The sequence below is a fragment of the Leucopleurus acutus genome (assembly GCF_964270905.1).
Source record: "Leucopleurus acutus genome assembly, chromosome: 3".
Lineage (NCBI taxonomy): Eukaryota > Metazoa > Chordata > Mammalia > Artiodactyla > Delphinidae > Leucopleurus > Leucopleurus acutus.
Window position 1 is genome coordinate 45896054 of NC_139145.1, and position 71431 is coordinate 45967484.

General features: G+C 47.8%; 2 protein-coding genes across 3 annotated transcripts; one reads left to right on the plus strand and one right to left on the minus strand.

Annotated features, from left to right (window-relative positions):
- Positions 1–30031: 30031 nt before the first annotated feature.
- HAND1 (heart and neural crest derivatives expressed 1) lies at positions 30032–32293 on the plus strand (the record flags this gene model as incomplete). 2 transcript variants are annotated; one of them, XM_082835535.1, is made up of 2 exons in its annotated part: positions 30032–30598; positions 32189–32293. In XM_082835535.1, the coding sequence occupies 2 exons, from the start codon at positions 30032–30034 to the stop codon at positions 32291–32293; spliced, it is 672 nt and encodes a 223-aa protein (XP_082691661.1). The 2 variants fall into 2 exon arrangements, with proteins under 2 accessions (XP_082691661.1, XP_082691662.1); XM_082835536.1 differs by having other exon boundaries at positions 30032–30583.
- Positions 32294–45978: 13685 nt separating this feature from the next.
- On the minus strand, positions 45979–60438 carry SAP30L (SAP30 like). Its single transcript, XM_082836836.1, has 5 exons — positions 59631–60438; positions 55129–55251; positions 52838–52936; positions 50140–51302; positions 45979–46530 (listed from the first exon to the last, which is right to left on the minus strand). Exons 1-4 carry the CDS (start codon positions 59826–59828, stop codon positions 51174–51176), a joined length of 549 nt encoding a protein of 182 aa, XP_082692962.1. The 5' UTR covers positions 59829–60438; the 3' UTR covers positions 45979–46530; positions 50140–51173.
- Positions 60439–71431: the final 10993 nt, after the last annotated feature.

The window sequence follows — 71431 nt, forward strand, 5'->3', positions numbered from 1 at the left end:
CTACTTCAACCACACCCAGCTGCTCCGACCACATGAGAGAACCAGCGCCTGCCTTCTACACCACTGAGTCTGGGATGCTTTGTTAAGGCAGCGTTACTATGCATTAGGTGACTGATACAGATGTGATAACGGTATTGTAGTTTACTTTACCAGAAGACCCTTCATTTTAGAGTTGAAAACTAAAATATTTTCAGATGAAAAAATGAATTCCTTTTCAGAGAAAAACTGTACTCTGTTGTCAGACCACATGTCAAACCGTGTGTCCCATCTTGAGTTTACTCAAGTCTCAGCGCCCCCAAGGCACGTGTCTTCTCTCCTGCAGTGATTCTAGGGGTCTGGAGTCCTGGAGGGTCAAAGTGAGGAAGGACTTTGGACTATGCTGTCTGTGTCCTCACTGGGGGAGTCTGTGGCCTGTGGAGGTGAAGGGACTCGCCAAAGGTCACTGTGAGCTGAGACTCCCATCCTGGACTCCTTACACCTCAATTTTCCGGCCAGCTCTCGGCACCTCCTCCCCTTCCCAGACTCCATCTCTGACTCAGCCCAGAAAAAACCAGAATTGCCAATGAGCACAAGGAAGTATCTTCCAGTCTTCACCCTCTGGCTGAGAAAAAAAATCCCATGCAAAGGCCTGTCCAGATCCCGGAGGGCCTGGTGCAGACTCAGGACGCCCCCAGTTCCAGGAAAGGGAGAGCTGGTTCTTAAGCTGAAGCCCTGCTGTCCCTCCCCCGCCCCTCTGTTCCCTCCAAGCCCCACTGGGCCCCACCATCACAGGAACAGCAGCCCCGCCGCCCCTGCTAGGCTTTTGATGCACAGGCTCACGTCCGTTGGGAAGTCATTCCAATTCTGCGTGACTGCAGGGGCCACATGACTCCCCACTCCCAGTTTTGTTGACGAGGATACGGAGGCCTCCAGGGGCCTTCCAAAGTCTCCTGGGTGTCAGAGGCTGTCTAACCACCTTCCGTGAGGGCCCAGGGCAGCTCGGCAGGAGCAAGCGTTTCACTGTCTGCGGCTGGGCAGTTTGGGCTTCACTGACTGTGCCTTCTGTGCTCTGAGTGTCCTCCCCCGACACCTGCACAGCTGACTTGCTCACATCCTACAGGTCTGTGTCTCAGAGTTGCCCTCCTACGAACCTTGAAAACATGATGCTAAGGGAAAGAAGCCAGACACAAAAGGCCACATGTCGTAGAATTCCACTTATATGAAATGTCCAGAAGAGGCAGATCCGTAGGAACGGAAAGTAGACCAGTAGCTGCCAGGGACTGTGGGGGAAGGAGGAAGGGGGAGTGAGTGCTGCCAGGTACAGGGTTTCCTTTCGGGGTGATGAAAGTGTGCTGGAATTAGACTGTGGTGATGCTCACACAACTCTGCAAATATACTAAAACCCACTGAACTGTATACACTTTGAAAGGGTGAATTGTATGATACACAAACTAGAACTCAAAGCAATTTTTCAAAAATGAAAATAGAAAAAACAGTGTCCCTATGAAGGAGGCTTTCCTATTTGAAACTACAATCCCTCTTGGCCTCTCACACTTACCCTCATTCTGCTTTATTATTCTCTAACACATTTCCACCACTTGCCATGTTACCTATGTTTTTTTCTTGTCTCTCTGCTCCACCAAAATTTCCATCCCTCAGCACTGTATCTTCAGGACCTCGAACAATGCTTGACATGCAGTCAATTGTTGGTGAGCTCACTAACCAGCCGAGTCCTGCACCAGGTTCCCCGCCCAGATCCCTGAGAAATGATGCCCTTTAAGCATCTCGGAGCCAAAATGTTAGAGTGACGCTCCCTCTGTAACCCACCTGCCACCCTCCCTCTCGTTCCTCCTGCCCAGTCCCATCCACCCTGTGAAGGAAGGCCCTGCTGCGAGACTTTGCTCCTTCCTGACCGCTGCGTCCCTCACCTGGACGGCATGCCACCTAACCCTCTCCCTCCTCCGCACAGCACAGTGACCTGAGAGCAGGTGCAAGTCTGATCCACACAGCCCCTTCTCTAACCTCTTCTGTGACTCCCCACGGCTCTCAGGGTCAAAGCCTCAGGTTCACAGCCCTCTGTGACCCGGCTCCTGCCATGCTCACCTCAACCAGTCTCCCTCTTGTCTGCTGAACTCCGGCCTCACGAATGCCTTTTAGGCCTTTGAACTCAAAGCCCTCTCTCTTGCTGCTGGTCTCTGCACACTGTTCCCTCTGCCTGGAACACTTGTCCTGCCCCACCCTCTCCTTCAGGGCTCAGCTTAAGTGTGGCTTCCTCCTCGAAACTTCCTGAGCCCCGGTAGATTCAGTGACACCCAGGAAGCGCTGTGCACCCGCTTCTCTCTTTGTCTGTTTATTCATCTGTCCCACTCCTTATGACTGGGTCTTGTCCAGTACAGGGCCCTGCCAAGGCCTGCTGTATAGTAGGTGCTCATTAAACATTCCCATCAACAAACAGGTGAAGGAATGAATGCACCCTTTCTTCCAGGCCTTCCCTCATGCCATTCTTCCTGCCTATAGTCCCTCCTTCCTCCTTTCCCAATCCTGCCCACTTGGCCAGGTGCAGTTGGAGTCCCACCTCCTCTGGGCTGGGGAAACCTTCCCTGATGACTCTAGCAGAAATGCAATTCTCTCCCTCCTGCTTCCCACGGGCACTGGGGTGGCACACCCTGAGCATCGGGGCCACGCCTGCTCTGTCTTCCCCTTCACACTGCCAGCAATGTGAGGGAAGCAACTTGGCCATCCCCAGCCCCAGAGGCTCGGGGCTTAGGGAGGACACAGGTAAGGCGCTAAGTACAAAGGGTGGTTGGGAGACACAACGGAAGATGTTCAAGCAAGTGCATGTGCCACACAAGAGTCCACGTGTCACAGTCAGAGGGGCTCACGATCAGAATAGATCTTCGAGCCATGCATCACACCTGGCCTCCCAATGAAGGAATTTTATCAACAATTGTGGAACGCTCACTATCTGTCAGGCCCTGGCTGAATTCTTTATCAAAGCATCTCATATAATCATCACAACTGCCTTATGCATTAGGTACTACTAATGTCCTCATTTTACATATGGAGAAAGTGAGATTCAGAGAGGTATGGTAACCTCTCCTGGGTCACACAGCAAGCAAATACCAAAGCAGAGACTCTTAGTTTCTCTTAATGACTAAGGCATATGCCACCTGGACAGCATTGGCCACAGATAAATATCCAGCCTCCACTTGCATCCCACTGTTGTCAGAGAGCTCACTACACACTAGGTCATTCTTTCATTTACTCTTTCAGTTAATAAGTATTTATTGAGCACCACTGTATTTGTCACTGGGGATGAGAGATGCACGAGTTATCTGCTCTCAAGGAGCTTACAGTCTACAAACGAGAAGCAGATAGAGGACAATGAAAAGTAAAAATGACAGTGCTGAATTCTAAGCAGAATTAAAACAGGCTGAGGTGACTGGTTTCCCTGAGTGAAGAGTACTTGTTAGTGACTCAGAGGATAGGGTTTGAGTCTGTGTGACCTTGGATGGGTACCTCCATCCTCTCTGGGCCTCAGTTCCCCTATCTCAACCTGAAGCAGCTGGAACTTGTTCCCTAAGTGTTTCCCTGGCTTGAGATGTGAGTCCACACCTCCCCCTCAGAGGTCTGGTCCCATATAAGACTCTGGGAGGTGGGCAAAAGGAGGACTGGGAGGGCTTCCCTGGTGGCACAGTGGTTGAGAGTCTGCCTGCCGATGCAGGGGACACGGGTTCGTGCCCCGGTCCGGGAGGATCCCACATGCCGTGGAGTGGCTGGGCCCGTGGGCCATGGTCGCTGGGCCTGCGCGCCCAGAGCCTGTGCTCTGCGGCGGGAGTGGCCGCAGCAGTGAGAGGCCCGCATACGGCAAAAAAAAAAAAAAAAAGGAGGACTGGGGAGCCACAGCTGCCCCCAACCCAGGGCCTCTGCTCCTGGGACCAGAAGCAGAGATGCAGGAAGGACCCCAGCCCTGATGTTAGCAATGCATTCTACCTCCTGCAGGCCCTGTTCCAGGGGGACCTTCCCCCAGAGTTGCCAATCCTATTCCACTTCCCTTAACAGCCCAAAGCTGAAAAGAAGCCGGTGAGAGGTTCTGCCCCTATCCGATGGGTAACCTCAGGCAGGCCCTTCACCTCTCTGGGCCTCAGTTTCCCCAACTCGGACCTTCCTCGCATCTAGGAAAGCCTCTCTCAGTGGGCCTCTGGGGGGGGGGGGGCAGCAGGGTTGCCATGGTGACAGGCTGACTTGCATCCAGAGGCCTCTGCGAGGGTCACAGTACCCACCATGCAGGGTGATGGTGCCTCAGTGGGGCCCTTTATCAGGAGGGAGCTGGCAAGGGAGGCCTGGGGAGGGAATGCACTTTACCTACAGGAGCAGGCCCGGGTCAGATTGCGAGTCTGGTTAATGCCTCCCTGCATTAGGCCTGTCGCCCGCTGACAGGATTTTTTGTTTAATTGGAGGCATAAGAAAACAATAACATCTGTCGGCATGAGGAAAGCGGCAGGAGCTCCAGCAGGGAGAGCTCTCAAGGAGGTGGGGATGGGGGAGTCTGGGCTCTGCCACCCGGGCTGGGTGACCCTGGGCAAGTGGCTTCTCCGTGGGTCTCAGTCTTGCTCACTGGCAATGAGCAGGCTGGACCACAGCTGGCTGACTCCAAGTGTGGTCCAAAGAGCACCTGCATCAGGATTTCCCCAGGAGCCTGCTAAATTCAGATTCCCAGGCCTGGTCCCCCTACACTGACCCAGAGTCTCCCAGGGAAGAGGCCCATGAACTACCAGGTCCTGAGTGTGACTTGGGAAGAACTGCATCATGGGGCAAGAATTAGCACTGTGGTTCCTGTACGTCAGCACAGGGTTTGGCACACAGAAAAGGTTAGCTGTCCTTACGAGCTGAAAGTCAAAGGGATATGTACCAGAATGTTAATGGGTGGTAATTCCAGTAATTTCAAATATTTCCTTTTTTCTTTTTTTTACTTTTCAGCACTTTCTGATTTTTCTATACTGAACATGTATAGTAATGTAGCTGACAAAAATAATTATGGACCAAGGAGGTAAAAGAATTATATGCTGAGAACTATAAACATTGATAAAGGAAATTTAAGATGATTCGAAGAAATGGAAAGATATCCCACACTCTTGGATTGGAAGAATTAATATTGTTAAAATGGCCATACTACCCAAAGTGATCTACAGATTTAATGGGATCCGTATCAAATTATCCATGACATTTTTCACAGAACTAGAACAAATAATCCTAAAATTTATAAGAAACCACAAAAGACCCAGAATTGCCAAAGCAATCCTAAGGAAAAATAAGAATGCTGGAGGCACAACCCTCCCAGGCTTCAGACAATAATACAAAGCTACAGTAATCAAAACAGCATGGTACTGGTACAAAAACAGATATATAGATCAGTGGAACAGAACAGAGAGCCCAGAAATAAACCCACACACCTATGGTCAATTAATCTTTGCCAAAGGAGGCAAAAAAATACAGTGCAAAAAAGACAGTCTCTTCAGCAAGTGGTGTTGGGAAAGTTGGACAGCTGCATGTAAATCAATGAAGTTAGAACACTCCCTCACACCATACACAAAAATAAGCTCAAAATGGCTTAAAGACCATAAAACTCCTAGAAGAGAACATAGGCAAAACATTCTCTGACATAAATCGTAGCAATGTTTTCTTAGATCAGTCTGTCAAGGCAATATAAATAAAAGCAAAAATAAACAAATTGGACCTAATCAAACTTATAAGCTTTTGCGCAGCAAAGGAAACCATAAACAAAATGAAAGACAACCTGTGGAATGGGAGAAAATATCTGCAAACGATGCAACCAACAAGAGCTCAATTTCCAAAATATACAAACAGTTCATACAGCTAAATATAAAAAAAAAAAACCCAAACAACCCAATCAAAAAATGGGCAGAAGACCTAAATAGACATTTCTCCAAAGAAGACAGACAGATGACCCAGAAGCACATGAAAAGATGCTCCACATCACTAATTATTAGAGAAATGCAAATCAAAACTACAATGAGGTATCACCTCACACTGGTCAGAATGGCCATCATCAAAAAGTCTACAAACAATAAATGCTGGAGAGGGTGTGGAGAAAAGGGAACCCTCCTACACTGTTGGTGGGGATGTAAATCGGTGCAGCCACTATGGAAGTTATGGAACAGTATGGAAGTTGTTTAAAAAACTAAAAATAGAACTACCATATGATCCAGCAATCCCACTCCTAGGCATATATCCAGAGAAAACCATAATTCGAAAATATACGAGTACCCCAGCATTCACTGCAGCACTATTTACAACAGCCAAGACACTGAAGCAACCTAAATGTCCATCAACAGAGGAATGGGTAAAGAAGATGTGGTACATATATACAATGGAATATTATTACTCAGCCATAAAAAAAGAATGAAATAATGCCATTTGCAGCAACATGGATGGACCTAGAGATTATCAAACTAAGTGAAGTAAGTCAGAGAAAGGCAAATATCGTGATATCACTTATATGTGGAATCTAAAGAAAATGATACAAATGAACTTATTTACAAAACAGAAACAGATTTACAGACTTCGAAAACTTATGGTTACCAAAGGGGAAGTGGGGAAGGGATAAATTAGGAGTATGGGATAAACAGATACACACTACTTTATATAAAATAGAGAAACAATGAGGATTTGCTGAATAGCACAGGGAACTATATTCAATGTCTTGCAAAAACCTCTAAAGGAAAAAAATTGGGAGAAAAAGAAGATAGATATATACTATATATATATATATAACCAAATCATTTTGCTGTACACCTAAAACTAACACAATATTGTAAATCAACTGTACTTCAATAAAAAAATAATTATGGGGGCAAATGCCATGGCCCTACAGTTTGGATTATAGTCAGTCTTGGTAGGTGCTCCTGTAATCGTATTTTTTTTTCTTAATCGTAGGACTTTCAGATTGCAACAGCAGTGAAGGCTTACTAAAACAAATAAAATGACAGAACACAAATGTATGCACATGAAGGAATTCCCTGGCAGTCCAGTGGTTAGGGCTTGGTGCTTTCATTGGCATGGCACAGGTTCAATCCCTGGTCAGGAAAGTAAGATCCCACAAGCCATGCAGTGTGGCCAAAAGATAGATAGATAGATAGGTAGATAGATAGATCGATCTATATCTATTTATATATATAGGCACATGAGAAGTTGTTATCTAGCCCTTCCCTATCCCCATCCCTGAGGTAACCAATGTTAACAGCCGATGGGGACCATTCCACACTGTTCCTCTGGTTCACACACAGACACGTACCCCCTGGCATAGGGTCTCTTTGGGAATTGTTTTGCTATTGTTCATTTTATGGACATCAAATCATCTTATATACTAGCCTGCAACTTATTTTTCTCTCTTGATAATATTTCCTGGACATCCCTAGGAGAGAAAACCAGCTCTATTTCATTTCTTTTTAGATTCGCTTAGTAAATATTTAATTTTCTTACTTGCCTCTACAAATGGAAATAAATGAAATTAAAAGCTACTCTGAAACTTCATGGTTCCGGTTTTGAGCTTTGAGCTGGACCCATTCCATATTCATCCCCTTCATCCCCCTTGCAACACACACACACACACACACACACACACACACACACACACACACCTGCCTTCTTTCCTCTCCATGTATTGTTGGTGAACGTGAAATCTCACCCCATGAACCCCTACCTCCTTCAAGAGCAGGAACTGGGTCTTAATCGCCTGGGCTCGACTCACATTATGAAGCCCCACCTTCCTTCTAAAGAAGCGTCTAAAACCAGTAACAGTCAAAGGCAGGAGTAGCCCCCAGACCAGCCCCACCTTCAAGCTCTGGATAAGAATTCTGCCGATTTGGGGATAGGGCAGCTTTTGCTTTCACACAAATATTGACCAAAGCCTTTAAGCCAGAGTTGCAAATGGAGGCTACATCCGGCTGCAGATGGGTTGAGTTTGGCCCATCAGCATTAAAAGTGTGCTTTAAGTTAAAACCTTTGAAAATTGGGAAATTTCACATAATAACCTAGATTCTCTGCTTTTCTTGAAAACTCCAGGATTTGGCTGCTTTGGGCCTAAACTCCCAAATGGCTACAACTGGCCGACACCGAGCGTCGCTGCCCCCTTAAGACAGGGCACTGCCCTCCAGCTCCATACAGCCCCACCTGAGCCACTCCAGTCAATTGCATCACCTGCCTGGCCTCCGCAGGCCTGTAACACTCTGCAGGCCCTTGGGGGGGGATCCCTCACAGGTCTACCTGGGATAAGGACAGAAAGCCCAAGAGAACACTGGGAGCCCAGGAAAAAGTCCTTGCTATGGGCCTCCTCTGGCCCTTTACTGGCTGAAATGTTTCAAGTCACCCCTGTGTGACAGCAAGTGACACCACAACAACAATTATTAACAGCTACCATTTCCTGAGTGCCCATTACATACTGGGCACCAGGCTAACCACTTTCAGGACCTCCTTTAATCCCCCCAACAATCCTATCTAGGCATCATGGCCTCCATTGAACTGATGAAGAAACTGGGGCTCAGAGAGCTTAGGTAACTTGCCCGATTGACACCATTACCAAGTGGCTGAGCTTGAATTCCAATCTAAGTCCAAAACCCAGGTACTTAGCCTGCACTGCCCCACTGCCTGGAGGAGCAGTGGTGACTCACTCATCTGCATGCTAACCTAAGGGAGAGGCGGTATGGGGGGCTGTGGCTCACACTGGCTTACCCTTCCACGTGGAGACAGCACATCAGAATGGTTAAAAGCAGGGCTTTGCTGTCAGACCTGCACTCAAAGTCCAGCTCCTAGTAATAGTATTTACTAGCTGTGTAACCTAAGGCAAGTGACTAAACCTCTCTGAGCCTCAGCTTCCTAATGTACTTAGGATGACTGGAGGATTAGGATAGTACATTTACATGCTCTATCCATACTGTTCTTTGGTGGGCATAAGAAAGGGAGTCTGGCTAAAAAGTGAGCAAAAAGGGATAGAAGGATGTGGAATACTCAGAATCCAAAGAAAATTTGAAGAACCAGAGGAGCTCCAGGAATCAAAACAGCAAGGATAATAGAAAACCTTGTCAGGGAGCCAGCATTGGAACACTTTTTCACCTCCATCCTTTATTTAGTGTCCTGGGAGATTGGCCCACCTTGGTTCACATTTCTACCTGTGTTACACAAGGCTCCCTTGAAGCAGAGCTTGAGAAGTGGGTTCTTGTGCAATGTATTTGTTGAGATAGTGCTGTCAGGAGAAGAGGAGGCCCACAACAGAACTAGGCAGGGGAAGAAGCTGGTCAGAGATGTGGTTTCAGGAGAAGTCTAGCCTCAGCTGATCCCAAGGGCAGTGCTGGAGCATGGATTACACCACAGGGTTTGTCCTCTCTTGAGGCCCAGAGAGGCTGGGATTACCTTACCTTAGTCAGCCATTGACCACTAGCCACCCCAGGTGCAACCTCTCATCAGCTCCAAGTAATTCACCTAAGGCAATCCTGCCTCGGGACAAGGAGGCAGGTGTGAGCCATTAGCATCCAACCTTCACAGCACCTGGGAGACTCCCAGCCCAGAAACGGAGTCTGAACAGGGCACCATGAGCATCTGCTGTACATCCCATTACTGAATACTCCAACAGCCCACACACAACAAGGGAAAGGCGATTACCTGAAAAGAAATCAGGACGCTGTTTACAGAAGAAGAAGAAATGAATACAGAAAGCTGAAAAAAATGAAAAAAAAAATTCACTACAAATGGTCAGCTCTGAGCCTGCCCTATGTATAATAAGCATCAAGTTAAGGGTGACTATCATTATAAGTGTAACAAGATATTCAAGTGGAAGTGGCAGCCGAGAGGCCAAGATACAACAGATGCCACTTCCCAGAGCAAGGTGTAAGCCCGTGGAACACAATTTACAGGGCAGACAAAAACTGGCTGTTCTCAATCCCTCACCCACATTGTGGGCAGGTTTTAAAGGACTGGAAGTAGTTGAGGTTGAGGGGAAAATTTCTGAAGAAAGCAGCTGACGTGCTGTGGGTCCCCCTCCCCGCAAAAGGAGTACCAGGGACACTTCCCCCTTCATCTCCAGATAGGAGACCAGTACTACGAGTAACTACTCTTAAAGCTCAAAACTACCTCCTACGTTTCGGTGGACACAATAGGCTGCTACTTGACCCCTGCCTGTTCCATTTAAAGGGCAACCTTTGCACTGGCCAACAGCTTTGACCGCGGAACACAGGTGCGGTGGCTGCCCTGGGTAGCTCACTCTCAGAATTTATCGGAGCAGGGCTTCCCTGGTGGCACAGTGGTTGAGAATCTGCCTGACAATGCAGAGGACACGGGTTCGAGCCCTGGTCTGGGAAGATCTCACATGCCGCGGAGCAACTAAGCCCGTGAGCCACAACTACTGAGCCTGCGCTCTGGAGCCTGTGTTCCACAACAAGAGATGCCATGGTAGTGAGAGGCCCGCGCACCGCGATGAAGAGTGGCCCCGCTTGCCGCAACTGGAGAAAGCCTTCACACAGAAACGAAGACCCAACACAGCCAAAAATATATAAATAAATAAATAATTATTTTAAAAAAATTTCTACTGAATATCTTTAAAAAAAAATTTATCAGAGCAATGGCTCTGCCGTCTTGGGGGAGGGGGAGACTCACCAGCTAGAGAGAGAGCCAGCAGGGGCTTATTTCAGGGTCTGTCCCACAGGGATTCCTGGAGGGCGGTATAGAGATATCCAGGCGGTATAAAGATATATTCAGCTTGCCAAGGACCTGCAAGGTGAGCAGCTTCAGAGATGGGGAGTGCGGAACGAGTCTCCGAAGGACCCACGGCAAGGCCCCATGAGGGAGTCTGCTGTAGACGCCTGCCCAGTCCACAGCGCCCAAACTCAGCTACCTCGACAGGAACCATCAAGTAAGAACTCTCCTGCGCTGCTCCAACCCTGGAGGGTTGGAAATCAAGCCTGTCAAATTCTGAGCGGAGGGGGAGATGCACACGGCGGAAGCTAAAGAGGGGAGGGACCAAATATGCTCCCTCACTGACTGCAGGCTTCCTACTGACTTGCGACCAACCCAGATTGGGGGCGAAGGGCGCGGGGAGAAGGCTCCATTTTGAGTCCGGTGCGAAGATGTGACGATTTTGGGGGCTGAACTGAGGCTATATTTAGTAACTGGAAATGGTTGTAGGACTTTTTGGGACCTAAAATGAACAGAAAACTCATCACTAGCCCCACAGAAAAAACAAAAAGGGACAGAGGGGGCAAAAATTCAGTTTCCTTCCATGTTAAAGCCTAAATGTTCCGTGAGTTTCAATAATGGCTACCCGAGGAGAGGCATCGGAAACAACATTTCAGGTATGTGGCCTTGGCAGACTGGGGCTTGAATGTCAGGCCTGAAGGTCTCTTGAGAAAACCAGGCCCCATCATTTTGGGGTTTGGTGAGCCTGAGCCCAAGGTCGTCCTGCACTGTGAGACTTAGGTTCCAACCTGGGCTGAACAGCCCCAGATCTGCAGAATGCATCTCCAAAGGGTTTAGTCCTTTAGACACAGGTCACACTCCTCAGGTGAGAGAGGGGAGTGTCCTAACAGGCAAATGATGTCACCAAGGTCTCCAGGCTGGGGTGGAAGAGGCCTGCTGGCTCTGTAGGCTCCTGACCCTGGATTCTCAAATTCTGGCCATGACATCCTGGCTCCCACGGTGCTGCTCTGACATCACAGGCTGTCAGTGAGGTCTGTGGGTTGTGCCAGCTGGGCCAGGGTGCTGGGGTGACACACAGGGCTTCCCAGGGATGGACACCAGGTGTTCAAACACGAAGCCAGAAGCCAAGCGAAGGACCTTCCAGGTCTCGTTCTGGAACCAGTGATCTGTCCAGAGCTGGAGGGCCTTAGAGACCATCCAGTCCCCCAGGACAGTTCACAGACTGGGAAACTGAAGCCAGTGTATGTCCAGGGACTTCAAGGGGCTCAGTCTGGCCCCGGCATGAACAGATCTGAGCCCTTGACCATCCTCTGGAGGGCACTGGGAGGAGACGCATTGGGGGTGGAGAGGAAACTCCAACCAAGGCACCAAGAAGGAGCAGTTAGGGCATGAGGGTGGGGAGGGGTGGACATAGGAATTGTTCCATTTGGGTTTAACCACAGGATGTGTGAGGGGGAGACAGGCTGTAGGGCAGGTGTGGACAGGTGCTGCTGAGGGCTGCCTTCCACTGTGAGGAATCTGAACATTACCCTGCAGGCAAAGGAAAGTCCTGGGTGGGAGGGCGGGGGTGGGGGGTGGCTGAGCAGAAGATGTAATAATAATGGCAAGTATCTGCTGAGTGTTTTCTATATTCTGGGCACTGTTCAAAGCACTTTAACGTGTATTACCTCACTTGATCCTCCCCTGACCCCGTGAGGTAGGTACAGATATCAAACATCCATCTAACAGGTGACTGAGGCACAGAGAGGCTAAGCCACTTCCCCACAGTTACCCTTGATTGGAGTCAAGATGTCAACCCCAAAGGTCTGACTCAGCAGCTTGCTAAAGCTGGCACCACTGCCCAAGAATGTTTTAGGAAGAGCACCAGAGATGGCCAGAGATAGACTGGGGGTGGATGGCTGGGGTAGGGAACATGTGGAATCTGCTCTAGGAGCAAAGTCAGAATTACAGGGCCTGTGAGGACCACACAGAGTTTGCCAGATTTCCCGGGTTGGAAGAAGCAGAATGGAGTGGGAGAGCCTAGAGTCAGCTGGTTTAACCTCCTCGTGTTTGCAGGTGGGGACACTGAGACTCAGAAAGGCAAGATGAGTTGCCCCAAGGACATGCTGCTGGCTGCCTGAGCCAGGCTACATCCAGATGGCAGGACTGCAGTGCCAGAAACTGATATTCAAAGACAGTGATTATGCTTTCTGGGGACAACATGATATGCTGTAAGAAAAGCCTTTAAAACAGGCATATCCTTTGATACTTTTAGGAATTTGTCATAATATGCATGCAAAGACATATGTAATAGAATGTCTTATTAATAATAATTATAATTATTATAAAAATTCCCAAGAATAGGGGGACTGGTTAAGTGATTTGTGATATAACTGCCTGAATACTCTGAAGTCTTTAAAAAAAAAATCATGTTGTAGGTCAGGAGTTCTTAACCTGGGTACATGAATGGGTCTCAGGGGACTGTGAACCTCCTAAAATTGTGGATGTGGTATGGGAATGCGGATTTTTCTGGGAAGTGGATCCATAGCTTGCTTAAGATTTTCAAAGGGATCTGTGACCAAAATAGGTGAAAAACTGGTATTACAGAAGAATACTGCAAAAACCTTGTATTTTTAAAGGTAGACAGCAGAGTATCAACAATTACCAACTTATGGCCAACCTTATTTTCTCTCTACTCCCACTCAATTCCCCCTCCTGTACTATTTTGAAGGGAACCCCAGACATTTGACTCAGAAACTGCTCAGAATGTATCTCTAAAAGCACTTTTTAAAAAAGAATAGGCACAATGTTATGGTCATATCTAAAATAAACAACCAGGGCTTCCCTGGTGGCGCAGTGGTTAAGAATTCGCCTGCCAATGCGGGGGACGCGGGTTTGAGCCCTGGTCTGGGAAGATCCCATATGCCGCGGAGCAACGAAGCCGTGCGCCACAGCTACTGAGCCTGCGCTCTAGAGCCCGTGGGCCACAACTACTGAGCCCGAGTGCCACGACTACTGAGCCTGTGTGCCACAACTACTGAAGCCCACGCGCCTAGGGACTGTGCTCCTCAAGAAGAGAAGCCACCGCAATGAGAAGCCCGCACACAACGAAGAGTAGCCCCCGTTCGCAGCAACTAGAGAAAGCCCATGTGCAGCAACAAAGACCCAACGCAGCCAAAAAAAAAAATAAAATAAATTTTAAAAATAATAAAAAACATTTAAAATAAACAACTAACAGTAATTCTTTCTTATCAAATAAATGTCCAGTAATGTAAATAATATTCATTGACCAAAAAAAAAAAAGAAAAAGTGCTCACAACCCATCACTAAGTGACAAAAGTGAACAGGATAGACTCTATGGCCCATTTTGAAAACCATGCACGTCATAATGTTAACATATTTATTTGGGAGTGGTAGAATTGTTTTCTTCTCTTTCCCAAGTTCTCTGTATTATTTTTTGAATTAAAAAATAAAAGGAAGAATAAGAGGGTAGACCTATTTTTAAAAGTCTAAATCCCCCGATCCAGCATCCAAGTTTCAAGAGTTTATCCTGTTCCATCCTGGTTGAGAAGACCCAGTGCCCTGGAGAGGTTCGGGGTGTAGGCCACAATTTCACAGGGAGGGGAGGCTGTGAAGGGAGAGAGGAGGGTCTGACTGACTTTCCCAGCCTTTTGAGAGGAAATGTATTAGTGGAGGTTCTGGAACATCTCTCAAGCTCTGGTCCCTGATGTTCTGCCACCTCCATCCTCTTACCTTCCCACTTTTATCAAGCCTCACACGTTTGGGGCACTTTGCTGCTGGAGTTGACAGACCAAACGAAACAGAGGCGGGCGGCAGATAACCAGAGCCCTTTCTGGCCACACATAGGCCTGTTGGCTTGTTGGGCCTGGAAGAGAAGGCATCTTGTTTCCCCAACACATTCCACAGTCATGTCCCCCAGGCTGCTTGGCCTCCTGGCCAGATGATCCCCCCAGCCTCCCAGGTCTTTCATGGTTGGGAACAAAAAAAGAATGAAAGACCTGACGTTAGGCTCCCCTTTCCAAAGCAAGAAGTCTCCGTTTTGCTGTGTGACCTTGGGCAAGTCTCTCCCCTCTCTGGGCCCAGGTTCCTGCATCTGGACAGGAAGATAGATAATTTCTGAGCCACCCATTCTTCCTCCCACCCACCCAACCCTTTCGTTCTGAATTCTTACATTTATCAGAAACAGGAAGTAGACCCACCGCACCTCTAAATGTCAGCTTGGAATTTCATGGCTGCCTCAGGCCACAATGTGAAGGCCAGTTGCTAAAACTTTTTTTGACAGAGAATGCATAAGACACATCGTACCGCAAGACCCAGTACACACCCTTGAAATAAAAGTTTCATGTAATAACCCTTACCCTTCCTTTGTGAGATGCACTCTGATATTTTCTATTCTTTTTTTTTCTTTTTTTCAAATTTCTGATTGCAATCCATTAAGGCATTTTCCCAATCCATGAAACAGACATGACTTGGACCTTGAAAAACACTGATTCATGCAACTATGCCCCCATTTCTGACAAGGTAGTACCAGTCCAGACAAATACAAATGGATTCTATATTTACTATCTTCAATTACTGGGCTTCCCAAACTTGGAATCCCAACAATTCCCAAACAATCCCTTGGAATGTTTTTAAAAATGCAGATTCTGATTCAGTAGCTCTGAGGTGAAGCTGAGATTTTGCATTTCTGACTAGCCCCTTAGGTGATTCCTACGCGAAGTTAGATGACGGATACCTCAGACATCTACTTCATTGGTCCAACTATTCTTACCACAGGGATCATTTTTTTCCCTCATGTCTTTTCTTCCTCCCTCCTTCCCTCCCTCTTTTCTCCATCCTTTCATAATTGTGTTTGGAGAATCAACAGGTTAAAAAGAAAAATCACAACTCTGCCTCTTACCAGCTGGAGAACTTGAATAAGTTACTTAAATTCTCTGTGCCCCAGTTTCTTTATCTGCAAAATGGGAATTAAAACTGCACTTTGGGGCTTCCCTGGTGGCGTAGTGGTTGGGAGTCCGCCTGACGGTGCAGGGGACGCGGGTTCGTGCCCCGTTCTGGGAGGGTCCCACGTACCGCGGAGCGGCTGGGCCCGTGAGCCATGGCCGCTGAGCCTGCGCATCTGGAGCCTGTGCTCCGCAACGGGAGAGGCCACAACTGTGAGAGGCCCGCGTACCGCAGGAAAAAAAAAACCTGCACTTTTTTGATAAAGTACTTTTGAGATAATTGAGATAATCCATGTAAAGTATTTAATTCATTGCCTATCACGTTATGAATGCCAAATAAATGTTATTGTTGTTATTATTTTTGTTGTTAAAGTTGCATTAGAACTTTTTCTTATTGACTATCTCCTGTCATATGAGTAGGCTGTATATTTAGTTTGGAGTATGAATTCTTTTTTAATTATAGAATTATAATTATAAAATACAACAAGCAATACATTTGGAAAATTGAGGAAAAGCAAAAATATCATCCATTATTTCAATGATTCCACCAACAAAGATTATTTTAGGGTGTCTTCTTTCAGGTGCCTATTTGATGGTTCTGGTATTTAGCTGACACCTGAGTGCATCTTCCTCTTTTATAAAACCCAGTGAAATCACTCATTTATTTATTTTTTGGCTGCACTACGCACCATTCGGAATCTTAGTTCCCCGACCTGGGATCAAAACCGTGCCCTTTGCAGTGGAAACTCGGAGTCTTAACCACTGGACTGACAGGGATTTCTCCACTCACTTTCATTTAGGTGTTGGTTCATGCTATTTTTTTTTAATAAATAAATAAATTTATTTATTTACTTGCGGCTGTGTTGGGTCTTCGTTGCTGTGTGCGTGCTTTCTCTAGTTGCAGTGAGAGGGCTTCTCATTGTGGTGGCTTGTCTTGTTGCGGAGCACAGGCTCTAGGCGCACAGGCTTCAGTAGTTGTGGCTTGCGGGCTCTAAAGCGCAGGCTCAGTAGATGTGGCACACGGGCTTAGTTGCTCTGCGGCATGTGGGATCTTCCCGGACCAGGGCTTGAACCCGTGTCCCCTGCATTGGCAGGTGGATTCTTAACCACTGTGCCACCAGGGAAGCCCCATGCTATTTGTTTTGTCTTAAAAATAAAGCCTTTCTTATTTTGGAAAAAAAAAATCCCAGTATGTTTAATTTTATACCCTTCTTTTTTTACTCACCTTTTTCCTAAAGATGGGTTCTAAAAGTGTAAATGGGAGTAGGTGCAAAGTATGACTTCTAGAATCAAGGACTGGATGCAAACCTCAAATCATTCCAATGAACTTGGCTGAGGTCTGACTCCATGCGATGCTTGACCTGTTGATGGACACACAATTTAGGACCATACAAACACTCAGACCTTCAGGCCTGGATGATCCTTGGGGAAGATCTGGGGACTGGGATCACAGAATGAGGGGCACAGAGCTGAGATCAGAAAACATAGCCTTCCTTACGAAGGAGGCAGCAAGGGACTTAACTAAGATGGAGAATCTATTTTACTAATTTCGGTGATACTTTATTTTAAAATTAAAATTAATTTTAAAAATAATAAAAATAAAAAACATTTAAAATAAACACCTAACAATAATTCTTTCTTATCAAATAAATGTCCAGTAATGTAAATAATATTCATTGACCAAAAAAAAAAAAGAAAAGAAAAAGTGCTCACAACCCATCACTAAGTGAGAAAAGTGAACAGGATAGACTCTATGGCCCATTTTGAAAACCATGCACGTCATAATGCATGTGCCAGCTCTCTTCCTAAAAGATTATTCCTTCAACCATATCTTCCTAAGCACCCACCATGTGATGGGGTTATATTGTATGATTAAGTTCTGGGTGATCGTATCGCCAGAGGCATCTCCCCAGAACTGTCTGTAGTAAGCAAGTTACCATTCATTCACTCAACAAATATTTATTGAGTGATTTCTATGTGTAGGTACTATGCTAAGTGCTGGGGGTACATTACTGAGTAGAACAATTTGGCTCCTCTCCTCATGGGGTTATAACCTCATGATGACAGATCATCTCTATAGATGCAACCTGTTGAACACCTGATGCTACTATTAAAACTGATGAACATGAACTCTGTGTGGCAGGAAGGATTCTTAGTATATAGTGTTTGTGGGTAAGGGAGTGAAACAGAGTTTCACTGTTTGGGTGGCAGGTTATATTCTTCTTTCATGAGAGTACATTATTGTTAAAGTACTGTTGGAGAACATTTTTCCAAAGAGGAGATGCAGACGGCCAACAGGCATATGAAAAGATGCTCAACATCACTAATCATCAAGAAAATGCAAATCAAAACCACAGTGAGATACCACCTCACACCTGTCAGAATGTCTATTATCAGGAAGAACACAAATAACAAATGTTGGAAAGGATGTGGAGAAAAGGGAACCCTCGTACACTGTTGGTGGGAATATAAATTGGTGAAGCCACTGTGGAAAACAGGATAGAGGTTTCTCAAAATACTAAAAATAGAAGTACCATATGACTCAGCAATTCCACTCCTGGGTATATATCCAAAAAAAACAAAAACACTAATTCAGAAAGATACATGCACCCCAAAGTTCATAGCAGCATTATTTACCATTGCTAAGATACAAAAGCAACCTAAGTGTCCATCAACAGATGAATGGATAAAGAAGATGTGGTGTGTACACACACACACACACACACACACACACACACACACACACACACGCAATGGAATACTACTCAGCCATAAAAAAGAATGAAAATTTGCCATTCACAGCAACATGGATGGACTTGGAGGGCATTATACTAAGTGAAATAAGTCAGAGAGAAAAAGACAAATACTGTATGATATCACTTATATGTGGAATCTAAAAAATACAACAAAGTAGTGAATACAACAAAAAAGAAGCAGACACATACAGAGAACAAACTAGTGGTTGAGGGGGGAAGGTCAGTATAAGAGTGGGGGAATGGGAGGTACAAATTATTGGGTTTAAGATGGGCTCAGGGATGTACTGTACAACATGGGGAATATAGCTGATATTTTGTAATAACTATAAATGGAAAGTAACCTTTAAAAATTGTATAAAAAATTTAAAAATACTATTGGAGAAATAAAAGTATTTTTAGCATTTTAACTACACCCTTACCCACCCCCTAACACACACATCATTGTAGTGGTTAAAAACAAGCAAGGACTTTGGAGTCAAGGAGACCTGGCTCTGAATTCTGCTTCTCCAATGTCCTAGCTGAGTGGCCTTGGGCATTAACTCCATATCTATAAAATGGAGTTAAGAGTGTTGCTCGGAGGATTCAATGAGAGTCTGTGTAAAGTGCATGGCATACAATAAAAGCTTAACACCACTGCCATTAACATTGGTACACTCTGACAGAAGGAGAGGAGCCTGTCTCATGGTTTCAGGAAAGAATTGCACATTTGTGTTTGTTTTGTTTTGTTTGGCCACACTGCATGGCACGCAGGACCTTAGTTCCCCGACCAGGGATCGAACCCGTGCCTCAGGCAGTGGTAGCTCAGTGTCTTAACCACTGGACCCCCAGGGAAGTCCCAAGAACTGCACATTTGTGAACTGCAGACACCCCACTATCCTGTTTCTGGAGCTGTCTGTGCAATTTTGCTGGAGTCTTCAAAAATCTACTCTGACTGTTCTGTTTGGTATAAGGTGGAGACCGCCCCACTCAGTTCCAATCCACAGTGATGGCTGGACTGCCTCAGGCAAGGACAACGCTAAACTAATATCAGGTAGAGCAAGCAGAAAGCTGTCAGATCAAGTGACAAGACATGGAGAAGAAACACACACATGTTTAAATGTCAAAGAGTCCCAGTGACAAATATATCTGAGTTTATGCAATTACATTTTTTTTCCCCTAGAGCAGAGAATGAAAAATAGAACGTTAGGGTTGGAAGTAACTTTAGAGATCATCTAATCCTACAGCTTTGTTTAACAATGATTTCTTTCAGAGAATATTTTTTGGAGGTCCTACTGTGTGCCAGGTATGTGCTGGGTGCTAAGGGTAGGACAGGGGAACACGAGAGCCTTATCCCCTTTGGGGGTCTATAGGATTCCGTGGAGAAAGCTACAGCCCAGGGAGCTTAAATAACTTGTTAGAATCAAGGAATTTTTCTTCCTATATTTTTCTAGACCTTCTACATTTTCCACAATAGACATTATTATATTTAACTGTGTGTATATATTAACTTTGCTAGTCACACACAGCTAACAAGACAAAGAACTGATGTCAGTAAGTGGGTTACTCCTGAGTCTCTACCAGAGCGGTATAAGTCCTACTCTCAAAGCCTGGTGCCTGCATCAGAATCCGCTAATGAGCTTTACTGAAAATGCAGATTCCATGCCCACTCCTCCCCTACAGGGTTCCCTACGTTAGAAACCTGCTCAACAAGGGGACTGTGATACCCACTAAACTTTGAGAATGAATGCCTACTAGGATGATTCTCATGTAGCAAAGAAAGCAGCAATGATTTTTCTAAAAAATTGGCCCCAGGAATTTAATGAATTAAGTTCATGAAAACAAAGACGTTTATCTCTTATTGGAATAAAGTCAACTCCTCCCGTTTTTTCCTCTAGTGCCACAGCTAATTGCATCCATTATGTGTTTTTAACGGGCGCTATAAATCAGTGTGCCCCTGGAGAGGGGGGAGAGGTATGAGGGAGGGGCAGTCTCCACGTCACAAAATGGAATGCAAAACAAGCGGCACATTTCCTCGGAGCAAGCAGCCCAAAGCTCTCCTTTCTGTGCGCTTCTCCCTTCCCGAATGCTCGTCTCCTCTCCCAGCCGCCCTGCTTGCCCTGACAACATTTTGGGGTCCTACAAATCACAGCCCTGTCCTAGTTCTTGAGCAGGCATCCTTTACACTGCCCAGCCTTAGGGTCCTCAGCGTTTACAACCTCTCTCCTTTGCAGGTTATCATCCTCTGTCAGATCTGAAATTAAAACAACCAGAAACACGTCAGGTGAGTGGCTGGGAGAGACATTTGGCTGTTTACGAGAAATATCCCATGACATCTGACGCAAAACGTTCGGATGCCTCTGCCAGCGCCCAGGTTCCCCTTCTTCGAGGGCAAGCTGATTAGTGTGTGGCTCCGACCAATGTTTATCCTCTCTGGCTCCGTGGCGAACGCCATTGGAAAATCCTGGTTCACTTGATACCTGGTCGCCTGGTACATTCAGATTCATCCAGTTAGGATACCCAGTTTAAGACAGAATGGATTTTGGCGAGCTCCATAGACTGATTGGGTTTTACACACATGCACAGAAAGATTTGATTTCCTCTGTGGAATTTATGGCAGGGGAAAAGAGGTAATTAAATTAATTTCTGCTCTGGTTTCTAGGGTTTCCTTTCTGTTCTTTCTCCTGCTACTCTTGTTGTTGTTTAAAAAAGTAGGCTTGCATGGATGAAAATGAATTTAATAACTAGCAGCAGTTGGTTTAAGTTTGGGAGCTGGGTTCCACTATGACTTTTTTCTTGTTCTTTGCTCCATGCTCTGAATGGTTTGGGGAAGCTAATGAGGACAATCTTGTGTCCTGTGGGGTGTGTGTGTGAGGTGACATGGCTGTCCACATGGCTAGGGAGAGATGTTCACACCAGGAAAGGTGGCCAAATCCAGGCTTTCTGGAAGGAAACCTGCTCTGATACTTGATAAGGAGATTAAACCAGAGTACACTTCCCCTTTCTCCAGTCACCACTCATGCCTCTTGCCTTTCTTTTCTGATTTCTGTTTTTTCCATCACTCAGTTATCTTCTCATCTCCCCACTCCACAGCAAGGTTCTGCTGCAGCAAGGGGAACGGTAGGGCAGAAAGAGGCTGAAACAGAGAACGGTGCTGGTAAGAAGATCGACAGTGACAGTGAAAATGATCAAGACTCGGTCTGCCAAGTTTGCAGGTTCCTACTCCATTCACTCCTGCTTCCCAAGCCGAGGCCCATTGATTCATCCATGACTTTTAAAGGGAGGACTTCTCACGCTAAAGAGACCCCTGAGAGATTTAGAAATTCAACGGAAACAAAACAAAACAAAACCACTAAGCACTTGACTTCTCTCCCAAAGGACCGGGGAGCCTGCCAATTCCCCAGCAATGCCAGTGCTAAGCATTTTCCTAGCATCAACATTAAATCCCCTTTTTGCTTTTCTCTTGTAAAGTGTGTTTACAACTGACCATTATGGGAAACATGACGGATGTAATCTGGCCCCGTTTAAAATAATAAGACTAATAATGATACCGTTTACTGCCCAGAGGCTCAGTTTCTGAATGCCTATATGCAGAACGAAGAGCTGGAGAGCTGAAATATTCACCAGTAAGTGTAGTCAGCTGCTGATCTATATGCCCCAACCCAGTCCAGTGCCGAAAGTCTTAGCACAGATTTCCCAAGATTAATACCTCGGCCTCCTAGCAACTTTGAAAGTCCATCTCCGGCTCTGGTCCTGGCAGGGGTGCAGGAGAATGTGCGGATCCCACCACTCGTTAGAGCAAGGCCCTTTTAGGTTGGGAGAAAGCAGGCCCAAGGAAGGAGGGCTACCCTCCTCTACCACCCTGGCCCCAAGTTGTAAGGGAGGATAGCAAAAAAGGAGCCCTCTATCCCCTCACCACTTCTGACTCATTCTACCTCACACCAGTTCTTAATCTCCCAGAACGGGCTAGGTTGATCCAGCTGGATTTTCTCTACCGAAAGGTATTGCGTTTCTTCCAACCAACGCTATTGCGTAGAGATCAGTCCCAGAAGGTGGTGGCTGAGGGCTCCACCAGCGGATGGGTTATGAGGCAGGTGGCCCCAGCAGAACAGACAAGTTGGAATAAGTTACCACACCACCTCGGATTCCCGCATTCCCACACACCTGGCTGCCATTAGTGCGCAGAACTGCGTCGTTCCAACGCGCTCCTTTGCCTACTCTGGAGAAAGGAGCGCAACGGTTTTGAGTGAATCGCCAATGCCTCTCCCCGAGATAGCAGCGCTTAGACGGACAAGCAGGGAGCAGAGAGCCTGCCCTCCTCCCTGTGGGTACGCTGCCAGAGTGGCGCTTGATCCTTAGTAAAAAAAAGTCGGAGAGACATGGCTCAGCCCTGTGTTTGCAGGAGAAAGCAGACTCGATGATTGCTGGTGAAGGCCCCATGCGTCCAGCTCTGCCTGGACTATGGGACTCCCCAGCCTATGGGTGCTGCGGCGCCTGTCCTCAAGGACGTGTTCGCAACTCCAGCTTTTTCCCAGTCCTCAGCTGGGGTAGGCTGGCTGAAGGATTGAGGAAATTGGTGGAGTGGGTTGATTCCATCCTCCTGCTGAATTCAGATTGAACTGAAAGGAAAAAATTTCCCTGACCTGGGAAGCAACGGTCAGGCGGTGAAACTGACCTTCATGACACTGACCAGAGATAAACCTCTTGGCAAGGAACAGTTCGGCACACAATTGATCAATCAGTTGGGGACCAGCGGCTACATGCAACCCAGCACCACGAAACTTACCAGGGTGCACTTAACGAAAAAACCTGATATGCCTAAAACAGACTGGTGCACAACGGAACACTGTTAACCGACCACCTGAAACTAATGGCTGTGAGGCTGCCCTGAACGAAATTGCCTGAAAGGAAACTGACTGGGTGAAAGGAACCAGAATGAAATCCACCTGCCTGCTAACACGCCACTAAACCACGGCAAGGGACTGCAGCAGGGAAGCTGAAGAGGGCGGCAGGGTGGAGCCGGGAAGGGGCTCCTCTCCCGGAGCTCCGAGAACCTGACTGGTGCTGCTGCGGGGACTCGACAGGGACTGGGGAGGGGGGTTTGTCCAGTGCTTTTTAATTTACGACCGCCGCGCCCCAAGCCATCCCATAAATTTGGGGACCGTTTTCACCAAAGCTGTGAGTTACGATTTTTCAAATAAATACATTTTCCAATCAGACGGGGCTCTGTTTAGGTTGAACGCGTCCTGAAGCAGACATCTCTCTGCCCGGAAAATACACAGAGGAGGAAGCGGAGCCGGGACGAAGCTCAGACGACATAAAAACTTGTGTAAACACGTTGTCATTTACGGACTTAAGAGAAAGGGAATGGGGGAGGAAAATGTTTAATTCTCCCTTGAATCCTCAGGTCCCAGAGCCGAGGGAAATTTTAATATTCTTTTTCCATAAGCTTGATTTGTGTTATGCATTATACAACGGGCAGCATCAGGTTTACCTTAAACAGATTTTGTAATTTTGAGGCTGTTACAAACCTAAGAACGGACCGGGTTGCACCCCTCACTCCCCCCCCCCCCCCGCCCCGCCGCCATGCACACATACCTACAATCTCTCTCTCTTAGGTTTTCTTTAGGAAAGAACTTGGGGGAGATAAACCAGAAGGGATTATTTCAGCAGGAGGGTCTTCGATTTCTAGCTGTGTGCCCCATCCTCTAGGCCTGCTTGCCACCTTTAAAACAAGGGGGGCTGGGACTAGGAATCAGAGCCCCCCCCACACACACAATATCATTCACACATAATTCTGTGCACAGTTGCAGGAAGCTCAGGGATTCCCGAAGCTAAACGGTAGAGAATGGAATATCACCTTGTGGCTTGGACCCTCTCTGGCTAGTCCACCCCTCATCCCAGGAAAGGGGGAAATAGGGGAAGACAGAGGCTGCCGTGGAGCCCAGGTCTCCACTAGGTGTCTGGGCTCTAGCTGCGTCTCTGCCACCCATTGGCTGTGTCCTTAGGGAAGCCCCTTCCCCTCCTCCCTAGGCCGGTTCCTCTGTAGGTCCTAACAGGAAATCTCAGCCGACTTGCTACTCTCACATACTGGCGAACGCAGAGAGGCCTCTCACCCCACGAGCTTCTAGGGGAAATCGACCCACTTTCTGTCTCTTCCCTGACCTGACTGTCCCCCAAACCCCCAGCCCCGCCCAGGCTTTCCCGGCCCCGGGGAGCAGGTTGGGCCAGATTGGAAAATCCTAGACACTCTAGATGCTGCAGAGAGATGTTTAAGGGATTTGCGCGCTCAAGTCGCGGGGTAAATGGCCCGCGGGCTGATTTATGGCGCGTTACTGCGCGACGCGATTCCCCAAGACAGCGAGAATATTTTACACCGCGCTAATATAAACAGGCGGCCGGCCGGGTCCTTTTTATGGAGTTCCTGTAATTACCCGGGCCCTGACAGCTCCTTGATTTACGGCCCTATTTAGATAAGGGGTCCGGTGCGGGGATTGCTGGTGGCGTCAAGGTCACGGGACGCGGCGGGAGAAGGTTTTGCGGTAGGCGCCGCGGCACGGGTTCTCCCAGGCCTGCCAGTCCTGGGGGCGGGAGTGAGGAGAGGAGCGGGGCAGGCTGGAGAGGGACCCCGAGGCGTCCGAGGCTTGAGTACAGCCAGTCCACTGTACAGATGGGACAACTGAGTCCTGCAGGAGGCAGGAACTACACCCCCAATCCATACAGCAAAGGAAATGCGGGTGGGTGGGATCTGGAACTGGAATTCAGGTCTCTGGCAGCATAATCCCTCCGCACCTGGCGATGCTCGGTCTCCCCCATCTCCAGCCTCCTGACAGTAGGGTTTTGTAGGGGCGGTGGGGAAAGAAGAGGACTCGGTGCAGTCCGAAACGGGAGCGGTCAGATCAGAACAGAACACTGCAAAGGGGATGCCTGGATTCCCTCCCTATCCAGGGCTATGTAGTCACGACTCATGTAACTCCATTTCTTCCCCTGTGGAATTAATATTCCTAAAAACAGAGCCACCATTTATCCAGGTTTACTGTCACTGTGCTAAGAGTTTCACCTATATAATTTCGCTTAATCTTAAACCAGCCCTCTGCGGCGGGTGTTACTGCACCCTAATTTACAGAGGAGGGAAACGAGGATGCGAAGGTTCACACAGGGCAGAATGCCAGTGCTGAGTTTCAGTGCCGGTGGGTGGGCGCGATTCTTCCGCGAGGCTCTCTTAAACACTCCCTTAATACAAAGTTTTAACCTCTATGTGCTTAAGAGCCTGTAAAATGGGGTGAGGGTGCTGGCCCGACCTCACTAGCATAACTGGAGGAAGAAGCGTGCATTTACAAATGCTCGGAGCGCCAGACCTTGTGAAGGCGCAGTCCCCACAAGCACCTCGGGATGTGGGTCCGGAGGGGAGGTAGTGGGATTTGAGACTGGTAGATAGGACGCCCCGCCCAACCCCAGAGTCCCAGATTCCTGTTCCTTAGTCTGTTTTCATGGGCCTGGGCAGGCTAGAGTCTTCAGGCCCCAGAGCCAAGTGCGAAGTCCCAGAGCTGGGAGAGAGGAACCAGAGGGGAGCCGTGCAACAGCCCTGAGCTGGGAATTACAGAACTCCATACTATCAGTCCCCGTTTTTCTGAAAATGGGGGAAACTGAGACTCAGAGAGGGAAAGGAACACAGTGAGATACTAGGTAGAGCCAGAACTCAAGGCACATCTCTTGCCTCTCAGCTTAGAAACATTTCGGCCAAACTCCTGGACCTCCCACACCATATAGCCTGGGAAGGAGAGAGATAACATCGTTACTGGGTTCCCACTGTTGTTCCAAATGCACCTGAGCCACGCTGGACTTAAAAGCCCATTGGGGTCTTTCAGAAGGCCGGGTCTGGAGCCTAGGCGCCTCGTGTTCTACACAGGCCATCTCCCTGGCGTCCATCCCACTGGAGGCTTCCCAGCCTGGAGCCCCCGTGGTCCTCGAGGGCCAGGCTCCCACAGCAGGTACTGTTTGGAGGATTACTTAGACTCCGTGACTCTGGGTGGAGAGCAGTGCTTTCTGGGGCCCAGGGGACTGCCAGCACCCTGCTCTTTAACCACCCATGGGGGACTGTCGGGGGATCTGGGGGCCCTCAAGGCTGCTCATGGGACTGGGGTTCATCATCCAGTACTGATAATGCGTTCCCTACCACACTAAGCAGGCTGGATATTTGGAGGGTCTCTATGGGCCCTGAGTGATCTGTGTAACCCTGGAAAACTCTTGGGACACGAGGGTGGGTGCTGGAGCTGTGAGTGTGTGAGTATGTGGGTCACTGCACGTACCTGTCTATCCCATCCCGTGCTCCTCGTTCATGGGGGTAGGGTATGTGATATTGTGCATACTATTGTTTCAACTTCATCTCCAGGGCTTGTGATTGTGACTACTGTAGGTAAGACAGAATGGATTTCAACTTGTCTGAGTGTTTGGAATTTGTGTGCCTGTGTGTAATGGGCGAACATGTGAAAACTTCTACTTCTGAGCACCTGTGCATATACTGTAGTAATTGTGGCTGTGTACTTGAGTGTGTTTGTGGGAACTGAGAACACATGAAATGTGGAATGGGGTTTTCAGAAGTCTGTGCTGTGAATACAACTGTGGGACACTGTAAGAAACTGACACAAACTGGTTGGACCTGTGCACAACTGTGACAGTAAAGAGTATGTGTCAAGCCCTGCAGCTGTGATATTTGTGTAGAATTGATGTTTTTCTGCTGTGATGGTATCTGTATGCATGCCTGCATGGAGGGTTGGGAGTGGCTCAGAGCTGTAACACATCTGAAGCGAGGTGTGTTCCCTGTGGGTGACAGAGATAATGTGTAAAATCCTAGGAATGCACGAATATTGAAATGCCGTGTGTCGCATGGGTGTAAATAGGTTACCGGGAGAATACACATATGTTGTGGCGTCTGCACGAATGCATGGACTTTCATGTATGCCCGTGATTTTTTGTGAGGCCGTGTACATATATATGTGCATGTGTAATGGTGGGCCTGAGTGTCTGCCGGTGGAAATCCTGCCGGACTAGGACCACGGCTGGATGTGTGTCGAGGATTGAGGTCCTTTTCCACAGAGTAATTACCGTCTCTGCCCGCACACCGGCACTCCCGAGAGCCTCCAGGCCAGGGAGGCGCGGGACCCCGCGGAGCCGCGGCTCAACCGGGCGCCGGGTGCTCCCTCCCCGCGAGCCTCCGGCTCCGCGCTCGGCCCAACCCCAGCGCTGCTGGCGCCAGGCGCCCGGGAGAGCAGCGGGTTTCCAGCCGCCTCAGGCAGGAAACAAGGACCTCCCTCCCCCCACGCACCTCTAGGGCCCACAGCCCAGCCGAGCTCCCACATGGGGAAACGGCTCTGGACTAAGCATTTGTTGGCTTCTCCCTCGCAGTGTCGTCGCCCCTCCGCCCGCCGCCATCTATTTATTCCCTGTACGGGAGGGGAAAACCGCATACCCACTGGCTACCCGACCCTCAAGGAAAACTGTTCATCTTCTCTGGGCCTCACTGTTCCCATCTGTAAAATGAGTTGACCTTTCTCCCCCTGCCTTTGGGCTGCTAAGTGTGCCAGGCACACAGCGGGGGTCAGTAAATACTTGTTGAAGAAATGGGTAAAGGAATGAATTTGCCCTCTAAAAAGAGCAGTCATGGGGGCTTCCCTCGTGGCGCAGTGGTTAAGAAACCACCTGCCAATGCAGGGGACACCGGTTTGAGCCCTGGTCTAGGAAGATCCCACATGCCGCGGAGCAACTACACCCGTGCACCACAACTGCTGAGCCTGTGCTCTAGAGCCCGTGAGCCACAGCAGCTGAGCCTGCGTGCCACAACAAGAGAAGCCACCGCAATGAGGAGCCCGGGCACCGCAACAAAGAGTATCCCCCGCTGGCCGCAACTAGAGAAGGCCCTCGTGCAACAACGAAAACTCAACACAGCCAAAAATAAAAATAAATTAAAAAAAAAAACAAGAGCAGTATGTATTTCTTTTCTCCTTTCACCCTTGCCTCCACATTGCTTTTGAGAGAAGGGCACACTCCCTCAGCTTCCCTATCTGTAAAATCTAGGTGAAGGCCTTTTTTCTCCATGATTCTAGATTCCTTTTCTTGGGCCCATGGGGAGGGGTGGCAGACGCTGTCCTGGGTGTTGACAGGCCACGTAGGGAAGGGGCTTGGCTGGGAAAGGCTGGTGAGGATGGAGGGACCCAGGTATGAGGACATCAGCTGGGAAGCTACCCATCAGGAGGTAAGACAGAGAACTCCAACCGCAAGCGCTGCCACCCTGGGATTCCCAGGTCCCAATGCCAGCCCAGAGAAAGGCCCCCGCGGACAGAATCCAACAAGCGTAAGGGCCCTAGCCAGGAGTGGAAATAGCGGACGTCTGCGCGGCCAGGACCGCGGCGTCGCTACGCCAGTGGGTGTGAAATGCCAGGTTTCTCCGGCTGCGTGAGCCTCTCGGAGAGTGTGGAGGTCGTGGTCTCCTCGGTGTGTGTTTACCGCCAAACGCTGACTTCTCGCAGTGTGACCTTTGGCGCCGAGAATCGAACATTCTCAAGCTGTGATAACCTGCATGGGGTGGCCCAACGTAGCCGAGCTCTGGGCTCTCCGTTCAAGCCCCGCGGGAAGGAGGCTGCCCCTGCATCAGCCTGGCTGGCCTTTGGACTGGATCAGGCGCCCAGGAGGCGAGAAGAGTGGACCTCAAGCTCTGGAGCCCGGAACAAACCAGTAAATGCCTGTGGGCTTGGAGCCCTCATCCCCCTACTCGCCACCCCTCTCGTTCCACCTCCAGTCCCCGGCTTCTTCCCCAGTGGGTGGCCGCCTGCGCCGTAGAGGACAAGACTTGGCCAGAGTCGGCGGGTGCTCTACCGGGTGCAGGACCTGCTGCAGTCCCGCAGAATGGGCCGGTGACTAAGGACTGGGGGTGCCTAGGGAACAACATTGGGGGCCTATCTTGCCTCCAACAGCGGTCTCTCCTTTTCTGGCTCTGAGACCAAGTAGAGCAGATGCCGCTCAGGACTGGGAACCTCTGGAATTTCTATTTTGGATTCTGGAAGGTCTAGAAACAAGAACCTTTCTCTTTTTTTGCACCTCAGTTTCCTTATCTGTAAAATCTAGGTGAAGGCCTTTTCTCTCCATGATTCTAGATTCCTTTTCTTGGGCCCACGGGGAGGGGGGTGACAGACGCCGTCCTGGGCGTTGACAGGCCTGTGTCTCAAGTACTAGCCCCCGTCTCCCCCACAAGTCGGGAACTGGGGGGGGAGGGGCGGAGGCGGGGCCGCCTCCCTGTCCCCGCAGGCGGCCTGAGTCGAGTAGCGCTAGCTGAGCTTAAAACCAGGGACGGCCATCCCCCTTTCCTCCTCCCCGCCCCCCTGCCATTGGCTCCAGGGAGAGGTTGACATCAAAGCCCCAGGCTTATATAAGCCAGACCCTGAAGGGGAGGCCGCAGAAGGGTTAAACAGGTCTCTCGGCATCCTCGTCCTCGCCTGCAACAGAAGCCGGCCAGAAGACGGGCTGCGGGTGTCATCTTCAGCCTTGCCCCAGAATCTCTCAAAGCCAGTGCCCACCAGAGCGCCGCCCCAGAGCCCACGGGTGGCCCCGGCTGTCTCTGGGGCGCATGGGGCGGCGCTAATCGGGCTGGCGGCACAGGCCAGGGGCCGCTCCAACATGAACCTCGTGGGCAGCTACGCACACCATCACCACCATCACCATCATCACCACCCTCACCCCGCGCACCCCATGCTCCACGAGCCCTTCCTCTTCGGCCCTGCCTCGCGCTGTCACCAGGAGCGGCCCTACTTCCAGAGCTGGCTGCTGAGCCCCGCTGACGCTGCCCCGGACTTCCCCGCAGGCGGGCCAGCGCCCGCAGCCGCTGCAGCCGCCGCCTCCTACGGTCCAGACGCCAGGGCCGGCCAGAGCCCCGGGCGGCTGGAGGCGCTCGGCGGCCGCCTGGGCCGGCGGAAAGGCTCAGGACCCAAGAAGGAGCGGAGACGCACAGAGAGCATTAACAGCGCGTTCGCCGAGCTGCGCGAGTGCATCCCCAATGTCCCGGCTGACACCAAGCTCTCCAAGATCAAGACTCTGCGCCTGGCCACCAGCTACATCGCCTACCTGATGGACGTGCTGGCCAAGGACGCACAGGCCGGCGACCCCGAGGCCTTCAAGGCCGAACTCAAGAAGGCGGATGGCGGTCGTGAGAGCAAGCGGAAAAGAGAGCTGGTAAGTCCGGGTCCCGTACACTCTAGCCAAGGGCGCGGGCGCGGTGAGCATCCGTAGGCCGAGTATGCAGGGGAAGGAGTCTGCGTTGCCGTTCATGCAATTTTGAGAGACTGCGGGGAGTTCTGAGATGGTTTAAATGTGGGATTGTGTGCATGCAGGGAGGCAGATTCATATCTGAATTCATCTGTAATGTGGATAGTGTTTGTAAGGCTGTGAATGAAGACAGAATCTTACACTTTTCGGACAGGCTCGTAGGATCCCTTCTAAGAATCCATTGGAAGCTTCAGACCCCGAGAAAATGCACACACCATATATTTCACTTCCAGTTTCAAGGGGTCCCGATTCATCCCTGGGATCTCCTGGAAGCCAGGTTAAGAATGCTGTAGGAGTTCGTTACTTTAATTTGCCTGAATGTGAATTGATGCATGTGGGCTCCGCTGCTGTTTTCAAAGGGCCTTTGCCAGAGAGGTTGGTCTACTTTCATCATTGTACAGATAGGGAAACTGAGGCCCAGAACGGGACAGGATGTGAAGGCCACCTACCCGAGGAGTTGTTTACTCGGGTAAAACAAGTCAGTTTATTCCCTGGAGGAGTAAACATCTGGAGGATATTTCACCGCTCCACTCCCCACGGCTGGTTCCTAGGGCCACCTTGATGGTTTTGTGTATAAACGCCGACAAGCAAGTCACTCACTTCTTTTGGCTTTGGAGATCGCAATCCCTACTCGGCTTTTTTCGATCCTCTCCAGTGAGGCGACACTTCTGGAGCTCAGTTTCGCTGGCGCAGGGCTCTGGGACCTCTGAAGCAGTGATTTCCAAGCTGGGGAACTGAACTAGTTTCTCTAGATTGGTGCGCTCAGGAACACCGCGCGTTGGAGACTAGAGAGCCTCCTGGGTTTTATCTGACCCGCAGGGGCTGTGGTAAACTAGGGAAGTCACCTGAGGAGACTGGGAAAGACCGTGGTCATCGAGTCTCTAAACCGCCGCCCTGGGCTGGAGGACATGCAGGCCCGGGCGATGCCCTCGTTGGAAGTAGTTATTGGGCGTCTCCCCACTCCCTGCACTTTGCCGCCTCCTTCAAGTAGCAGGGAAGGGGGATGCTAAGCCAGGTCGACTCCCCCGCTCATTCGTGTAGCCTTCTGAGTGCCCAGAGCCGGCTGCAGAGACCCAACCCTGTATCCAAGCCCAGGCGCTATAAACTAGGTTGGAAAGTGGGATGTGTGCGGGGAGCATGTCCGCGAGCGAGAAAGCTGTTGATTCCCACCCCTCCCATTCCAACCTCTGCAGTCTCCCTTCGGCGCCGTAAAGCCAAACCTAAGAGCATTCGTTCCACCAGCCGCAGAAAATTCTCACTACCAAACCCCCAGAAGCTGCCCAGCCCATCCCGGCCCCCCCAACCCCGCCCTGGGAACTCGGCACATAAAGGCGAATTTATGAGCCTGTTTGCCTATTTCACAAACAAATTCGTCACTTATTTAAAGGCTCCCAGTTACTGCTCCCAACACCTTTTACCCCACCCCCACTTTTACCCCACGCCTGGGCGAGCGGAGCAGAAACATTTAAACCTGTCTCTCTCGCCTCTTTTCTTGTGTGTGTCCTCTGGCAGCAGCAGCACGAAGGCTTTCCTCCTGCCCTGGGCCCAGGTGAGAAGAGGATTAAAGGGCGCACAGGTTGGCCGCAGCAAGTTTGGGCGCTGGAGTTAAACCAGTGAGCCGAGGCCTGCGCCGAGGACCCCGCCACGGCTGCTCGACCCCGGAGCCCCGGGAGCAGAGGAAGGCGGAGGCGAGCGCCAGGCTCTGGGTGCCAGGGGCTTATGGGGAGCATCCCGCCTGGCCTCTGCTGGGGCGCTGGCAGGTCGCTGGGCTGCATCTACACATTTGGATCGCACGTGCAATGTCATTTGAAATTGTTTTTAATACGTGAAGAGAAAGAGAAATATATATATAAAACCCCCACCCCTGCAACCGAGAGGGAGGCTCGTGGCTGCACGATTCGAAAAGGAAGGACTGCGGGACCCAAGCGCGCTAAGACGTACCCTTCCAACCCTTCTGGGGCGAGTTTAGAACCCCTGACGCCTTCCTCACCACACTGTCTGCCTGTCTTTCTCGCCCCCCTGTCGGCTTCGCGTCAAAACCCTCCTCGAGCTCTCCTCCCTAATTAAAATGCAATAAGAGGAATCAATCGTTTTCTGCCAGGGAAAGAGAACCAAACTAGGAAGATGGAGGGCTGCCTTTATTGTTGTCCTCCCTCAAACAGTGGTGTTTTTTATTTTATTTTATTTTTGTCGCTGCACTTCCTACTTAGTTCCAAGGGAAATGGCTCTTTCTTTACCTCTCTTGCCTTCCTTCTTGCGTTCTTTTGTTTTTTCTTCTTGCTTTTCTTCCTTTCTCTTTCTTTTTCTTCCTTTTCGTTCTTCCTTCCTTTGTAAATAAAAACTTTTCCCTTTGTTGAAAAGTTTTTATGTATTAAACTACCTACCGTGCCTGCTGCGCTCAGGTGTTTGTTTATCCCCCGTCCTCACCCTTTTTCTACCTCAAATCTATATGACCACTCACTGCCCCCTCCCTTTGCAAAGCAGTATCTATGCTCTTGACTAATAAAACATTTTTTGAAATCAGCAGAAGCCTGTGTGGTATCTTGGCGAGTATCCCCACCCCGCTCCATCGTTTCTGCTAGTTAGAGCACCTCCTGTTCTACTTCTCTTTTGATAAATGCCAAGCCAAACTGCAAATCAAATCAAGGGAAGGGGGCAGATAAAGGACTCCTGGAACAAAGCGTAGAGTTCTCCTTAGAAGATAATGGGGGGGGGGAACAGGATAGATTTAATGAACCCACAGAACATAAGACTGGAAACGAATTAGGTCCAGAGGGGATGAGCTAGGACTTTTGTGGGTCAGCATTTGGGCCTGTCTGTGGGTTAGTAGGCACATCGGTGTCTGCAGGCCGCGGTTTGGGGTTATTGGGAAGGGGGTCTGTCACACAAACGAAGGACAACGCGAGGGCAGGGTAGCTCGGAACAGGGGAATGCCCTCGGGAATACTTTCGCGTATGTGAAATTCTGAAACTGCAGTTGCACGTGTCATGGTGCAGGAACTCACACGGAGCCCCGTGGCTGAGCGGGGGCCAACGAGGGGCTGCGGAGCACAGTCCCAGCACGCGGTAAGGACTCGGCATGGCGCAGCAGCTATGATTTTAGACATGAGTGAAAGAAGCGTGTGAGTGCTCATGGTCAAAGTGAGACGTTTAGGTTTCTCTCTAGCAACAAAGCACTCAAGTATCTGTGAGAGTATATGGATTTTGTGCAAAGGGATGGGGGGGCGGTATGTGCAGGCTAATTCGGGCACTTAAGAAATGTGCGGAGAGCAGTTTCCGAGCCTCCACGTGCGCACCCATGGCTAGGTGTGGGGGTGAATAAAAGCGGGTGCATTTGTCAAGGTGCGGGTGCGTGCTGGGCTGAACTGGGGCGGGCAAATGCAGGCGTTTCTGTGTCCCTGAATAACAGCGTACGTACGGACAACCAGTGTGGTTTGTGCGCAACCGTGTGCGAGGCTCTAGGCTAAGCGCTTTTATGTCTCCTAATAGCTCGCAAGATCGTCCGAGGGAGCTCATGGTCTGCGGTGCCTGCACGGCCCCCGGAGCGCGCTGCGAGCGAGGCGTTAGGACGCGCGCGGGTCTCTCGGCGCTTTCTCGCTCCACATGCGGAGCTGGAGGCCCGGGCTTGGGGCCAAGAAAGGAGACCCTTCGCAGCTCCGGGGCCAGGCGTGCCCCAGGCGCCTCGTCCCGGCATCGGGGTGAATATGGGGCCCCATTAGTTTGGGCTGTAAACACCGTGGCAGTGCTGAGCGGCCACGCGGGCCTTTCCGGACGCGAAGGAGTTAATAAAAGGTGTTTTATGGGCGCGAGGAAACGGCGGCGGAGGTATGAGCTTCTCTCTACTCTGACCCCCTACTTTTTTCTTTTTTCCCTCTCGCCACCCGCCGCCAGATCAAACAGGCCCGCGATTTAACTAGGGCAACACCTCACGGTAATGAGCAGTCCTGGCACACCCCTCCCCCGGCCTCGGTACCCGGCCCGAGGCCCCAAGGCCTCTCCGGGAGGAGCAGAAAAGAAAAATCGACTTTTCCTTTTTTCATTTTCTTTCCAAGAGCTGGGAAGCTCCTAAGAAATCCGGAGAAACAGGCCCAGGAAGCAAGCCGACTGAGGTGACCCAGCCCGGAGGGGGCCTTTCCTAGATTTGAACCCAGGACTCCAGTTTAGTTTACAGACCATTCTCTGGCTAAACACAGAGCACGCCGCCCGCGACTATTTTTAGCACCACGAAGTATCCCAGGCACGGGAAGAATGCGCACCCGGGTCTTGCTTTCTTGTAGCCCCGGCCAGTGAGAGGAGAGAGGGGTACCGAGGGGCACCGCCCGTGTCAGCCACAGCCAAGTTTGGCATATGAACAGGCCTCCTCCGAAAACACCATCCGGCCGGGCGCAAACCCTCTTGGAGAAGACGGCGGAGGAACCTAACATTCGGTCCCAGCCATGTCTGCTCCTGATCTCAGACCTAGCACCCAGAAGCTGAGACAGGGGGCCAGTGCCCATTGAGGGGGTCACCGGGATCTCTTCCCGGTTTCCCCAAGACTTACTTCACCGCCTAGAACGCCCGTGCCACATTTCCAGCCCTCACTGCAAAAGCCGAGCCCCTAGCACAGAACAGAGTTACTCCCGGTTTCACAAACCAGTTTTCGCCAAGGGCTCCAGATTCGGGGTCCAGATCTTCTCCCGGCACCAGGCTCTAACTCCTTTCATCCGTCATTAGCTCTCCCTCCATGGAATAGCTTTAGAGCCTGCCTTTTACTTTCTTATTCTCTCCCAGGTTTCAACGCGGTTTGTCCGAAACCCACCTCTACCTGGCTGTGGCAGATGGTATCATTATTCATTTGAATTAAGGACATAACATTTTTTTTAATCTGGGGGGTGGGGTAATGGAATGATCACTAACTTCAAAGCAGAGTCCAGGAATTTGTCGTAAGGAAATACTAACTGATGTTGCGAAGCTTTAACTAAAGGACTAGTCTACTAAAGAGTTTTTAAAAAGTATAAAGGGACCGCCAATGTGTTATAATTACAGAACTGTTTGAATAAATCCATCAGTGGGTTACTACTCAGCCCCTAGAAAAAATGTGGTAATTGATACGGAGAGTGTTCCTGATACAAGAGAGGGAAAACAAAACCCTCTCAGCTTACTAAAGCAGGCAGTGACCTGCTTTATGTAAAAATAAATACATAAATATCATTCATGGAGAAAAAGTGGAAGAATATACATCAAAACATTTACACCTCTACCTCTGAGTTGTGGGAATAAGGATCATTTTGACTTTTCCTCCTACTTAGCCATATATATATATATATATATATATATATATATATATATATATATATACTACAATGAATAAGTATTACTTTTGCAATAAAAACTTAAGCTGAAATTTCCTTCTAATTTCTCCTGTGGCCAGTGTAGTTTCAGTACGCTGTTTATTCAACATACATTAATTGAGTGCCCACCTTGTGCTCGGCACTGTGGGTATAAGTAATGAATAAGAAATAACCCTAATAATTACTATCAATTAATATACAATAGTAAATATTTGTCTTGAAGGGTTTATTATTCCTTCCACACAGTAAATTATAGTCTTTTTCTCACATTTAAAACCTATAATACATGAAATAATAACAACAGTTATATTTTAAGGAAATTTATTTACGCCCTTAGCATGTATTATTTCATTCAAGCCTCACAAGGATTGTGCGAGGTTAATACTCAGGCAGCTGAGGCTCAGAGAGGTGAAGAACTTTGTTCAAGGTCATACATAGGAGGTAAAAGGCAGGCTGGGCTTGGATGAAAGGGCAGGTCTGGCTGCCTCCAGAGACTTGGCTTTTCCCCACATCTTGGAGCACCTCCAAGTTGTGTGTGTCTGTGTGTGTGTGTGTGTTTACAAATACAGCCTCTCTTAGTCTGATCTTTGGTCCCCAAAGTAAGTAGAGAAAGAAAGAAGGGGGTTTGTGAAGGGATCTGGGATTCTAACTCCAGCCTTCCCCTGGAACCCTCTTCCTCTGTCCTGGATCACAGTGGATCCCATCTATAAAATGAGGAAGGGGTGGGCTCCTTGACCTCTAGGTTCTTTCCTAACTGTAAAACTGATTCTAGGAATATACTTTCTGCTGGTGAAAAACTCAGCACTTTATTCTTTGCACCAGCCTGTGATGTTTGTATAGTGCATTCACCTTTCCTTGGTACTTTCACTTCTTTGAGCACATTTTTCTCCTTATAAACTAGAAGGGAGAAGGGCAGGAATTATGCTCCCCATGGATGGAAGAAGACTCAGAGAGGGAAATGACCAGCTCAGGGTCACACAGCAGTCAAAGACTGAGTTGTCATTAGCTGGCAGTCAGCAGACTCCAGGCCCAGGGCTCTATTGGAAACGGCTCTGTATCCTTCTCTTCAGGCAACCAGCAGTGAAGCTTGTGGTCTTACTAAACCTTCATAAAAGAAACAAAGCTAAGAAATCAGCCAGTCTCATTTTTAAATGAAAAGTGACTGCTAAGAAAAAATATGCAGGCTCTAAAGTATCTGAAACCAGCCTCCTGATTTAAATCTAATTTGTTTGAAAAAAAATTTTTTTTTCAGCCAAGAGAGTTTTTACAGCTGAGCTCTCCCAAACCCATAAAAAACAAGATTTATATGGGACTTCCCTGGTGGCTCAGTGGTTGGGAATCTTCCTGGAAATGCAGGGGACATAGGTTCAATCCCTGGTCTGGGAAGATCCCACATGCTGTGGGGCAACTAAGCCCGTGTGCCACAACTACTGAGCCTGCGCTCTAGAGCCCATGAGCCACTACTACTGAGCCTGCGTGCCACAATTACTGAGCCCACGCGCCTAGAGCCCGTGCTCCACAACAAGAGAAGCCACTGCAATGAGAAGTCCACGCACCGCAACAAAGAGTAGCCCCCGCTCACTGCAACTAGAGAAAGCCCATGCACAGAAATGAAGACCCAATACAGACATAAATAAATAAATAAATTTATATTTTTTTAAAAAAGAAGGTTTATATGGGAAAATGTGAAAGACTCTTAACAATATTACACAGCGTCTAATGTAAGCAGACATAGACACTATATAAAAGCTCCTACAAGTGTTATTAAAACAAACAGAAATGCACATTTATCCCCACAGAATGGACAATGGAAGGCATCGGACTTTTGAGGAGTTCCAGAAGTCTATGTTCCCTGAATTGTTCAAAGCGTCCCATCACACTGGGACCTCAAAAATCCTTACCTACCATCCAAACATTTCCCTCATTTTACAGAAGGGGAAGCTGCAGCCCACAGAGGGGAGGGACTTGCCCAAGGTCACATGGGGAGTTGTACTCTTCTTTCCCTCTTGTCTACTTAACCCCTCTCCTTCCAGCGCAGGGCATAGAACCTGACAGTGGCCAGGAGACCCTGCACAAGTTACTGAACAATTCTGAGCCTCAGTTTCCTCATTTACAAAATGGCTGAGATCATTGCCCCAACTTCCTGGGGCCTGTGAGGGTCGAATGAGATAAGGCATGCAGAGCACTTAACATGGTGTCCACGGCAGAGTTATTTTTATTATTTTATTTAATCCTTGCAATAGCCTTGTGAGGCACTGAGGATTTATTTTGGTTTGCTTGTTTGTGTGTTTTGGAAAGATCAGCACAGAGGTTGCAGTGACCTGCCCACGGGCACATAGCCAGTGAGTGGATCCCTGGTTCAAAGCTCTTATATCCCACATCACTAAGACAAACCCAGGGGCAGGCAGGCTGAGGCAGCTGAGTTTCTGAAACTGTCCAAGGCAGCACTAAGTAGCATAGTGCTCTTAATATACGAATATAGTAGTATATTTCTCTTAATGCAAGCCACCAATGGGAGCCATGTGTGTAATTACACTTTTTCTAGTAGCACATTAAAAGAATAAAGGGAAACAGGTGAATTTATTATTAAATTTAATATATCACATATTAAGTTTAATATATATTTAATATTAAACTTATTATTAATTTTTATATATTTATTTAACTCAATATGCCTAAAATTTAGTCTCAACATGTAGTCAATATAAAAATTATTATTGAGGTATTTTACATTTTTTTTCATACTGAGTGAAATTGGGGTGTGTTTTTTTTTTTTTTTGGGGTGTGTTTTATACATCTTAAAGCACATCTCAGTTTGGACCATATTTTAAGCATGCAAAAGCTAGCACACATGGCTGGTGGCTACCATTTGGACAGTGCAGGTCTAACAGATCATGTAGCAGGAATATTAAATATGGAGCTTTAGTTAGTCATATCAATAAGTAGCCACCATTTACTGAGCACTTCCTGTGTACCCGACAGCAGTGCTCAACCTATATGGACACATCTACTCATCCCAACAACCACAGAGGGTACGTGTGTAATTTATTCATGGTCACATGACTAATACGCGGCAGGCAGACCCAGACCTGGCTGTCTCCCAAACCTGCAGTTTCAGCCGCTGAGTTCCATGATTTCCAGGGACATCAGCAGGGCTGTAGGTGGGGCAGTGAGATGTGGAGTGTCCTCTGGAGTGTCCCGCTCAGTGGTGGAACCTTGGGTTCCAGATCCAAGTCTCCCATGAGTCAGGTGACCTCAGACCAATTATCCTCTTGGGCCCCAGTTTTCTAACCTCTAAGATGGGCTAACAATACCTTTCCTCACCCCACTGAACTCTTGTCAGGCAAAAAGGGGAATAGCTCTTTTGACAGTGTTTTGAAACAGAGAATATAGCATACGAGACGGGGTGAATGTCAACAAGGAGGTTGGGACTGGCCCGCAGGCCTGTACTCACAGACAGATGAGCTTGTTAGATGGGCTGTGTGGCACTGGGCAGGTTTCTTAACCTCTCTGAGCGTTTTTCTGTAAAAAGGAAAGCAGAATAGCTTGCAGAGACATTGTGAAGATCCAATCATGATTAAATAACAAGTGGTAAGCTCATAGGCTGGCCCAGAGTAGGAAGTGGTAAACATGAGCTGTTATCACTGCTGCTGTTGTAGCATTTGGGGCTGGACTCCAGGGCCTGGTTAGGAAGCAACGGGGAATGGCAGGGAAGCTGAGCCAGCTCTGGCTCAGCGTAGTATTCTGGCAGTCCCAGGTGGGGTGTGCGAGGTGTTTGGGGGAGTGTGAGAACAGTTAGTGTGGTGGAAAAAGCACTAGGCCCACCGGTCAGGAGAAGGGGGTTCAGCCTGCTCTGTGACTTTGGGCACTTCCTGGCTCCCACTGGACCTTGTTGTCATCTGTAAAATGAGGGGTTGGGACCAGAGATCTAAGTCGCTTTCTGCTTTGACTGTCCAGATTTTTACAGTGGTATGAATCAAGGCATTCACCAAACACAGCAGCTTGTGAGGGGGACAGAAAATAGCCCTGAGCCTTCCTTCCCAGGTGGCCTGGGGTTGCCACTGACTAAGGGGAGGGCGCCACCTGGTGGCCACTCTCCCTCCTCTGAGTTCAATGTAGAGAATCAGCCAAGATTCTCTCCCCTACGCAGTGACCCTAGAGCCCCAGGGCACAGTTTTTCTAACTTCCGTTGGTAGTTGATGAGAGCAGAGAGGGGACCCAGAAAGTTCACAGAGCCAGGAGTCCTGGGCATGAGACTAACTCCCGAGGGACATTAGGGTTTTGCAATCCAAGATCCCCTAAAGTGCCTTGGGGCAGGGGTCTGTGCTTCCCTACTATGTAAAGTCTAAAATGCATCATATATGTATGGTTTTTTTTCCTTTCTTTTTCTTTGGATAGGAGCTACCGAACACAACATAATCTTCTCTTCATAACTCGGAATCCTTCTGTCACTATTGCTTTGGGCTAATGGAATGCAGAGGGCTGTTTCCCCCTAAATACCCTAGACTGCTGGGATCCTGAGTTTTTCTAACTGCTTTTACTACTCTTCCATCTCCCCCACACAGCCAATATTCTACTTCCTTGTGTGGTAGAGGTTGCATGATGCAATGGAGGGGTCAGACTGACATGGGTTCAAATTCTGGCTCATTATAAGGCCCTAGGTAAGCTATTTAACTTTTCTGAGCCTCAGTTACCCCACCTGAAAACTAGGGATGATAACAGCTTCTCTGCAAGTTTGTGTGAGGATTACAACCGTGCACATAAGTATTCTAGCCCAGTGTCCAGCACCTAGTAGGTGTTTAACAAATAAAAGCTACCATTGCTGCAGGTATGTCATCCTGACCACTTTTCCATGTTCAGCTTTGGAAATATTACTGGATAGAAACATGAATAGTATGCATTTGAAGATGACATTAGCAACCACAAGGGAAACATCCTTATCATTGAAAATGTCAGGGCCTCCTTGGACTGTTTAAACTGGCTCAGTCAAGTTCAACTTCCCCTAGCTGAGCTGTGGCCTCTCCTGTTGCGGAGCACAGGCTCCGGACCATGGCTCACGGGCCCAGCCACTCTGCAGCACGTGGGATCTTCCTGGACCGGGGCACGAACCCATGTCCCCCGCATCGGCAGGCGGACTCCCAACCACTGTGCCACCAGGGAAGCCCAGTCCTCATTCTTTGGGCGGCGCTGAGCTTCATCAGGTGATGTCACTCCAGGTGGTTGCTTGTTCACATGGCTGGGTCTGACCCCCGCTCCTTGGACTGCACTGCTCCTTGGGGCTCGGCCACTCTTGCACACTCCCTGTCTCCTGAGCAGGCTGCTCAGAGGGGTCTGGCTGGGCACAGGTGTCCTCCCTCTGCTCACTTAGCAGAGTCTAACCTTGCTGATGGCCATGAGCCCTCAGGAAGTCTCATTAGCTGCCCCAGCTTAATTAAGCTCATTACATTTGCTAAGCCTCACTGGCTTCTCCAAGACGGCAGAGCTCATTACGCTTGGCTCCTTCATCAGAACTCAGGGGCTCCAAGGCTTCCTCGTGGACCCTAAGATTTCAGCAGTGGAAGGACTGCCTTCCACCCGTCTAGGTATGAACTCCTCCGAAATTCCCAGCTCCTGGAGGGCAGAGTCCATTTCCAGATTCCCCCAGGTACCTGGCTCATGGCAGACACTCAAACATCTTCTTGACCACATTCTGTTGTTTGGTTTGATTTTTAATGATAGCAGATTTGGTGACTCCAAAGTACAAACTCCTCACTCCGGCATGTGGGGCTTTCTGCTCTGGACTGGACTTCACCTCACCCTTGTCTCCTGTCAAACCTTCCATTTCCCTCGAGGGCCCGCTTAGGAGCCTCTTCTTCCAGGAAGCTCCCTTGATTTTCAGAAAGCCCTTTCCTTCCTGACCATTTCCCCCTTACTCTGAATAATATGGATACAGATATAGTATGGCTATACATGGAGTTGGTAGATAGATATTTTGATATACCTACAGATACACCCATAGTCACAGATTCAGGAATGTGTGTGTATATACACATATACATATATAAATACACACACACATATATATATACACACATACAGTGTGCACAGTCGTCCCTCTGTATCCACAGGGGAATGGTTCCAGGATCCCTACAGATACCAAAATCCATGGATGCTCAGGTCCCTTATATAAAATGGCATGGTACAGTTGGCCCTTTGTATCCTCGATTTGGAACTTGTGGATATGGAGGGCCAAGGGTATACATACGATATATAAATATGCATATCCACATGCATATATATATTCATACAATAAGCATATGTATATATACATATCTGGTATTTCTAAACTGACAGGAACATCCTTCTATGTCATTAAATATTTTACAATTTTGACATAAGTATAATACTTTTAAAACCAGTCACCTATTATTTGACATATTTGACAGTTCTTCACTGGTCTAAACAATGCTCCCATGAGACGCTAGCTTATCCAATTAGTAGGCAGCAGGACACAGTGGACTCTGGGGTCAGATAGACCTGTGTCTGATTCATCCCCACCCACCACTCTCTGGTGACCTTGGAAAAACCATTTCACCCTTCTAAACTTCTGTTTCCTTATCTATCAAATAGAGAGAATAATAGTACTTCTAGTAAAGTGCTTATTGTTGGACCTGTCACATAGTAAGTGCTCAGTGAAAAAACTGCACCAGTCTGGGAGGCAGAAGAGGAGGCTTGCTTTCCCCACTGACCAGTGACTTTGTACATTCCTATTTTGTAGTGTGTGACAAAAACCCACGGAGGTAACAGGTGATAGCCCTTTATAACAGTTAAGTGCTGCCTTAATTTAAGACTATTATCGTTGTTGTTACTTCTCTTACTGTTTTCTACAGGTTTTAGAAATATGTAACAAACCATGCGAGTGGAGAGTAAATGCTTTGAGAGCACTTTAAAAAAACTGCTTTGCTATTTTACAGTCTTGGTGAAGATGATTCACGCTCATTATAAACAATTTAGACAACACCAAGAAAGCACAAAGAAGAAAGGAGCATTCCAAATCCCACCAACCAGGACAGACCATGGTCCGACCATGGCCTTCTTTTCCTTGCTACCCCTGTGGTGCCCAGGGCTTCTGCTCTTTAATAAATGTCTGTTGACCTCAACCAGATTGACTCGTCAACAGAGGCATGCTCCAGTTCTGTCCCTCTCCGCCAACCTCTGACAGTTTCATTAACCCCATTAAATCATGCAGGTGCCTTTACACCTCCTGGGCTTGTTAATCTCTGTTCAGCTCTGGTAAGTTAAAACCTGGCTGGAAAGCTGGATATACCTTGTTAACCTCCATTAAACATTATTAAACTTCCTAACTAGAGTCTTAGTGACTTCGAGGAATCCCTCATTGAAGTTTAGTGAATCCAGTTGATCAGGGCAAGGGGAACTGTTGCGGCTGCACTGCTTCAAACCGCGGTGCTCCTGAGTTCTTTGACGGTGGAGTTGACAAGTGTCCCTAGGGTCGGACGACCGTTGGACTCGCTCCCAGGAGTGCCTCCAGCTCCCACTGTTACTTGGGCAGTTCCTCAACCTCTCCGAGCGTGCATTTGCACCTCCATAGACCGGAGTTAATAACAGCTCCTGCTTGATATGACGATGGATCAATGTATGTAAAACTAGTGACAGGTTGTCTGGCACGCACACTGCACTTGATGGCTGTTACTATATCGGGATGTGGAAGATCCTTACAAACTAAAAAACTGTTAAGTAAATGGAAGATTCAATTCCACACATTTGTGTTTCCTCCTATATGCCAGGCACTGTGGTGGGAACTGTGGATTATTTTCATTCTGCTTTTTTTTTTCCAGATGGAAGATCATCTATTCCAATGATTCATCTTAAAAGTGTCTTTGTGGCTGTGCATGTCACTGTATTTGCTCAGGCTCTGACCTTTCTGAGCTGCTTGAGGTTGAACGTAGCTCCTTTCCCTTCCTGGGCCTAAGGCGGTTGGACTCAGTGCCATCTAAACCTAGATGTGCAAATTCCCCAGGAGAATTTTCCCTGGGCCGCCCTTGTGGAGATTCTCATTAAGTAGGTCTTACTGGGGATTTCTAACCAGTATTCCTGATCAGGATGAAGCTGCTGGATTGGGAAACCTCTGGACCAGTTTAGTACTTCTCAACTGTAATGAACTTAAGTCTTATTTGGGGAAATTTTAAAAATTCATATTCCTGGAATTCAGCCCCTGAGCTTTGCATACTGAGAATCTGGGATGGGGCCCAGGAATTGGCATTGTAACAGAGTTCGTAGGGGATTCTAATGGGGGTGGGAGGTGGCAAGTGGCACCTTTCAAAGAGGCTGGACCTCAGCTGATCTGATATTCAATATTCTCAAGGTCTATTTTGAAAAAAGGATGTCCGGTTCCTAGTGGAACTTCTGTCCTAATGGTACAGTAAGATATGGGTTCCTCCTTCCATTACAATCAATATCTGTGGATCCTCAAAGGAGGCCGACCCCAGCAGGGGCCGGCCAGTTTGGGGGAAGCTTGGCAACGAACCACCTCTCCTAGGTTCGGTGTGTGAGGGGTTCGAGGCAGCCCTCAGCAGTTACATATGAAAAACAGGGAGGGCAGCAGACAGAAGAGTGAAAGGAACTACTTATGCTATACCTCAGATCAAGAGGCAACATGGTATGAAGACTAGACCTTCCTTTGCTTTCTAGAGGAAGATGACTCAGACATCCTTGGGCAACAAACTGTCACTGGCTCTGTGGGCTCCCAGTGACAGTCAGGACTCCCCACTCTCCTCGCCCCCCAAAATGCCTCCTGAAAAGTCAACCTCCACATCATTTACATGGGAGCGGAATGGGAGAGGGGGAGGGTACTGAGGGGAAGAACCGTACTTTGTAAATTTCTGTTTAAAATTTCAGAGCTAGCATGCAGTACTACTACTAGTCAACTAATATGAACAGAAATAGTTACTGCATTTTCCCCCTTTCATGCTGCTGAGGACAGAGATGTGGAAAAGTGACACTAGTGACAGATCTGAAATGAAAGACCTGTGTGTCTGAGGCTTGGCTGGCCAAGGGGCTTCATCCCAGAGGCCTCCGGGGCCTCCACCAATCAGCTCAGTCAGATAGCCCAGCATGAGCAGGCAACTTGCTGGGGCCTCTGACTTAGTAGCCGGCTGGCGGGCGAGGCAGGGCAGAGATTCTGCAGGTCTAACAAGCGTTCAGATGATGGACCAACTTTAAATACCAAGGCTCTACTGTAGGTGAAGAAATGCCGGCTCATACATTGCTAAATGTAAGTTTTTGAGACAGTTAAACGTTGAGATATTTATGTAAAGGTCTGTATTTCCAGTTCCTCTTGAGAACTCGTGAGAACTGGCCACACAGGGCTGGCATTCCCACGTGGCAACAACAGGCTGGAGCTCAGCGGTGGCTGCCCTTAGAAGGGACCTGGATTTTCCAGTTTACAGCTCCCCCGCCCCCCGGCCCCCAACAGGCATTTTAATTTGCAACCATCCATCCAGTTTACTTAGAACTTTTATAGGTGGATAACTGAAGACCAGAGTGAAGCTCTGGGGCCAGGGTACCTGCTGTGCTATGCAGCACTCAGGCTCGAATCGGGCCGTCCAACCACAGCCAATCTCTTTGCACAGGAGTGAGTGGGAGGGCAGGGTCACACTTCTGTGAGCTGAACTCACATGATGCGCACTGGGAGTGGAAGGGCGAGTGGAGGACAGATCGCTGTCCCCAGTCACTGTCCTACACAGCCAGGGGCCGAATGTGCAAGTGAAAGCATCTGAGCTCCATGTGGACATTCAAAGGGTACAACAGAGTGTGTTTCTTGTTTCTCATTCAGATCGTTTATTAAGAGCGAAAGTCGGGCCATCCCATCTGTGTGATACTGCAACATGAAAAGTCACATACATACTAAGGAGACCCCACAGAATTGAGAGCCTTTCAACAGTACAGAGCCATAGATTACAAAATTAAAATACAAATGATCCCCCCAGTTTGGCAGGAAACATATACAATATGAGGAAGCCTGGAATGGAAGGGCACTTGCTTTTCGATAAGGCAGTTACAAAAGGGAAAAAAACCCCAAACCAACCCGCACCCCCAAAACACTCTGACGGGAATAACAGATAATAGACATGTGAAAACAGGGATCCTGTACGAGCCTCTGTCATTGGCAAAGATGTGTTCATTAAGTGAAAGCCACTGAAGGGTTTGCGTTTGAAGATGCAAGCTAGATGAAATGACTGATTGTAGACATTCCTACTCTAAGAAAAGGTCCCACCTTGCCTCCGGCTGGATTCCACCTCAAAAAATGGGATCAACTTTACCCTTCCTAACCATAAACTTGAAAACAGTCTGTAATAAAGTGAAAGGAATACAAAGGCATCCCTAAAGCACCATGCTTCCCAGGGCATGATCTTGAGCTCACCTGTCCTTCAGTTCAACTGCCTCTCTCGCTAACAGGGATGGGGGCTGCAAACGGCAGGGCCACAGAGCTGTGTCTGTTCATGTCAGGGTCACCTGAGTGACCCACCTGAAAGGCAAGTGTATTTAGTGAGAATTTAGAGTCTAGGACACCACCACATTTCCCGCCAGGACTTTGGAACCTTGGTCTTAAATTACAGGCTCCTTCTGTTCTCCCCTCCCATTCATTTTGCAAAACTGAACTGACTGCCTTCCCAGTCCTGTCTCACAACCTTGAGTTCTACAGGTTGGTTCCCTGAGAGCCAGGCTGGCCTTGGGAACCTCTGCTCAGGGGCTAGGTCTCAAGGTTCTGAGGGCAGCTCACTGCAGACTGGGTTACAGCTATGCTGCAAGTTGGAAAGTGAACGAGTGCCAGAAGCGTCAGGAGGACAGAAGGCTAGTCCAGATGATGCCACAGCACTCGGGCCAAGTCTTTGCAAATCTCAGTTTCCCCATCTCTAAAAATCAAGGACTGGGCAACGGCAACCTCAAAGGACTTTCCAGCCTGAAAATATGGCACCTCTCTGGCACTGAGACATGTGGTTCTCCCAAGTTTCTAAGCTTTGTTTTCTCCATAAAAACAATGTGTGACGTACTTGCAGGAATCTTAAGGTACAAGCCCTCAGGGGCCCTATAACCTTTCAACTTCGGACAGAGCAATGATCATATTTTAAAATCTTCTAGCTAAAACTTCCTAAGTGATATGAGCATCAGTTTTTGTGAGGCAAGCACAAAACTAAGGCCTCCTCTGTCTTAAGGTATTTTTTTTTAGCAGCCTGATAGCACTCCCTCCTACCCTGACCTCCTCCATCAGCTTTAGCAAGATCAAGGGAGTATAGTGATGTTATACTTCGTCCCAGCAGGATGACGTTGGGGTTACCTCAACATCTCCAATAAGGAACTAATACTCGGGGGGAAGGACAGCCAGGACACCAAAGTGTCTATATGCTAGCTGCTCCTTCCCCAGAGACAAACACTATGCCCTGGGACAGTGCAGCAATTAGGTCCTTGGCCAACTAACTTGGCCCCCATTAGGCAGAGACTAAGATGGAAATTCCAGAGAACATAGAAAAGCCAGAGGTTTACAAAGATAGAACAGCCTTCCCCAGGAGGTAGCGAGTTCTCTGTCCTTAGAGGTGTTTAAGCCCAGACTGCTCAAACCTTGGTGGGACGGTTGTAGGCAGAATGCCAGCACCTATGGGGAGACTGGACTGGATGACTTAAAGGTCCTTTCCCAACTTCTGGATCTTGTCATGGTAATGACTGAGAGCCTTCGGATGATTTCTGCGCAGCAACAACTCTGGGATCCATGGTCGGGCCCCTGAGTAACTTCCCTCTCCTACTTTCTCCTTTCTACCAGGCAGGTGCCCTCCAGGATATTAACAAAGAAGTCCCCACAAAATAAACAGCTGAAATGCCAAGGTTAGATGCAACATTCCAGCTGCAAACAATTATTAATATCTGCTCTCTGGAAGACTAGCTGTGACTATTTAGCTATGACAGGAACGTCTAACAACTTGGCGGCTGTATCACATAAATGAAATTCCTCTTCCTTTTACACCAGCGGTCTTGAATCCTTTGGTTGCAATCTTTCAAGGGATTCAGCTATGATTTTTTTCACATGATGTTGCCAACCTAAGGGTTTGTTCGTTGAAATAAGAAGTTTGTCCGTTTGTTTTTTAAAAACCTTAAAATGAAGCAACACAAATGGCAAGATGTTGACAATTCCATGTGACACCCTTCAGGGCCTATGAAAGAATCACAGCAGGCTGGAAACTGAGGCAGGAGCTGTGCTGTTTAAGACAGTGCCAGTTCTGGATTGCACATTCCAGTTTTGCCCAGGAGCACCAAGAGGAGAGAAGGCAATGTTGCAACATTACAGGTGGAGAGACACAGGAGTCCTTGACAGGTGGTATAAAAAACAGGCAGCCACGATGAGGGCTGCTTTCCCCAAGCCCCACTGCTCCCCAAAGCCAGATCCGGTTGCTTTGGAGGGCCGGCCACCTCTGACAGGCAGAAGTCTCCTGCCCCAGATCAAGCCATGGGAGACTGCAGAAGAGGCTAAGGCAAGTGGCTTAGTGGTCTGATGAAAGAATAGATTTCTGCACACAAGGAAAATATAAGTTCAGAGAGCTCTGTCTTCTCTCTCACCTGACATGCTTTCAACAGTTAAGACACCCATAACCTCCACTTTCCAAAGGACCTCTCCTTAGAGGAAAGACGGCTTGGGACTCGAGTATGCACAGCATCTGGCTGAAGGGGAAAGTTTCCCCAGGCTTCACGTGGGAATGAAAGCACTCTTACAGACACACTTGAACAGACGGAGCCTAACACCACAGCTTCTTGTATAGAAGCGTACTGCTGTCTCTCAACTGGGAACACAGATCTGCTATTGAAGAAACAGTGACAAGACCTACACATCCACAATTCTGGTTCAAACATCAGAAAGACACACTTTTTTTCTCAATGTGGACATTTCCAGAGAGCAGGTTACCAACGCCTTAACCCCACCTGTCCCCAAACTCCAGCCTGATGAGAAAACATTCCCCTTGACAAAGGGGGTTTGGTGTTTGACACCCTCAAAGCCTTTCTAACTCAGCTTCTCAGGAAAAAAACCGACATAAGCCACATACTTTAGAGCCTTCCTGATGCTCACACATCAACAGCCTTCAGCTGTGAGTGGCCAGACACTCTCTAAATACCTATTGAATCTGCACAACTAAAAACACGCAGAGAGCACCCTCACATGCCCAGGTGTATGAAAATAAGATCCCTTCATAGTCTAGAGTATGCTCTATGTACATTCATTTATACATATTTTAAAAGGCTGCAATCTGCTAGACATGCATCGTGAACACTGGTGAAACCTTGGCTACAGCGAACACACATCGTTTTATTTAGTGAGAGTGGTGGCCCTGTCCCTGTCCACGGAATGCATGCTCCACGGAACTGAGACCTTTGGCCACTCCACCACCATGCTTGGGGGCCAGGGGGTGGGGTTGTTCTGACTTCTCTGCGTGGATGCTCAGATTAAGCCGTCAGTGAGTCACTAGAATGCTCCGCCAGGCCAGGCTGTCCACTGCTGCTTTTATTTTATTTTATTTTATTTTATTTTGCCGTACGCGGGCCTCTCACTGTTGTGGCCTCTCCCGTTGCGGAGCACCCGCTCCAGACGCGCAGGCTCAGCGGCCATGGCTCACGGGCCCAGCCGCTCCGCGGCATGTGGGATCTTCCCGGACCGGGTCACGAACCCATGTCCCCTGCATCGGCAGGCGGACTCTCAACCACTGCGCCACCAGGGAAGCCCTGCTTTTATTTTTTAAGGCTTAAGAAAGAACTCAGAATGAAAACTGAGTAAGAAAGTGATACCTTTGACCACAATATATGTCAAGATGGTCAGAAATTAGAATTCAAGTCCTTTCTTCTCTTTCCTTCCCACTCCCTGTCCACACCCTCTGCCCCCCAACACACTGACTAGAAAATTTTGCAAAAGCATACTTTTGGATATAAAGCTTTGTTTTCAAAGGATACTTTGGCTCTGATATAATTAGATAGAGGAATCTGAGTTTTTGAACATAAAAAAAATCAGGTAATTGTTAATACTTAAAAAACTTTAGCAATCGGCCCCCCTAAAAGAGAGGCAAATTGCTCACAAAAATGAACATCGGATGGCACTGACCTGTGTTGCTCAAACCCATGATTTGTTGCTGACCTCCAAGGAGGTCAAAGCTGGTCAGACTTTCTATCCCAGAGCTGGACTTTGGAGCAGGAACCACATGGTCCGTGGCAGCTTTCTTGTGGTTGTGAATTAAGGATTAGTACTTCTGAGAACATGAGCCCCACGCCACTAAATATCTTCATTTGTCAAAGCATTTCTGGCACAGGAGAATGGCTGAAGTCACAATACATAACTTGACCATGAAGCATGAGGCATGAAGGAGTGAACAAAGAGCCGTGGCTCCCGGGAGGGGCTCTGCCTCAGTGTTTCTGGAACCTCCACAGATACAGCCTGGCACATGAGATTGCCCTGAAGTTCTCATCTGACCTGAAATATCCTGTTGGTGCGTCAGGATTTCCTCACACTCCGGAAGTTAAGTGGTGAGCAACAGAAACGGCAGAGGCCTCAATACCTGGAGGTGGGAAGCACAAGGCTGGCACTGTTAGTGACAGCTGGATTAACCAGCAAATCCTGACTGAGTGCCTACTGTGTGCAAAGCACAAAGCTGGCGAGGGACCAGTGTCAAATGGATTTGCTGATAAGCGACAAAGCCTGCAACAAAGAGGGGCGCCTATGTCCCCAGCAGACGGGTCTGCTCATGTACCTCCCCGCCAAGCCGTACCCCGCTGCTGGTCCAGGGCTACACCTCACATGTGGCAGCATGGAATTACAAGATGACTACCAAAATATCTGTCATCCCACATTTCCAGTAGAACTGACTTAATGCTTTGCTGAATGTGGCAATACATTGTTTTTCTTTCATTCTTTTTCCAATCTTGTTTTTTCTTTTTTTAGTCCAGTAGTTGCCTTAAAGTCTGTGTATAAACATGCTGAATCATGAGAATATAATCCTCCTGACCGAAAAGATTTACAGTATTCATCATTCAAACTTTTTTATTTACAATAAAATTTAACAGTCTTTACGGGCTTAAATGTAGCAGATATCACCTGTGCATTAAGCATTATACTTCATTTCTTGAAGATGTGCTTCATCATCACTCAAGCTGCTTGCCGCCCTCTGATTTCTGGTCCAGTCTACTCTTGTTACTCTTCACCATGTAGATGAAGTAAGCGAGCGTCTCCTTTTCATTCACGGGTATGTTCCTGAAGTGTCGGCTGACAGTCTACATGGGGAGGAAAACCAGAGTCCATTAAACCACGTGAACCATGAGGGCCACAAATTCTAAGCTGTGCGAAAGAGGGAACAGCAAGTTGCTCCCAGAGCTATGGAAGGGGTTGTGATTACTGCAGAACTTCCTGCAGCGCTACAGGATGCAGAATGCCCTTTCTTCCCAGGTTTAGGTGATTTGGTTTCCAGGCTTCCAAAAGCAACACTTTATTCCACAACACTCCTAAGGTGCAGTTCTGTTTCAGTGGCAGCCAACTGTCCATCATGGCACAGTCTCAAGGTCATCCTCATGGAGCAAGAGACTGGGACTGCAAGGGTTGACCAGCTGCTACCATAAGCTCTCAGGCCCAGGAACTGGGCAGAAAAGTGTCCTTTCAAAATTGTGTCAAATAAATACCCAATTGAACAGATGTAAGTGTCTCACCCAAAAAACCATCTAAATAGTACATAACTGCCTCTTGAAAGACACGAGATTTGAAGAAAAATTCACCATTTACTATGTATTCCTGATACTTTATTTCCAAGCCCTGAGAACGCAGGTCTCCTCTTGCCCCGTCTCATCCCACCCCTCCCACCAGGGGTGGACACTGGCTAGGGTAATGTTATCGTGAAGTAGGAAAGGCTTGTGTGCTTCTGTGGTTTATCTGGACGCTGGTGAAGGAGAGGTTTAAGGAAAAATGATGGATCGGCAAGAAAGCTCTAAAGGGAAGACCAAAAACCAACAGGGATGTGACCCCATAAGGAAATCTCTGGATGGACCGAGGGCACTGGTTCAGATAAAAAGGGAGTCAGAGAACGAAAACTACAGAGTGGTTGTCTCTGAATAGTAGGATAGCATTTTTCATCATTTCCCAAGTTTTCTACAATAGACAGAAAAACACATTTAGAAAAGAAGGATGAGAGGGTACCCACACAAATGCCAACAGACGGAAGTATCAAGGCAGGGCTGTCAGTATATTAAAATAATGGCCAGTGGAGCACCCGCATCCCCATCCCACGCCCGGAACTGTGTTAGGGACTCAGGGCGGGAGAAAACGTTTTTAGGCTCCGTTCATTGTAATAAATACTTCCATTACCAACATCAGAGTAGAAGAAATCAAGGAAAACAACCAAAGAAAGAAAAATAGCTCCTACAGAACATGAGTAAAGGTTTGGGGATGATTAATCAGACACACCTCATGTGCAGAATGGAACATATCTAGAAAGAATCTTGCAAAACAAGATTCAAACAAATGAACAAACAAAAGAACACTCAGAACGTAGAATCAGGACTCTTGAGATTCCAAGCTACCAACTTGCTGTATGGTTTTAAGCAAGTCCTTTCCTTTCTCTGTGCCCTGGTTTCTTTTATGGAAATCAGGCCTTTCTAGGTCTAAAGCTGGGGGATTCTAAATTGTGCAAAAGAGGAAAGAGGAAGTTGCTTCCAGAGGTATGGAAGGGATTACGTATAGACACACATGGAGAATCAAGGTCACCATCAGAAGCACAACGCTGGCTCTCCCTCTTTAGAGCGCAATTTTGTCTACCTACTTCTGCTAACTGGGCCTTATTGAAGCCTGGTCTGGTCTGCAATTTGTAGTGCCGTTTATAACGTCGGAGAGTGTTCACCTGCAGCTGGAACAGATCAACCTAGAGAGAAGAGGAGAAACACATTATCCATCACCTGACCAGCCACGACTCACTGAGAGCCCACTGTGTGCCTAGCACTACATTAGATAGGGGTGGGGATGGAGAGACTACAAAGAAGTCTTAGAAATGGTCCACCAAGGACTAATAACTGGCTGGAAGGACAGAAACAACAGTGGAAGCAGAGTTCTGGCGGGGGAGGGGTGGTCCCAGAAGGCTGATGGAGGTTGTGAAGCTTCTGCTAAGGAGAGGCAGGGTTTAGAGAGACAGTGAGGAAAAGAACTAGAGTAGGGAATGAGAGAGAAGGCCATGGGCTCGGAAAGCCATGAGAGGACATACGGGCTAGGGGTCAGAGGCTCTCGTGATGGGTTTAAAAGGTGAGACTGGGTGGTAGCGTGTCTTGACAAGCAGAAGGAGAGAACCTGGGTGGGAGGGTGCTGTTCTAGAAAGATGGATCTGTGGTGGTTTGTGGGAAGACTGACTGGGGGTGGAGGGACAGCAGAGGGAGATGCTGCAGCAATGGTCCAGAAATGAGATGGTGAAGTTGAGCTCTGCAGGGGTGCTGATGCTAGAGGGCATAGCAGGCATGGAGAGCAAAGGTAAAAGCAGACAGACATCCTGGAGGAAGACAGGCCAGAGCTCGGCACAGAGTAGATAGAGGGGCATGACGGAGGACAGTGGGAAGTACTGGTATTCTCAAATAGTTCTCCCCTAGGCTCAGCCTTCGGGTATTAGGATCCTTAACAGCCTTCCGGAGAAAGCTCAAAGCTACTGTAGCAAATGTACAAATCAGCAGGTTAGGGTCAGGGTCTCTGCAGATGACTGGGTAACAGAGGGGAAAGGACCCTCCCTTTTTTTTCTAACAAAGGAAGAGAGGAAAGCTGCACAGTCATGAAATATTGAAGGCCCAGAAAGTTGGGCTGCCTTTACCTGCCTCTAAAAGAGATGTTCTTGCTTCAGGCAGGTGGAGAGCACTTAAAAACAAAATGAATGATCAATATGAGGGACCAAAGTCCTTCTTTCTTTTCAAACATTCCTCAAACCTTTTTTTTTTTTTTGTGAAAAGCATTTAGAAAGTAAATACATCCATTTTTTCATAAAATAATAATAAAAATGCTAAAAGCATTAGAAAGATACTGTAAACCAATGCTAGAAAAGGGGACACAGGAAGGGGCAGAGGGAAAGGGCCATATTTTCAAAGGTTTCCTCCACATCTGCAGACAAAGGCCTGCCTACTCTTTCTATTCCTACACAGTCATTTTCACTCTGAGTGCTAACAGGCGGTTGCCTTATGAAATATTCATGCATCAAATATCCAGTGTACATTATAAACGGTTCTTCTTTTGCTGAGTCTTAAGTGAAAACAATTTAGATAGAAAGAAAATTCGATATTCCTCCCTGTAGCCTTGCTTAATAGACACTGGCACCTTGAAGGAAAGGCAGGCTTCTGGTTTGAGAAGCCTAGGGCTCATCATCTAGTGCGACGGTTCTCAGCAGGGGATGATCCTGCCCCCCAGAGGACACCTGCAATGTCTAGAGACACTAGGTGTGCATGGCACCTAGTGGGTAGAAGCCAGGGATGCTGCTGAACATGCTACGACGCACAGGACAGCCCCACCACAAAGAAGTATCTGCCCCAAATGTCAACAGTGCCGGGGTTGAGAAACCCTGGGCCAGTGTAACTGACCTTGGAATAGATCTTTGGGAACAAGCCTGGACCAGGAATCAGAGAGTGATAGAAAATCAGAGCCGGTGTGACCTGACAACTTACACCTTCATTTTGCAGACCAGAAAACAGAGGGGAAATGACTTCCCCCAATCCATATACACTCAGTCTCTAACTTTAAGGGCAAAAACAAAGTTTTTAAAAACCTGACATTGTGGTTGTATTTAGGTATTTCTCAGGGTTTTTTTTGAAGAAAGTCAGCACAGTCTACTGGAAAGGGCACTGGACTGGGGCTCCCAAACTGTGTGTGTGACTCTGAGTGTCTGTAAAATTGTGGGGCAGTCAGACCAGTTGATTTCTAAGCTTTCAGCTCTCAGATTCCATATTACTATGGTTCTATTAGTCACTTTTCAAATACACCACAGCAACAAAGAGGAGACTAAAATTACTTCTTAGGCCAGGCCAGAGGTAAGGATCAGGTTAGAATCCATTCTCCCAGCTTTCTTAAGGTAAAGTTTTGGACCTTTACCTCAGGAATGTCAGTGTCATGCTCAGGAGAATCTCCACCATCGTCACTTGTCTTCCTCTTCCTTTTATTTCGTACACTCTGGATGAAATTTTTGTGGAAATCGCAAATATACAGGTGTCTTACCTGTTGGGAAGCAAATTAAAGTCAGAGTTGCCAATTCCATGGAAACAGCAACAGGTATCTGTCAAATTATGGGGCTTTTCTCCCTTGCGAGGCATTGGAGACACCAAGGAAGAACAAGATGCAAGCCATCATTTCCACAAGTTTCCTACTGAATTGCACAATGAGAACCCCTCAAAGAGAACGCTAATATCACACTGGGCAGTGCGTTATAAACCAAGTCCCCCCTGAATGATAAATACAACAAATGGTATGGATACAGCAAAGGGCAAGGCCCTGCGGCTGAGCTAGCTAGAGTGGAGGTCCCTGACCAGAAGGGAGGATTTGCAGGTAGTCAGGAAGCATTCCGGATGGGAAAGGCCACGACTTAAGTTTCAAATGAGGCCGATGGAAAGCGTGAGTGAAGAGGCCCTGAGGAGACCATGTCACTCAGATGGAGGCGGCTGCCTGTGCAGGAGCATCAGGAGAAATCTGGGGGTCAGGGGCATGAGAACAGCTTAGACTTTCCTTCAAACAAGACAGGGTCGCCCAAGGTTTTTGAAGCAGGGAGAGACGTGACATTTTCAGACCTGTAGGAGTTAGGAACTTATACCTTGCTGGAATGCACTGCCCCGGGAGCAGGAAAGCAGGAAAGAAGGCACGGTGGTAATGGTAGATGGGACAGCCTATTTTTACATTGACAACAGTTACTATTGTATGATGACAACCCTCTGAAAAACTATTTCTGTGTATCTATTTATAATTCTTGCATCACCACACATCTAATCCACAAAGAGAAGTGGAAAGAGGTGCAGAAATTCTCACAAGGTGGAACCACATAAAAGAAGCTGGGGGACTTCCCTGGTGGCGCAGTGGTTAAGAATCCGCCTGCCAATACAGGAGACACGGGTTTGATCCCTGGTCTGGGAAGATCCCACATGCCACGGAGCAACTAAGCCCGTGCGCCACAACTACTGAGCCTGCGCTCTAGAGTCCACGAGCCACAACTACTGAGCCTATGTGCCACAACTACTGAGCCTATGTGCCGCAACTACTGAGCCCACACGCTCTAGGGCCCCCGTGCCGCAACTACTGAGCCTGCGTGCTGCAACAACTGAAGCCCGCGCACCTAAAGCCTGTGCTCCGCAACAAGAGAAGCCACCATAATGAGAAGTCCATGCACGGCAACAGAGTAGTCCCTGCTCACCGCAACTAGAGAAAACCCGCGCGCAGCAACGAAGACCCAACGCAGCCCAAAATATATAAATACATAAATAAGAAACTTTAAAAAAAAAGAAGCTGGATACAACTGCTGCTTTTCTAATGCAGGCTGGAGGCTTATTATAATAGTAAGTGAAGGCGGCAACAGCAGCTAAGATGTGAAGAACGTGTTCTTATTAAGAATATAACTAGCAGGGTTGAATGGAGGATGACTGTAAATGACTTGGGGTTGGTGACACTGAACCAGATGTTGCGCAAATGTTCTTGAGAGACTTCTGAATTTGAGTTTATTCCTCAAATGCTTAAAGATAAAAGTAAGCTGATAGGAAACCAGCGTAATTAATTCAGGCCTTTTCACGGAGAAAATAATGAAAACTGTTTTTTATTCAGATGAATTAGCACTTTCATGTGGTTGGATTAGTGAGTCATGAGTAGTTTTAAGTTTACATTGTGAGGGTGTCTTGCAGACAGCAGGTAATCAATAAACGCTGCTGCATCAACACAGCCACCCCCTCGCATCTAAAAGCAGCTTAGGCCAGTAAAAGCCACATTTACATATGGCAACAAATTGGAATAGCTTTGCCAGATTCAACTCTGTCAAAGGACCTGCGGACACAGCACGTGTCACTGTCCCAAAGAAGCTCACCTAGCTGATGTACAGACTACTGGATGTGCTTTTATGAGGAAAGAAAGCACACTCACAGCATACCCTACACACCTCACAGGAAGCGGGCCCTCATGTTAGCTAGTCTCACATGTAAGGTCTGAGAGACTAAGCTGTTCCTCACATTCACAGAGCGACAGACTTGGAAAAAGAACAGGCAGAAACGTGATTCCTAAAGCTGTGGCTGGGAGATTTCAAGTCAGGACACTAGAATAATGGAATCCTAGATGGAAGACAACTCAGCAGTCACCAGTGTAAGCCCCCTGGCTCCCATCTCATTTTCTACTGGGATAACCTGAAGCCACCTAGAGTGGAGAAATGACCTGGCCAAGGTCATCCAGACCTTCTAACCCCTGGCACACGTCCTTTCCTCCTGCAATGTTTTCCTTACTCTATTCTCCACTTCTACTTTTCTCCAGAAAAAAGCAGATATATGTCAATTGGAGGGATGTTTGAAAGCATGTTATATCTTAATAAATCACAGAACACTGCCAATGTTTACATGAAAGGAATTAAACTGCATGAGTAGGATTTAAGGTGCTATTATTTAAAAAGGTTCTCTGCTAGACCCCTTTACAAGATAAATAGTCATTATTCCTCCTTAACTGTTTTCAAGTACATATTGGTTTTCAGAAATTTCAGAGCCCAGTGGCCTTTAGGGAACTGGGGGTGGAGAAAGGAGGGTGGTAGAAAAGGCTCTAGTGTTTTTTTTCCTTTTTCACTTTCTGCAACAGCTAAAAATTCTTGTAACACAGCAGTTACTTAAAACTGAATTCCTGCCCAAGCCTGTGAGAATGAAATAGAATCCCTTTCAGAAGAAATGACTCCACAACACCACCTTCAAACAAACTGTGAGTGATTCTGCCTTGAAATCCTACTCCTTCAGAAGCATTACCTTTTGGGAACTCTAGTACCAGGCTCAGGCTGCCTCTCTTCTAGACAGCGTGTGTCAAACGGTCAACATAGCCCAACACAGGTTTTCCAGCGGGGTCACCGGGAAAATGGAGCCTCAGTTGCAGCAGCACAATTGTTCAGATGGTGGGTTTAAAAGAACAGGGAATTTCTTTTTTTTTAGTACTATAAAATATTATTATAAGCTGCTCAAGTAAAGGCTCCCAACAACCTAAACAGAAGGTGGGCAGTGTTTCCATGAGGATGAATTCATTACTGTCTTAGAATTAAACATTTCATTTCCATACATGTCCTAATCCAGGCCACGACAGTGTCTAGCCGACAGTGTTTGCTTAGATGAATTCCTTTCATTCATTTATTCATTCATTGATAGAGATGTGTACTAAGAAAGCCATCAACTCACCCTCAATCACTTCAAAGTAGCATCTTTCCATTCAAGAGTTGCAAATATAATTGTTAACTTAAAAAAAATGGGGGTGAGAGTGAAGAGCGTAGAAGGGCAGGGAAGAATTTTTTTACTTATTAAACACTTAATCAAGGCTTATGCATGGGACTTGGAAGTAAACCAGACAACGGATTCAAGAAATTAACCAGCCTCTTAGGTGCTGTGTGACTTTGGCACTGTCACTTCCTATCTCTGGGCCTCATTTTCAGTTGTAAAATCAGAAATGGAGAAGTGGGTGCCCTTTCAGTTTAACAAGCAATCTCTGATTTCCCCTCAAAGTGGAGAAATTTTGGTCCTAAAAGAGAATGGATGTTAACCACCTAATCTCCTAGCTGGTCTACCTGAATATTAAATACCCCTCTAACTTCCAATTCCTAATCACCAGGCAGCCACTTAAGGCTTGCAGCAACAGATGTCAAAACAAACAGTTCTTAACTGGTTGACAATACGCCCATCTTTAGAATAGTTAACTAGAAGTGGTGAAATCACACAGGAAAAGTTTTCTATTCAAATTTAAATTAGCCACCTCCACCCTCCTGGGCATTAGTAAAGAAGTTAACCCTATAAAAATGGATTTTCTTCCTTTCCGTCACTTCGACTGCCAGAGCCACCTCCCGAGACCACATCTTGGTCTTATTTTCTGCCACATCCTTGAAAATCCCAGGTCCCCACAGCTGCCTGCTGAGCAGCGAGCTCGGTGACCCTCTGCAGAAGCTGAGGCCGCCCCAGACAGGGACGTAACTGCCACCTTTCTTTTTCTGAAGGAATAACACGGATCCGAGAAGGAGGGAGAAGTTGGAGAAGAGCTGGGTCCCTTCATCACCTCCTCCCTAATACCTGCTCCTCCGTGGGCGAACCAAATGAACCCACCTCTTCCTGCTCCCATGTCTGCACCAATAAAATGAGCTAAAAACTGGTATCAAATCTTCCCAGGCATAAAGGGTCCTCGGAGCCCCCGCCGCTAACCTCCCGGATTTGGGCAGAGTCCTAGTTAGAGCCCACCAGCGCCGAGCGGCCTTTGCAAGCCCAACTCCTCAGTTTGCAGATAAAGGGCGGCGAGGCCCAGGGCGGGGAGGGCCCCCGAGTCCCGCCCGCAGCCCGGGGCAGCGGCCCGAGAGCTGCCCGGTGCAGGGGCCCAGCCGGGGGCGGGGGCGGACTCACGCTCTTGTCGATGTCCAGCTTGAGTTTCTTCTGCGAGATGCTCTTCTGCACCCTCTTGCTGAAGGAGGCGTTGCCCGCGGGCCGGACGCAGCGCTCGCCGTCCTCGATGAGGCAGCAGCTCTGGCCGTAGCCCGGGGCGGCGGCGGGGGCGGCGGGGGGCCCTTCCCGGCTGTCCTCCTCTGTGCTAAAGCCGTTCATCTCCCCGCCCCGGGCCGGCCCCTCTGGGGGAGGGTCCCCCGTAGGCCACTCCGCGGCCGCGCTCCCCGCGGGGCAGGTTGCCGAGGCCCCCGCACTCGAGGGTCCCAGAGTCCGTCTGCAGCCGAGGCGCTGCCCTGCCCCGCGACCGGGAGGCCCGGCTCCGCTCCGCCGCGCTCCCGCTCCTTCGGTCTCCGGCCCCGCGTCTCCGCCAAGCCCCTTCCTCCCCGCTCGCGGCCCCGGGGTCGGCTCCTGCGGCTCGCAGGGCCCCGCCGGGAGTCACCCGGAGGCGCCTTCTGCCGGGGGCCCTTAACCGTTACCCTTCGGCGGGGACGTCCGAGAGGGCGTCCCAGGAAGCAGCCGCTCCCCGAGGACTCCAGGCCCGGGTTGGCAGGGGGTTCCGAGGGCCCCCGCAGGCTCCCGCCTTATTTCGGCTGCCGGGCAAACTCGCCGCCGGGCAGCTCCCCCGGGGTGGCGCGGCCTCCCCGCGCGGGGCCCGGCCTCGAACCCGCGGCGTCCGGGCCCCGGGGCGCGTCCGGCCCGCCCCACCCCTGCAGCCGCTCGGCTGCGCCCCGAGTCCCGCGGCAGCCCCTGGGCCGCCCGGCCGCCGCCCGCCCAACGCTCCGCACCACAACAGTTCGCTCCCCCGCCCTCCGCGGGACAGCGGAAGTCCCGCCTCCGCGCGTCCATTGGCCGTGTTCGCACTCTGGGCGGGGCCGCCGCCGCCGCTGGCGCGTCCCATTGGGCGCCATCGCCGCCAGTCCCCGGCGCCTGGCTACTTCCTGGACTCTGCTGGGATGGGTTCAAAGTAGAGAAAGTGGAAGAGGGAAGAGTTCCCCGGGTGAGGGAGGGGAACCGGGCCGCAGACTCTCCGGGCCTGGGAATGGATGGTTAGCAGGGTCCCGGCTGGACGGAGGGCCCGACTCCGGGTACGGAGGATCACTTTCGGGGGACAGAAGTGCAGACGTGGGCGGGGACGCAGAGGGAGAGATACGCGGAGGGGCATGTGAGGGGGGACCTAAAGGGGATAGAGAAACTGTCATGAGAGGTTCAGACAGGGTGAAACGGAAGGACCACGGCCAGAGGACCCGTAGACCTGCGGGTTAGAAATCGGATAGAAAGACAGTCGTGGCGGGAAAGACAGAGGGACGATCGGGACAGATAACGTGGAAAGACGTGCAGAAGAGGTGATGGGGGTCTGATGGCAGGTCTTGCAAGGTGGTCAGGAGCTTAGGGTGGCGGAGACCCCCCACTGTGGAGACTGGGACTGGCTTGGTCGGCGCGGAAAGAAAAGGAGAGAGGGAAGGGGACCCAAGGGGCTTGGGTGACCCTTCCGCTGGGAAGAATCGGAAGTCGGGATTAGGTCTGGAGGGTGGACTAGGTGAACCGCAGGGAAGAGGAGGCGCTGCGCAGGAGATGTAGAAAAGGCTGGGCCAATCTCGGCATGGAGAAGGGCTTGTCGTACTTTGGGCCCTCCCTGGAGCTCTGTAAACTGTAGCTTCTAATGCTTTAAGCCTCCGGATTTACCCGCGAGGTGACCGCGCCCTGCGGAGGTCCAGAGCTTGGGGTTCGGCGCCCAGGACGTCAAACACACACTCAGTGCTGTAGGGAAATCCTCTAATTCGGCACGCCTAGTCAGGCCACCTCTCCACTGGGTAGCCTGGGGACAAATGAGGGCCAAAGGCCCGAAGGGACTAGCCCAGGGTCATGCAGTCTTTTAGGGCTGGGCAGCATTTTCTCAGGGGGAGGGGCGTGGAGGGGACTGGGAGCGTTAGCTAAGCACGTGTAACTATTTTGGTACTACTAGGTGGCATTGAAGAGGCTTCTGGTTTGTTTCTTGTTGAAAACGGGAAGCTACCAGTTTTCATGTTTAGAAGCAGATGTCCTATGATCTTCAGTTTTCCTCAGTGGCCTTAAACGTATTTGTACCCACTAGCCTAGTAATTTCACATGTGGGGCAGCCATTTCAGGAAATCGGCCTACCGGAGAATATTTTATACGCAACAGTGTTCATTATGCGATTATTTATAATAGGAAAAATTTTAAAAGAACCAAAAGTTTCACAAGGGAAGATCAACAACCTAACATCTAACATGTTTAGATGTTAACATGGTTGATCTAACATGGTTAGATCAACAACCTAACATCTTCAGAATGAGATATTTTGCAGTCATTTGCATTCATAACATCAATGTAAACGTTTTCTATATAAAATAATTCACCACTGACTCTTCAACAAAGAGTTGATGAGTTGGAGAAGTGCTTTATTTATGTTAAGTTTAAGATACAGGATGTAACATTGCATATGGGATATGATGTGTGTACATCTATGTTTTTAAAAAAAGAAGAACAACTATTTGTGCCTAAGAAATACACCAAAGTACCAACAGTAATTATGATGGATATTTTCCTCCCTTTATTCTACCTTTGCATTTTCCCCAGTAAATATTTCTTGCCTTTACAGTAGGAAAACAGAGAATAAAAAATTAATGGAAAGAAGGCAAGCTGAGTAAGATTCTTCCCTCAGAGTTCATATATTCAAAAATAAATTATTGAGCATATAATGTATACTCACTTCAGGCTTGGCCATACGAGGAAGATGAAATATAATCCTTGCTTTAAAAGAGGATATCTTCTAGCAGGGGAGCTCAGACATCAACACAGAAAACAGCTAGGTATCTGTACAAGGCAGTGTGTGATGTTGCTTTCAAACTTGATTAGTATGGATAAGAGCTCCTACATTTCCCACATATATTTTTTTCAAAATAGCATTTGCATCCAGCACCAGGCTACTGCAGTACACACAGTTTCTTCAGCACCAGCTTCCCCTGGCACTACCCTTCTGGTGGGGGAGGGGCAGGGGGTCCTTTCTCCTGGGTCCTCTCTCTCAGCCCCAGGAGTATTGTCTGCTCCTTCCATCTGCTCTTCCTGTATTCTTCAGAGTTCTCTTTACTTCTTACTGGGCAATGCCTCATTACTACAGCCCCCTGTTACAATTAATAAATCTTTATATTAACCTTTCCCTGTTCAAATTACTGTGCGGTTTCTCTCCTAATTACCCCCAGCCTCTACGTATTTTCTTGGGGGCGGGGCACATGCTTTTAACCATCCTTTACATACAATTTCGTAGTCTTTCTTCAAGGAAAGCTTTCTCATAAGCTTTCCCCATGTTGTTATATAGGTTAGTTCCAAATAGTAATATTTGGAAAAAATTCTGATCCCCTTGCTGGGGGAGTAAATCTGTAACTCCAGAGGGGAGATATAAATAAATATTCAGATATTGAAGGAATGAATACAGGAGAGAAGTTTCTGTGATCTTGTTCTGCTTTGTGTAGGATTTAAGATTCTTGAAATGGCCCAGAGAATCTGACTTGTTACATTTGTAACTTTAGGTAATTAATCTACAACATATGGTTAAGTGCTTAGAAAGATCTGGCTTTTTAGATTTGTAAGTCTGCCCTTATTGGACATTTGAAGTGTTTGAGAAAATCAGGCATATTAATTTTGTAACTGTAGTCTGAAATGTCTAAGGAAATTTGATTAATTAAGGCTGTAAGTCTGTTAAATGTTTGAGGACTGAAGCTACTAAATTTAAGAATTAATTTAATAGTAATCAGAACAAGTGAAAGTGATTGTCCTCATCTTCATACAAAAAATTACTAGACTTATAATGGAATAACAAGATTTGTAAGTTGAATTTAAAGCCTTTAGGAGAAGCTACATTTTTAAATGGGCAACTTGAGTCAGTAACTATAACATTCTTTTCCATACCCAAACCTACCCCCAGATATTTAAAATTGCAGGTTGATAACCCCCAGCTTTATAATTCTAGCTGAGACCTCTCCTCTGAACTCCAGATAACAACATTCAGCTCTTTGCTTGGAATGCTCCAGAGCCATCACAGACCACGATGTTCAAGTTAACCTTCTCTGACACCCAAATTCATAAATTGCAACCTGCATCACCCGTGACTCTCCCTCCCCCTCACCCCACTCCAAGCCAACCCATCGTCAAGGCACTTTCTTCTACTTCCAATAGATATTTAGAATCTGTCCTCTTTGCTTCATTTTCTGCAGCCAGCTGCCTAGCCCAGCCCACCATCATCTTTTGCCTGAAGTGTTTCACTGGCCTCTGAGCAGGTCACTAAGTCACTTGTTCTCTAGGGAGCATCTACACAAACCAGACCATGCCACACCCTCCTTAAGGCCCCTCACCAGCTTCCCAGTGCATTCTGACACTGCCCCCTGCCATCTCTTTGCCCTGCTCCCCGTGCCTCAGCTCTAATTATTCTTCTGTAAGTTCCTCAAAAAGGCCAAGCTCCTTCCTACCTCAAGGTCTCTGCACTGGCAGTTCCCTCTGACTGGAATGCTGTTCCACCTGCTCCTTTATGGCTGGCTCCATCCCTCAAGTCTTAATTTAAATGTCATCTCCCCAGAGAGATTAAGAGCAGTTGGTTTCCCGCACCCATCTGTTCTCTGTTCAGTGTCTTTTCTTATTCGCATTCATCACAATATGCAATTAATCTCTTTTATTATTATTCTTTTTGTTGTGTGACTGTCTGTCCCATTACAATATAAGCTCCATGAAGGCAGGGACCATGTCTGTATTATTTGCTGCTGTAGCTCGAGTGCATACAACACTAATTCTCCAATTCTGGCGGCTACTAGAGTAGGGACTCAGTCAACGTTTTTTCAATAAATTAAATATATTCAACGATACCAAGATATTAAGTGAAAAAAGAAAAGATACAGAGCAGTATGTAGAGTATAAGTTCCATTTGTATTTCAAGAAAATTTTATACACACATTCATGCACATATGTATATGAAGGATACACAAACTAGTAATTGTGGTTGCCTCTATGGTGGAGACTGCAGGTCAAGGAAGGAAAGGCAGAAAGAATTTGAAGCTAATAATGCAATTTCCTATTTGAATATTTTACCATGTGGCTATATTTCTTTTATAATAACGGTAAGAAAAATACTGTCTTTTGGTATTGTTAGTAGGCGATACAGAATACCAAAAAAGTAGGAAGAATCTCAAAATAAAGGACAGTCATCTAAATGGAATAAATTTAGCCTTATTTTCCTTATTCCACTGAGAACCTGTGAAAGATTCCTCTGGCTCTGGCCCTTGTCTGCAGCCTGGCACTTGACAGGTATCGCGGCTCTTGGCATCATGGATAAGAGCAAGGGCTCCTTACTCTGAAGCACTTGGTTTGAATCCCACCTCTGCCAATTTATTTGCTGTAGAACCATTGACAACTTAAACTATAAGAGCCTGAGTTTTCTTCATCTATAAAATGAGATAATAGTACTTCTCTTATAGGGCTCCTGTGAAAATCAAATGTGATAAATGTAAAGCACTTAGCACAATGTCTTGCATATAGTAAGTGCTCAATAAGCGGTAGTTATTATTTCATATGTTACATGATGACACCTCTAAGCTTCCCATTGAGTTCAGGTTTCTGCATGTGAGGGAGAGACATCAAAGGACAAGACGGCAAGGTGGCACTGCTTAGCTGCCAACTATTCAGTTTCTGCATGGGTGGTCTCCACATCCATCTGCCTAGCAATGATTGGGAAAGTACTTGATTATTTTATTGCATCTTAATCTCATAAAATTGTGTGAATGGCAAAGTGAAAGTACCAACAGTAGCGATGTGACACGTGCATATAAAGCAAGTGAGAATGGGAGAAAATGTCTGCAAATCATATATCTGATAAGGGACTTGTATACAGAATATATAAAGAACTCTTACAAGTCAATAATAAAAAGACAAGCCAATTAAAAAGTGGAAAAAGGGTTTGAATAGGTATTTCTCCAAAGAGCGTATACAAATGGTCAATAAGCACATGAAAAGATGCTCAACATCACTAATCATTAGGGAAATGTAAATGAAAACCACAATGAGATATTACTTTACACGAACTAGGATGGCTAGTCAATAAGACAGACAACAGCAAGTGTTGGTGAAGATCTGAAGAAATTGAAACCTGCATCTATTGCTAGGAGGGATGCAAAATGGTGACACCACTTTGGAAAAACAGTTTAGCAGCTACTCAAAATGTTAAACATAGAATTACCAGATGACCTAGCAATTCCACTTTTAGGTATCTACCCAAGAGAAATGAAAGGGTACATCTACATAAAAACCTGTACATGAATGTTCATAGCATTATTCACAATAGCCAAAAACATGGAAACAACCCAACTATCTATCAACTGATGAATGGATAAACAAAATTCTATCGAGAATATGGAATATTATTCATCTACAAAAAGAAATCAAGTACTGATACATGCTACAGTAGGGATAAACCTTGAAAACATTATGCTAAGTGAAAGCCAAACACAGAAGGTCATATATTTCATGATTCTATTTATGTGAAATGTCCAGAAAAGGTAAATCCATAGAGACAGTAAGATTAGCAGTTGCCAACGGCTGAGGGTCTTGGGGTCAGGGGGCCGGGGTGGGGAGTGAGCGCTAATGGGTACAGGGCTTCTTTCTAGGGGGACAGAAGTGTTCTGGAATTAGGAAGTGGGGATGGCTGCACAGCCTTGTGAACATACTAAGAACATTGTATTATACACTTTAAATGGGTGAATTACAGCTCAATAAGGCTGTTTAAAAAAGGAAGCATGTGTATCATTAACTCTTTATAATTGATATAGAGATAGAAATAATTAGATTTCATGTGGAATCAAAAAATGGTACAAATGAACTTGTTTACGAAACAGAGTCACAGACGTGTAAAACAAACTTGGACGGTTACTAGGAGGGAAGTGGGGGGAGGGATGAATTGGGAGATTGGGATTGACATATACACACTACTATGTATAAAATAGATAACTAATAAGAACCTACTGTATAGCGCAGGGAACTCTACTCAATACTCTGTAATGACCTCTGTGGGAAAAAGAATCTAAAAAAGAGTGGATATATGTGTAATTATATATGTATATATGTGATTTTTGTATATATGTATAATTGATTCACTTTGCTGTACAGCAGAAGCTAACAACATTGTAAATCAACTCGACTCCAATAAAAATTTTTAAAAGATAACATTTTACTGACTTAAAACTGGAAAAAAAGAGAAATAACTAGATTTATTGAAAGGAATGAATCTTTAGCCTCCACTGGATGTTCTTAAGCCTGCTTTTTGATTTGTGAAGGAAAACAATCAAATTGAAGTTGTATTAGTCAAGACTGGATATATATCATCAAAGATTGTGTCCAGAAATGCAAGTGTAATTGCAAGAGTTATACCATATTTTATCACCTAGGAACAGATGTGCTCTGTTGACAGAATGCATTTGTTGTTTGACTTTTGAGATTAGTCACATTTTCAGAAATGAATTTATGTATGGATATAGGGGCCTGTGTATACTCTGTCATGGGGAAGGCAAAAATTCCCTTAGCCCTCTCCACTTCTTTCTTTAACGCTAGGTTACCAAGCAAGTTTCTAAGGAATAATTCAGCTGAGACTAGGAAACTGCATGTAATTATTTGCCTCACTGGAAAATTCTAATGCCCATGAAAAAATCAAGTTTTGATTTATCTATCAATCTTCCGTGAGTGTGATCAGGAAAAAGCCCTGGGTAGCTGTTTTATTTTGGCCCTCACTAAATATGCAACTAACAGTGACATAAAACATGAGTATTAATAAATCTCACAAAACAAAAATTCCAGAGATAGGTATTTGGTTCAACAATAGCTCAACAATTTTCAAAGTCCGAATCAGTTCTGCTAAGAGCTGGGGATAAAATGGTGAGCAGTACAGAAAGAGCATTACCCTCATGAAGTCCAGTGAGGAGAAAGACATCAAACAGCTAAATGAAGGAATAAAATAACTAACTAATAATTAAAATAATCCTCATTTGCTAATTTTGGTTTGCAAATTTGCCTACTCACTAAAATGTACTTGTAACCTCAAAACCGATACTTGCTGCACTTTTGAGGTCACTTCTGGACGTGTGCATGTGTAGAGTGGAGAAAAATTGGAGTCACCCACCATGCATGTTCCCAGCTGAGGTCAATTCAGCTCTCGCACTGTAAACAAAAGTCCTTCTTGCCATCTTATTCTGTGTTGCACTGTTTACATTTTTGTGCTTTCGTTGATGGCTTTGGTTTAAAATGCCCTGTAAGCATAGTGCTGAGGTACCGCCTAGCGTTCCTAAGCACAGAAGGCTGGGATGTGCCTGACGGAGAAAAGATATATGTTAGATAAGTTTCATTGAGGCATGAGTTATAGTGTTGTTGGCTGTGAGTTCAATGTGAATGGATTAATGATCTATATGAGATGAAGTGTCTTTAAACAGAAATGCACATAAAACAAGGTTATGTATTGATGGCTTGATGAAAATGTGGTGACCAGAGGCTGGCAGGAACCTAATCCTGTGCTTCCCCTAGGAGCGATGGGTCTGTATTCGCTCATTTAGTGTCCATGGTGACTTTATAGAACAAAACTGCTGTGAATCACGAGAACAGACTGTGTTATCAGGATAAGTGTGAGGAGGGGGGCTACAGAGGTGCTGAGGATGAGTGAATGATGTGTGTGGGTCTGTTCTTGATAGAGAAGCCTCTTGGGTGAGGTGACAGTTGGGCTGAGACCCAAAGGATGAAAAGAAGCTGCAGAGCAGGTGGAGAACATTCCAGAGTCCAGCGGGGTCTGGAGGTGGGAAAGCCTTGGCCTGTGTGGGCACCTAAGCCCTGTTAGGACGTGATGGAGAAGCAGGCAGGGGCCAGCTCCAAAGGACCTTTTGGGCCTGGCTAAAAAGTTTGGGTTTTATTCTAAAGGCCTGGGGTAAAGCTGCAAGGTGTAAAATAGTGCAAACTGCAACCTGTAGGCAGTGCAGCGGAAATCAAGTTATTCTCTTCTCACCTGTCTGTGTCCTTGTTTGTTCTCATCACTAGGCTCTAGAGGTTGCAGGTGGTCCCTTATTTACCTGTCTTTTTCCAGGGCTGAGGACAGAGCTGGGATCAACCACTCTGGGCACAGAGCATGGACCACCACGAGCCCACAGTACATGTTTCAGTATGGTTTGTTGATTGAATTCTGCCACTGCAGCTGTGAAGCAACCGTAGCGAGGACTCTCCTAGAACCTGGACAAATCTGGAATTTAGGCCTCTGCCTCCCAGGCTGACTGATAGGCCAGCGGTGGGGAAGCTGAGCTCTCAGCTCCAGCAAAGACAGACCCGCCATCCCCTTCTCCCCATCCCCAGGCAGGAGCTGGCAGGAGATCAGACGCTGCTTCAATTTCAAGTAGCTCATGAACGAAGGCTGTAAAGTTGCTAAGAAACCTGCTTTTTCTGAGGGCTCACCGTGTGTTCTTTTGTTTCTATGGCGTTGTGTGTGAGAGTGGGTGTGAAGTGTGCCCAGGGCTGTCAGCCTGCCAACCCGAATCAAGTCAGACTTGAAGGCAAGAGCCGCAGGCTGCCCTGAGCACCATTCGGGACGCCAGGTATTGCCAAGCTGGGCAGCCCAGGCATTGAGGGTGAACAAAAGAGGAGACAGCTGCCTGAGGCCGGAGATTGGCAGAGCTGTGAGCAGCTGCAGGAAGGAAGCTTTGGATGCTGAGTCCTGGACCCACTTCACCAGAAGGCCAGAAGCTCGCGGGTGGGAGACACCAATAATAGAACCAGGAGGGGATCTCATCCCGTAGCTGAACTTGGAAAATAAATCCTTAACACAATCTGGGCTATTGCAAAATACTGGATGCAAGATTTGTGGAACTAGAAGATTCCGGGTTGACCGTTATCTAATTTGTTCCCCTTTTTCTTATGGTTGCAAGGAGAATCTGAGGCCCAGGGAGGGGAAGGGACTTTCTCAAGGGCACACAGCATATAGCAAACATGGTAGAACTCACTGTAGGATCTGTGGGCTGAGTGGAGGAAAAAAAGGCCTGAAGTGTAATCTGAAACTAGATTATTCATCCATTTGTCCATTCATCAAATACTTACTGAGTCCTAAGTGCCAGGAGCCCCGAAGTCCCAACCCCACCGCGAGAAAAGAAAAATGCAAACCTTTGAGCACACTGGCAAATTCTCTGAATCTGTTTCCCAATAAGTATGCCAACAACACAAAAGAGCTCCCACTGTGTGTCCGGCTAAGCGCTTTTTTACCTTGGATTCTCCTCTCGCTCGCAGACTTGGGAGGATGAGGAACTAAAATGGATGAGAAACGTGATCCTTGCCGTCACCCGCCTCAGCTGTCAGTGACTTTGAAGAGCACCTGAGGGCCAGTTGCGCTGGGTTTGTTTCTCACTCTGCGGGCTCCAGGTGCCTAGTACGTGCCTAGCACCTTGAGCAACTCATTCCTGGCTCTAGACGTCCGTCAAAGTCACAACTGATGCTCTCACTCTGCCCAAACCCTTTAATGGTTCCTGCTGCTTTTAAAATAAAGATCAGTGGGGCTTCCCTGGTGGCGCAGTGGTTGAGAGTCCGCCTGCTGATGCAGGGGACACGGGTTCGTGCCCCGATCCGGGAAGATCCCACATGCTGCAGAGCGGCTGGGCCCGTGAGCCGTGGCCGCTGAGCCTGCGCGTCCGGAGCCTGTGCTCCGCAACGGGAGAGGCCACAACAGTGAGAGCCCCGCGTACCGCAAAAAAAACAAAAAAACCCACAACTATATATATATATATATATAAATAAATAAAGATCAGAGACTCGTTAACACGGCCCGCAAGGCCCCGCAGGGCCTGGCTCGGTTTGCCCCTCCTTCTCGTCTCCTCTGTCTGTCCCACTCTGCTCCAGTTCACTGACCTTCATACCTGTCATGCTCCCCCCACAGGGTCTTTGCCCAGGCTGCCCCTACACCTGGAATGTTCTTCCCTCCCTTTATTTCCTAGTAAAATCTTTTTAAAGAAACCATTAAACTGTTTAGAATTCATGGGTGGTAAAAGATTTTTCAAACAACAACAACAACGAACAACACGAGTTACAAAAGACAGTATCTACCTTCGTGTTCCAGGGCTCAAACCTGCCGCAGTGGCCAGCGATCAGAGCCCCCTTTCTGTTAATCAGCCTTCTCCAAGCCGCGGTCCACAGCGCCCTCTAGTGGGCCCTGAACGACAGCACCAGGATAGCTTCTGTTCATGGCCTCCTGCAGCCCCACCCCAAGACTCAGCCACAGGAACACAGGTGGCGCTGGAAGCATCATCAAAAAACTCACTTCACTGTGTAAACCTGGGACCTAGTTAGCGGGCCGGATTTGCCCAAGATCTCACCGAGTCTGTTGCAGAGCTGGGCCAACCAGTGTTCTTTCCACTACATGGTATTACATAATCGAATACTCAGAAGCATCACAACGCTTTGGTAAGCAGGGACTTGTGGCTCATGGGTGAACATAAGACATGAGCTAAGCTTGTTTCATATTTTCACTGAAATCCTCCACTCGTGGGTGTGGTCTTTGGGTGTAAGACCCCTTGTGGGCTACCTCGCCTAAGTCTGTGAACTCCTTCTGTGCCTCCAACACGGGAACTCCTTCCTCCCTCAGGGCCTTTGCACTGCCTGTTCCCTTTGCCCAGAATGCTCCTCCACCAAACTGCCTCTTGGCTCGTACACCCTCCTCATATCATCCAGCTCTCACAGAGGCATTCCCT

What these genes read in the sequence shown, in the direction of transcription:
- SAP30L (XM_082836836.1), bottom strand. Translation starts at nt 59,828, where the DNA reads ATGAACGGCTTTAGCACAGAGGAGGACAGCCGGGAAGGGCCCCCCGCC. An exon ending in ATGACACTGACATTCCTGAG is followed by an intron (nt 52,937 to 55,128) that starts GTAAAGGTCCAA and finishes TCTTCTCTCTAG; the next exon opens with GTTGATCTGTTCCAGCTGCA. An exon ending in ATAAGGCCCAGTTAGCAGAA is followed by an intron (nt 51,303 to 52,837) that starts GTAGGTAGACAA and finishes CTCCCCATGTAG; the next exon opens with ACTGTCAGCCGACACTTCAG.